This window comes from Arvicanthis niloticus, chromosome 2 (genome assembly GCF_011762505.2).
Source record: "Arvicanthis niloticus isolate mArvNil1 chromosome 2, mArvNil1.pat.X, whole genome shotgun sequence".
NCBI classification, from domain to species: Eukaryota; Metazoa; Chordata; class Mammalia; order Rodentia; family Muridae; genus Arvicanthis; species Arvicanthis niloticus.
The window spans coordinates 16,618,824-16,679,852 of record NC_047659.1 but is presented as its reverse complement, the minus strand read 5'-3'; the positions used below and the strand labels follow the sequence as shown (position 1 = coordinate 16,679,852).

At 42.3% G+C, this 61,029-nt stretch overlaps 2 protein-coding genes across 3 annotated transcripts in view; one reads left to right on the top strand and one right to left on the bottom strand.

Moving 5' to 3' along the window:
* The first annotated feature begins 1,018 nt into the window (after positions 1–1,018).
* On the top strand, positions 1,019–58,028 carry Psmb7 (proteasome 20S subunit beta 7). The gene is made up of 8 exons (XM_034494459.2): positions 1,019–1,169; positions 1,541–1,634; positions 2,732–2,829; positions 4,616–4,756; positions 10,458–10,573; positions 30,369–30,427; positions 55,245–55,396; positions 57,785–58,028. Exons 1-8 carry the CDS (start codon positions 1,108–1,110, stop codon positions 57,894–57,896), a joined length of 834 nt encoding a protein of 277 aa, XP_034350350.1. The 5' UTR covers positions 1,019–1,107; the 3' UTR covers positions 57,897–58,028.
* Positions 58,029–59,451: 1,423 nt separating this feature from the next.
* Positions 59,452–61,029, bottom strand: part of Nek6 (NIMA related kinase 6) — a 74,544-nt gene continuing 72,966 nt past the window's right edge. Inside the window, exon 10 of one of the 2 annotated variants that reach the window (XM_034494458.1) lies at positions 59,452–60,778. In XM_034494458.1, coding sequence (XP_034350349.1) covers positions 60,668–60,778 — 111 coding nt within the window. In that variant the 3' untranslated portion in view covers positions 59,452–60,667. The remainder of the gene's footprint in view (positions 60,779–61,029) is intronic. The other variant, XM_076928671.1, reaches the window with a different exon arrangement.

The following is a 61,029-nucleotide window of genomic DNA, read 5'->3' as shown; positions in this document are numbered from 1 at the left end:
GGAGCAAGATGGCTAGCTATCTTGTATTGGTGAACTCTGGGTTCAATTGAGAGACAATGCCTCAATGTGTAAGGTGGGGAGTGATGGAGGACTCCCAACATTAACCTTAGGCCTCCATATACACGCACCCACATCTACCCACAGGCATTTGAACATGATTACCACATGGATGTGCATGCATATCACATGTGAATGTAATTGTACAATGCGGGTCTCCCCTCACGCCCAGCCTCTGTATTTTTAGCAAATTGTTTTCAAGGTTCACTCCTGACTTAGTAGGTATCACATTTCCTTCCATTTTATGGCCGAATACTATTCCCCTGTGTTGATATACCACATTTTGTTTATTCATTCATCCGTCAATGGGTATTTGTGCTGTTTCCAGATTTGCCTGTTATGAACCTTGTTGCTATGCACATTTGCATAGAAGCGTTTGTGAACTTAGCTTTCCAGTTCTTCTGGAAAGAAGAACAGTATTGACAGTGATAATTTTGGTTTGAGATCTAATTCATTTTCTGGAGCAGTTGACCATTTTACATTCCCAACTGTCACATATGAGAGTTAAAATTTTTATACATTCTCTCCAACACTTGTGATTTTCTGTCTGATTCTAGTTATTGTAGTGGGTCCAAAGTAGTATCTCATGGGGGGTTTGGGGTTGCATGACTCAGGGCATCTTTCTATGTGTCTCTGGCTTTCTGAGGAAGGTGAAAGCTCCGCTACACAGGGAGTTGAGGAGACTTGCTCAGCGGCTTTGCCTAGGACCTGAGGTGTGTGGATGTCCCTGAAACACGCCGGGTTCTAATTTAACGGTAGAAACAGATCTGGTCTGAACGTCAGGAGACTTGGTAATTGGAGAAATTTTATTTGTCTGACATAACAAATACCATCCCTTTGGCTGGTCGTCAGTTTCCCCTCCCTAGGACTTGAGGCAAAAACGTTTCAAAGATCCGAGCCTCTCTAGGAAGTGCGAACGCAGGAACTCTATGTCCAATAGCGCCAGTTCGACGTTTGCCCCGCCCTCTCATCCCGTTCTCTAGCAGCGCCGGAAGTGCTAAGTTCTTTTTGGTCGCTCCGCCCTCGGCCCGGAAACACTTTCTTGGGAAGATGGCGGCTGTATCGGTGTTTCAGCCACCGGTCGGAGGCTTTTCTTTTGATAATTGCCGCAGGTGTGTTCATGTCCCCGGGGGCGATCTGGACCGGAGTAGGAGCTGGGTGCCCCGAGTCGGAGTTGGGCCGCGGCCTGAGTCGGGGGCTAGAGGCGGGCGTGGGGATGGTGCCCGCGGCCGTGTGACTCAGGGAATCGGGCCCCAGCGCGGTCTGCTTCTGAGGCCGGCGCGGCCCTCTCCCCTCCCTTCTTGTGCCTTTGGGGGTGGGGGACGGTCACAGCCCGGATCTGTAATTCCTCGCGGATGGTGCTGATGATGGGAGAACCCAGTGAACAGACTCGGGTGGAAGCAAACTGGGTTCCCTCTTAAGCACCCGCTCTTCGCGCCAGTGGTCTTGTCCTCTAACACTTGATTTCTGTACCTTCCCTTAGGAATGCCGTCTTGGAAGCTGATTTTGCAAAAAAGGGGTTCAAGCTTCCGAAAGCTCGGAAAACTGGCACTACCATCGCGGGGGTGGTCTATAAGGTAAGCCGAGACAGGCCCACCATAACAGTAACTGACCTATTAACAGCAGTTAGACCACTTGGACTCAAGCTTCCAGCTAGATTTGCCAGTGCAAATGTCAGGGTGCATCATGAAAAACAGCTTTTATTAGGAAATGCTTTAACCGGGAGGCTTTACGTGTTAAATAGCTCGTATTTACTCATTTTGAAGTTTTAGACATGAGGACAGTTTGGCTTTTTCTGAGGTACTGTAGGAAGCAGGATGATATAATGGGAAAGCACAGAATTTGGGATTACTTGGTTTGTTTAGATGTTTAATGCAGTGATACTGCTTCTGTTGAACTGCTTGGGCAGTTCAGTCTTCCCTCCCCCCTATTTTGAGACAAGGTCTCATTATATAGTCCCAACTGCCCTGAAACAAACCATGTAGGTAAGGCTGCTTTAAACTCCCAGAGATTTGCCTGCTTCTGCTTCCGGAACGTTGGGATTAAGTGATTAAAAGCATGGCACTCTGCCCTCAGCTTTCTTCACAGAGTTAAATCTCCATCCATCAAATGGAGATAAATCTTGAAATAAATTGTAAAGATTATAAAGGCTAGTGATTAATGTTGTTAATGGGTGATGAGAGACACATTTCAAAAACTAATCGAGGTGACTGTTACCTTAATTCTCTCTGTATATGTGTGTGTGTGTGCTTGCGATGGGACAAGTGTAGAAGTCAGAGAACAACTTGGTGGTATATATTCTGAACTTCATGTGGGTTCTTGCAATGGAAGTCAGTGTTTTTTACTTGCTGAACAACCTTCCTGACCTAGAGGTGGCTATTTTGTTGGAAAGATTGTGGATCTTCATTCCACGTTTTTTATTTCCAGTTTAGCTCTGTGATTTGTAAGGAATTTACTGAATCTGAGCCATGATTGAAATGGAAATAAGTCTTAACTTCACGATTTAGCCATTAACATTTATTAAGGATGTATTGAAAATGTAGGATAATAGTTTTGGTGGGAATTTTGATTTGGGATATGGAATTACGGGAGCAGAGAATGGCCAACATTGTTTTTCTTAAATAGTATTTTATGTGTATGAATTGTTGAAAACTTTTTTTCTCTCTAAAAATAGGATGGCATAGTTCTTGGAGCAGACACAAGAGCAACTGAAGGGATGGTTGTTGCTGACAAAAACTGTTCAAAAATTCACTTCATATCTCCTAATATTTAGTAAGTATTGATGATTTGAACTACTCTGAAATCTTCTGGCATGTTGGGACTAAAAATGGACCATTACCACATTCTCTGCAACCTGCTTGCTGTTGAGACTGTGTTTTCTAACTCTCTTACATGTGTTTCTGGGCTGGGGTATATGTCAGCTGGTGGAGTGTTTATGTAACATGCAGAGTCCTGGGCCCTGTCCTCAGCATTGCAGAAAATGGGGAGTGGTAGTGAAGCCTGTGACTTGAACACTGGAAAGGTGGAAGCAGGAAGATCAGGAGTTCAAGGTCATTATCCTTGGCTACATAGTGAACTTGAGGCTAACCTAAGGATAGATGAGACTCTGTGTCAAACAAATGATCAAAACATAACTTGTCACCTATACTCCTCATGGTCAAGTCCTCCTGTTGCATTAGTCTTTTTGAGTTAGTCAAAAGTTCTGCCTCCCATGTGCCTCTTGGCACATTCCTTCCTGTTTTCCTCTCTGCTGTGACCTTTATTTGGGTTCTTTTTTTCTCAGCTGAACAGTTTTAGCTAGACAGTCTTGATTTATTATTTCAAAACTGAGTAAAGAAAAAATGGAAGAGGAAATTATAATATACCATAAAATAACACAGGTACAATAGGGCATGGGAAGATGGAGAACAAAGCAATAGTTTCCTTTTTGTTTGTCTTAAAACTTGCGCCATGAAAGCATGTGGAGGTCAGAGACTATCTTTCAGAATTTGTCTGCTTCTGGTTTCTTTACTGATGTTCACTCTTCTGCCATAATTCTGTAAAACACAGGGCCAATCATGACCCTTTCCTCTTTAAAGGCTTTTTTTGAGAGACATTGTGATTCTACATTATTTTCTAGGTAAAATTGAAATTCTGGTGTGATATTTGAGACCTTGTACTACAGCTTATGTTCCAGTTTTTTTCTGTCATGTTCTTGTTCTTATTCCTATTCCTCTTATGTATAAGCTGTTTCTCCTCCGCTTATACCAGTGGCTCTAGTTAAAAATACCCTTCCCTGGGTTAGAGAGCAGTTAAGAGCACTCATTGCTTAATAATAAGGATCAGAGTTTGGATCCCAACACTTAAACTTACTTCAGGCTGTTTACAAACAAAGTAAAACACTTTTCTCCTTTCCACTTTTAGACTGTTTCTGTTCTTCCAAAGTCAGCTCAAAAAACTTCTTGTATTAACACTCAGAATTCATTCTTTTCAGGGCTGGTGAGGTGGTTCAGCAGGTGAGGCTGGTCGCCACCAAGCCTGACTTGAGCTGGCTCCTCCGGATCCACATAGTGAAAGGACAGAAGCAAATTCTGAAAATGTTCTCTGACCGACACAAGCTTACACATACACACACACAGTAAAGACAAACAAAAGAACTAATTGCTTTGTTCTCCATCTTCCCATGCCCTATTGTACCTGTGTTATTTTATGATATTTTATAATTTTCTCTTCCATTTTTTCTTTACTCAGTTCTGAAATAATAAATCAAGACTGTCTGATGTCAACATTGAGTCTGTACACTTTGGATGTACTTGTAATTGGACTAACACATACATTCTGCTTGGGGCAGAGAAGTGGGTTATTTGAAATGTCCCATTGCACCATAGAGAACATATTTTTATATAATGAGTTATGTGTCCTCAATTTTAAGTTTAAGGTTAGTTAGACAGAAATTGCATTGCAGACTACTCAGAACACTTCTCATGGACTTGAACTTGTGGAGTTAGCCCAGAGGCTCTGCTTCGAGTTGAACTTTCTGGTGGTTGAATGCCAGTGATGTTGCTGTGGTATTTTTCAGTTGCTGTGGTGCTGGCACAGCTGCAGACACAGATATGACAACCCAGCTTATTTCTTCCAACTTGGAGCTCCACTCTCTCACCACTGGCCGCCTTCCGAGAGTTGTTACGGCTAATCGGATGTTGAAGCAGATGCTTTTCAGGTAAGGTTCCAGGGTGTGGACTTCTGTAGAATCTATTTTCTTCTCTTCTCTTTCTTTTTTTTAAACCTTAGATTTTTAGCACGAAGATGCCTGGAGACTAGGAAAAAAAAATATTCAGAAGAACATATCTTGTTCTAGAAATCAATTAGAAAGCTATTTTTAATTTTTTAAAGCATTTGATAATGAAATGGATTGTATGGTCTGATGTATCATATGGTGAAGCTTTGCCCTAAATTGTGGTCAGTGTAGTAGTTTATTGATGCACAGAGATATTACTGGATAAGACCAGTTCTGCTTACAGTAAAACTGTACTTCGAGTTGTCTTGTAAGTCCTACTCATTTCCCCACTGTTTAAACACAACTGGTTTTCATTTTTGTTTGTTTTTGTTTTTCGAGACAGGGTTTCTCTGTGTAGCTTGACTGGCATGGAATTTATCACTGTAGACCAGGCTGGCCTCAGACTTTCAGAGATCTGCCTGCCTCTGCCTCCTCCTGAGTGCTGGGATTAAAGGCCACCACTGCCCAGCTAACACAACTGTTTCTTTTCTCTTTCCGTTTTTAGCAGCAAAGTAACAGTACAGTGAGAAGTGACATGTAGTCACATGTTAGTGGGTTCAGTGGGTAAAATAATAGTGAGTTTTACTCAGCCTGCCTCTCACGTGGCCTTGCACACCCATAGTGATTTTTACTCAGCCTGCCTCTCTCACGTGGCCTTGCACACCCATAGTGATTTTTACTCAGCCTGCCTCTCTCACGAGGCCTTGCACACCCTTGCTAAAGTAAAGTGTTCTATGCACTGTTTCATGTTTTCTTTTAACTCTTTGAGTTAAGGGCTATGACTGTGTCCTGTTTAAAATAAGCATGTGTAAGCCAGGCAGCGGTGTTGCACACTATGTATATGTATACACATGAATATATTACATATACATGTATACATACATAAATACATAAACGGGTTTCCGAACTTCATTCTGTGCTAACTCCCACACATAGTTTATGTGAGTTTTGTTTTTTCCCCATTAATAATCACTATTACTACTTTATGTTTGTAGAGGTTTTGGTGTTTTAAAATATTAAGTTGGTTTTCTCATCTGTTCTACAGAAGTGGGAAGCTGTATTTTTCTAGTTTGCTTTTCTGTTGCTGTGATAAATATCCTTACTGAAAACAACTTGGAAAGGGAAGGGTTTACTTTAGCTTACAGGTTACAATCCATCTTCCAGGGGAACCAAGGCAAGAACTCAGGTCAAGAGCCTGAAACAGAAACCACAGAGGAACACTGCTTACTTACAGGCTTGCTCTCACTGACTTTCTTAGCTAGATTCCCCCCCCACCCCCATACAGGATTTCTGTGTAGCCCTGGCTGTCATGGAACTTGCTCTGTAGACCAAGGTGGCCTTAAATTCAGAGGTCCACCTGCCTCTGCCTCCTAGGTGCTGGGATTCAAGGCATGTGCCATCATTGCCAACCTAGATGTTTTATATAGTTCAGAACCACACACCGAGGAATGGTACTGCCAGTAGTGGGCTGGGCCCTCTTCTGGAAGTAGTAATCAGGAAAAGTGCCCTTAGGCCAATCTAGCAGAGGCAGTTCTTCAGTTGAGGTTCCCTCTTTCCAGGTGTGTGGACCACCAAGATCAGCCCTCAAGTCTGTTACAGTGGAAATAGTGCCCGATTTCCTTTCTGGGACCTGCCTTACCCTTAGTATATCCCTTCCTTTCCTTATGTGAGGAGTAAGCATCAGATACCTGCCCTATGAATGTCATGAGCTCATTGGTCTAAAGAGGTTTATATAGGTCACATGGCATTTAAAACAAAATAGTGCCAATAATTATAAATTGGGAGATTTAAAATAAGAATACAAATTTCTGGCCTTTAAAAAAAAAATTAGAACAAAGGTAGAAGAATGTGGCAGTTACTTTTAGGGATTTTATGGTCAGTGTCACCTTTAGCGTTGGAGTGTATTTGTCATAGCCTTTGCTTTCCTTTGGTGTCCTCTGGCTTTCCTGAGAGTTTGAGCTCCTTGTAGGATAGCTCTGCATTCTCAGTGTTGTGTGCAGGGAGGCTGCTGACTTAGTTCCCACTTTACAGATAAAAGACTCTAAGCTAGAGCCATCATCTCTCCTCTGATGCTCAGCCTTTTGTATATGACGCCATCATACAAATACAGAGGAATTAATACTGCCAGTTATAGCATGAGACCAACTGATCATTTAAAAATTATAGATATTAATTTTAAAACTGATTTTAAAAATTATAGATATTAATTTTAAATATAAAGCTCCCCCTGGTGGATCTTATGGCCTATTACATACAAACAATTTGTTACATTTGTTTTTAAGGAATTTAGCAATTTAGCAAATATTTAATCTTTCTAATATGACTTAAGAATTCTGCAGTTGCTCTTTTTTTTTCTCTCCAGTGCTTCATTTTTATTTTGTACAGTTTGTAAAGGTTATATATTTACTTATTTTGTGAGGCAGGGTCTCACTGTATCTCTAGTTGACCTGGAACCTGCTGTGTAGATCAGGCTGGCCTTGAACTTACAGAGATCTGTTGCCTCTGCCTCATAAGGGCTGGCATTAAAGGGTTTGCATTACCATTAAATTTTATCTAATATTTTGAGAAAAATTTTAAAATTTAAAAATTTAAACCAAGACAGTATTGTCTTTCATATCTGGGACACACACACACACACACACACACACACACACACACCCCTACACACACCTGCACAGAGGCAGAGGAGAGCACTGGATCCCTGGAGCTGGAGTTACAGGCAGTTGTGAGTCACTTAGCTCAGGCAAGCATCAAAGCCTCCTAATTTAAGACATTTCTCCAGCCCTGTCTTACACTTCTGAATGCCAGTGATGGTTTTGTCTCGTTGACTTACGAGGGGGAAGGGGTAAGAAAAGAGCTGACTAGCTAGCTTAGCAGGGAAAGGCCCCTGCTGCCAAGTGTGATCGTCAGAGTTTCACAGTCCCAGACCCCACATGCTGGAGGAGAGAACAAACTTGTGTGAGTTGCCTACTGACCTCCATATGTGCAGTATGGTGCTTATACACCCACATAGACATTCACAACACAGTAAGTATGTGAGTGTAATAATATGAAAAGTAAAAAGTAAGGCTGATGATGGTGTTTATAATGGGACCTAAACAGTTTTTATTTGACTTTTTTCACACCTTTTACGCTTTACCTACAGCTTTATGTGTATGCATTACAGAAGTGGTATGCTAGGACATTTACTGCTTTGTAGCTTTCCCTGTGTACAGTGCTGTATTGGTTAGTAGAGAGCTCAGACTCAGGAGTTCTCTCCAGCCCAGGGAAGAGTTGTAGAGACCTAGCACCACATGACATAAGAGAATACTTAAGTGAATGAATACCCGTTAGAAGTAAAGGCTGAATTTTAGTAAATTCTCAAAGAGATCTGACCCACAAATTTTTAAGTACCAACTATCAACAATGTTATGTTAATTTTATTAATTATATCGTATAGAAGTATATATATTATTGTAGTGTTGTCAGTCTCATGTTACATTAATCAGCTTTTGAATGTTAATGGTATGGCCCATTTGAAGATATTTTCATGAATATTTGGGTGGTTGCACAATTCCTCAGGCTGTATTTTAGAATAAATTCCTTGGCCCCAAAAAATTCTGTCATTCATAAAGGCAGATTTAGCATTTGATACACATTGTCAAAACCAGAAGATCATACCACAATTAATAGTGTACAAGAAAAGGTATGGTTTTTAGTGATCATGTCATATTCTGTTGTATCTAACACTTCATTCAGCTATTTCTCCATCTTCTTTTACATCACTAATAGTGATGTGATAAACACATTTCTGTATATTTCTTTCTCTGACTGTATTCTTGGGCTGGAGTCCTATAAGTAGGCTTTTGGATCAGGGCTTTTGTGTTGTTTTAGTGCTGGAGTTCCAACCCAGGGCTTGCATGTGCTTGGCAAATGCTCTACCATTGAACTTTACCCCTAGCCCCCTGATTCAGATTTTAAGGATGCCAGTCATTTGTCTAAAAATTTTAGAGTTTTTTTTGAAGGCATGCAACAGTATTTTAGTCTGGGAGGGACCTGACTTTATTTAGATGCCTTCCTCATCAGGCAGTAGAATAGATGACTCAGCATTGATGGAGACATGCAGCCTGCCTTTCTGACTTTGTTTGTGCAGTGTCTCAGGCTCCAGTCTTGACTCTGCTGCTAAACAAGCCTTGGACCAGATGTTTCCACAGTTCCCTCCGTTCCCTCTTTAGGCTGCGACTTGTAAAATAAATAAATAAATAATTTCTTTTAAATTTGTAGTTTTGTGTGTGTTAGTGGGTAAGTATGTATGTATGTTCAGGTACAAACCCCCTTTGAAGCCTGTCTGGAGCTGGAGTTACAGGCAGTGGTGAGCCTCTTAATGTGGGTATTGGTAACTAAACTTGGATTCCCTGCAAGAGCAGTGCATATATTAAGCCACCAATTTAAAAATACTTTAAATTGCTATTTTTTGAGGGTGGGTGGGTGGTGGTTTACATATGGAGGAGGTCGGAGGACAACAGAGGAGTTAGTTTTCTCCTCCCACCATGTAGGTCTTGGGGATTGGACCTTAAATCATTGGGCTTGGCAGCAAGCACCTTTATCTGCTGAGCTGTCTCTGGCTTCTCATCATGCTGCTTCTAAAATTGTCTCCTGTCCTTAAATTTTTCACTTTAAAAATGGAAGATTCCCAGCAGTTTGGTGTCTGGACTTGACAGTTGTGCTTCTGTGTGTCGTGTAGCTCTTGTCAGTAGGGGTGATGGCTCTGCTCCTTTATTTGTGTTTAGTGTATGGCAAGTTTAGTATGTATTGGTTTCAAATTTCTTTTTAAAGAGCTAAAGGTTTAGAGTGGAAAACTTTAAATCCAGCATGTTCATAAAGTACAGCAGTTGTCTTGGTGAAAAACTTCCAGGCCATTCCAGGAAAAGGGATCTATAGAAATGATCACCAACTAGTTAAAGAGTTCAGCAAATGTCCAAGACTCCAGTGCATAGTTACATGGAGGGAATGTGGGTGGAAACACTTTTTCTTTGTGTTCCTGAACAACTACAGTGTTTATTCTGTGGGTCACCAGCAGCTCCATAGGTCATGACGGAGCTCTGCATGTCCCTGAAGAACAACGCAGCAGCTTCCCGTTTTACTTATTAGCATCTGTGATTATAATGTGGTGGGTTTATTCAGAAGGAAAGGGTGTTGTGACATGAACCATTGTGTGTTGAGACTGCTTGTTAGAACAGCTGAATGGCTTCAATTTCACAGCTCCTCAATGTTAACTACCTTGGTAGCTTATTATCCAGTGCTGATAGTCTTTGGAATAACAAGTTCTCTGTGTCTCCACGTTTTTTGTTTTGTGTTTCTTTCGTTTGTTTTATTTTGTTTCTGTTTTTTTTTTTCTCCCTTTTTATTAAAATGCGAGTGATAGTGTGTTTAAAAATGTGGCTGTGTGTTTTATCTGAAATGAGTCATGTGGTACACTGCACACAGTTTACACTAGCTAATTGTAGATGTTCAACTGATTTTAGTTCCCTGCCTGGTTCCTATGCAGGCAATAACTCCTTAGTGAAACAAGTAAGGAAAACTCTTGTCTGACTTCTGCAGCTTTTTACGTAAGCTACAGTGACTCAGGATTTAATTCTTTCCTTGTGTCTATTCTGATCACCAGGTATCAAGGTTACATTGGTGCAGCCCTAGTTTTGGGGGGAGTAGATGTTACTGGACCTCATCTCTACAGCATCTATCCTCATGGATCAACTGATAAATTGCCTTATGTCACCATGGGTGAGTGTTATGTTTTTCTTGTTTTAGACTCAAAAACAAATTGGTTTGAAGAGCTATTTACATTGTTGTTTAGGGAGGCAAAAGTGCATTCCTGTGATGTTACTTGGCTACTATTTATCCAGTGCCTACCATGGGTTGTTAATTTGGGAGGTGATGTAAAAAAGAATTTGTGTGTGTGTGTGTGTGTGTGTGTGTGTGTGTGTGTGTGTGTGTGTGTTGAGACAGGGTTTCTCTGTGTAGCCCTGACTGTCCTGGAACTCACTCTGTAGACCAGGCTGGCCTCAAACTGACAGAGTTCCATCTGCCTCTGCTTCCTGAATGCTGAGATTAAAGGACTGTGTCACTGTGCCTAGCTTTAGAAAAAGATTCTTTATATAATTGGATAAAGAATTTAGTGAGCAAATTTAGATAAGACTCTTGGTTGTAAGGATTTATTTACTAGATATCCACAGACAATAAACAACTATAAAACTGTGTTATTAGCAATGTTAGGAAGTGAAAAATACTCAGATAAAAGCTACTAGTGTAGGTAATACTATACTGTGGTCACATCAGGTGTTACTTTGGAGAAACCAGGTCAAGGATATGTGGGAACTCTTTGTTACTTCTTCTCCCTTTATGAGAATTTGCAGTGTTCTAAATCCAAAAGGTTATGAATATCCTAAGAGGATTTGGGAGTTGTGGGCAGGCAGAAACCAGTGCGCTTGGGCAGGAACTGGGAAAAGGTGATAGCGGAGTATACGGAACCCGGTGTGTATAAGCAGGTGGGAAGACTGAGTGGAAGCTGCACCTTTCAATATGCTGAAACTGATCGAAGTCCATTTTAACTTCTTTTTACCTGTATCTATTGTGGGCAGGCATGCATGCACCACACAGGTGGTTACAGGACAATTTATGGGGTCAGTACTCTTTTATGTGGGTTCTGGGGAATCACACTTAGGTCATCCAGCCTTGTGGCAAGTGCTTTTTACCTGCTGAGCCATCTCACTAGCCCAAGAGGCCCTTAGATGAAGCTAGAATGACAGGGTCCCTTTTATAGGACTGGAGAACCTTAGTTTTCTACCTGGAAAGTGTCAAGTGATACCAGGCTGTTGTGAGTGGCACAGTACACAGGGGAACCTGCGCCAGTGCCTGCCCTACCAACACTTGCAGTGTTTTTGGGTCAGGCTTTTGTGTTTGTGGTTTAGCTCCAACTGCTAGATAAGAACACTGGGTTCTTTTGTTTGTTTTTGTTTTTATTTTAAAAAATTTTTGAACATGATAAAATTTTTCTTAGACAAATTGACATTTTCAAATGAAAGTTTATATTAAATTTCTGAATCAAATTAATGTAAGTCTAGTTATCTTTGGTTGCTGTTTTTCTCGCTATTTGCTGTCTACCTTTCTATCTTGGCTCGGAGCTGGGAAGATGATCTCTGGATAGTTGGAAGCTACCAGTTGGAGACTTTGTTGTTCCATTGTGTAGTCTGTCCCCGTATAAGGCACTTTACAGTAGATGTTTCCTCTGTGCTAGGAAAACAACCTTACACCATGAGTAGATTTTTGTAATTAATGTTTTTGTTTCAGATGGGATTTCATTTAGCTCAGGATGGCCTCAAATTCTTTATGGCCTTGACCTCCTGTTCTTCCTGTCTCCACCTCCCAAGTGTTGGGAGTGTAGGTGTGCATGACCGTGTTTTCATATATAGAGGGGTCTTTATAATTATCTTAAAATGAAGATATTATAATTTTAAAATTATTCTAAAGTGATTTATTACAATTTTTTCTATTGAAGTGCTTTTATTTCTCTCCTTCTAATTCCTTGAAGGGTTATAAAGGGAGAATTTTATTTTTATTTATTTATTTTTTTGGTGGTACCAGAGTTTGAACACAGTGCCTCAAGTATGCTTGTGAGTGCTTTATCACTGAGTTAGGTACCAAGCCTCAGTCTTCTTATTTTGAGACATCATCGTATCTTACAAAGTTGCTTGGTCTGGCTTTGAACTTACTTTGTAGCCTAGACTGGCCTTGAACTTGTGATCCTGCTGCCTCAGTATTTTGAGTAGCTAGGAATATTAAACTGTGCCATCAAACTCAGCTTCATCTTTTCTCTTAAAGTGGGTTGGGGCTTGAGACAGGGTCTCTGCATTGCTCTGGTTGTTCTGGAACTCACTATGCAGACAAGGCTGGCCTTGAACTTCAAGATACTGGCCTTTGGAATGCTGGGATTGAAGGCCTGTGCCACCATACCAGGCTTGGTTTCATTTTTTTTTTTTATTTGAAAGATTTTGAACTTGAGAAAAATTACAGTGCACAGGGAAGCCATATTTCACTCAACTGTCAGTATACTCCTGTGTGGGCAGGCTCTTATGCCTCCATATGCCCTTACCCTATCCTTCAAGATGCTCTTTTCCAACACCCTGATACAAACCACCAGTTTCAGGACATTTCACTTGTTTTTGTTGTTTTGAGACAGGATTTCACTGTAGCCCTGGCTGTCTTGGAACTCAATCTGTAGATCAGGCTGGCCACAGACTCAAGAAATGCCTCTGCCTCTCTGCCTCTCTCTCTGCCTCTCTCTCTGCCTCTCTCTCTGCCTCTCTGCCTCTCTGCCTCTCTGCCTCTCTGCCTCTCTGCCTCCTTGGTGCTGGGATTAAAAGTGAGTGCTACCACTGCCTGGCAGGACATTTAACATTGATACCAAGCATTTTTAAAATGGGAAATAAGACTGCTCTTCGCTTGCATTTGAACTGTAGTGGTTTACCACATGCTGACTTTACAGAAAGTTGTTTGAAGTAAGCAGTCAAGTGCCTATTTTGCTTGTGCTTTGTCCTGGCTTGCCATGGTCTTAGGCTGTTATGAACTTAATTGAGTTCAGTACAACAGGTCCATAACTGAATTTGTAGAATATTTTCTCTCTCTCTTACTCACATGTACCCACGCACTTACACACTCACACAAGCTTTGCGATAGGTTCTTACTCACTCTATAACCCTGGTTGATCTGGAACTTGCTTTGTAGACCAAATTGGCCTTGACCTCACAGAGATCCACCTAACTCTGCTGTCTGAGTGCTGAGGTTAAAGGTGTTTACCACCATGCCCAGCGTGTAAGACATTTCTTCTTTAGCCCACTTACTCTACACTGTCTGCTTTTGCTGTCCTAAAGGACTGAATTAAGACTAATGTCTGATTTAATAATGCAAGTAGGTTGTTAACTTTGAGTGTTGTTTATTCATCTGCCCATTTGTTCCTCAGCTATTTGTTTAGATTTTTATTTTATTGTTTTAGGCATAGTCTTTATGTAGCCCCAGCTCTCCTACAGCTTACTATGTAGACCAGAATGGCTCAAACTTACAGATCCTCAGCTCCCATGTGCTGGGATTAAAGGTGTATGCCCATTCCTGTCAGTTTCTCAATTATTTTATTGAGTGAGATTTATAAGAGGTTCTTTACCTTCAAGACAGGCATAGTCTTTGCAGAGAGGCATGTAGTAGATGTCTGCAAAGGCTGGGTACAAAGGCCAGTGGGATCCCTGGGAGAAAGGGTCACGTCTAAACTGTCGTGAAGCAGAGAAAGTTTACCTGAGTCTTAAAAGGAGTCTTGTCATTCATGTGACAGATACTCTTTGGCAGCAGCCGTGTTAGGATCTGGATTTGGTGCTGAGAACAGTGCTCGGCACAGTGCCACCTCTTAGCCTGTTGCTTTGTGGCTCAGAATGGCGTTAAGCAGGCGAATACATGCAACTCTAAAAGAACACAGTAACAAAGAATAGCAGGAAGGAGTATGTGTTGTTTGAAGAGTCCTTTCTGAGCAGGTGACACTGAAACAGTGTCTGATGAGAGAGTAGGATGCACATGACAGGACAGTCATGTGCTGTCTGATGAACAGTTTGCTTTTCAGAGTTTTACCAGTATATGGATTGGTTTGTATAAGTCCCTAGATTATGATGTACTCATGTCTCTGTCAGAATTCTTTTATAAGCAATACATTGCATGATTTGAGGAAGAGGTATTTTGTTTTTTTTTTTTTTTTTTTTTTTTTTTTTTTTTTTTTTTTTTTTTTTGATAGCATGTGATTTCCTAGGAGGGGAAACACTGGGTTTGCGGCCAAGAGCATGCCAAAAAAAGAAAAGAAAGAAAAGAATCCCCATTTAGAAATGGGCTGTGGTGAGCACGGTAATGTGTAGAGCTGTTGCAGCAGTGGCTGGACAGTCTGTGCTGATGCTGCAGTCCTTCACACTGCCAGAGAGCTGCATGGGGAAAGGGTGGGTGCTTCTGAAGGTGAAGCTCAGCCTGTGCATGTGAGGGTGGACTTCCCCAATCACAGCTGCTGGGTAGGTGGCCCCCACAAGTAATAGATGACAAGCAGTATTGGATGTTTTACCTTTCAAGAGGCATTGCCAAATTGCCTTCTAAATAGATGGCACTAGTTTATTCTCACCAGGAGAACACAAAGATGTTGTTCTGGAGCTGCCTTTCAAACACTGGATCTTTTTGCCAGTTTGATATGGGAAAACATCAGGAAGAAGTTTGCCGCTTCACTGTGCCCACAGGGAAGACTCATAGGCCCCTGTGGTGATCCAGGCTGTGTAGGTTGGCTTCACTGGAGGTGAGGCAGGAACAGTGCTGGGGATTGAGGGAGGGGAGGGTTCTATCTAGGGGGCCCAGCAGAGGGTCAGAGGTGAGGCAAAATGGGGTCTAGATGTTGCAAGCCAAGGTGTTTTTGTTTTGGGTGTTCTCAGCCCTAGGCAATCTTAGTCTTATTGGGTTAGATTTGCTTATGCCATATCAGTTTGACATCCAAAAGAAGCATTGACGTGAAAGAGGCTTAGAAAGGTAGGTGGTGTTCTGACCAGGCATGTGCAGACCATGGACTGGCCTGGTGCCAAGAGAGATGGGTGACCTTGTCATTGTGGGACACACTTAATAGTTTGCCAAACCACAGGCCGAGCTTACATTCCTGGTATTAGTTCTTGACTGTCGTCTTTCGTGCCACTGCCTGCCTGCTGTTAGCTGCCGGGTGGCAGTAACTCTTCTACCTGGGCAGCTCTTTCTTTAGTTTCATTTCCAGCTCTTTTTCTGTGTATAGTCTGGACCTCTGTGGCAGCAGCCCCTTGCTCTCACCTGAGCAGATTCTCACTGCCACTCCCTGGCATTGTCCCTTTGTCTTCTGCAAAAATTCTGTGATATGTAAGAGTGGAATCTTAAGAACCTGCCAGAATCTTGTTTCTGTAACTTGGTACCAATGAATGCATGGAACTTAGTAACTTCAGCTGTTGCTACTGTGGACCAGAGTTTTGCAGTTCTAGAGTACAGTTAGCATTGATTCTGTTCTATGTATATGGCTCCAGTTTAACTGTAAGAAAACACAAAGCAGTGTTCATGTGACTGGTTCTTTTTAGTTATCATTGAATCTAGTATTGTTTTAAATTTATTAAAAGTAAAGCATATTTATGTAGTGTCTCTATGTCACAGTCTGTTGGGTGCTGCTAAATTATTTTCTATTAAAATCTGTGCAGATGATTCTGTTATTGCTATTTTACTGATGAGAAACCTGAAGCTTAGAGAAATGTAGCAATTTAGCTATTATCACTCAGCTGGTAAGTGGCAAAGCTGGGATTTGAACCTTTGATGTCCCTCTCTAGCAAGTCCCAGTACAGCACTGCTGCTGTGATATCACCATGTCACAGATGTTGTCTCATTAAGCCTTGCTTCTGAATAGTGAAAGTATCTGTCCAAATTCCCAAAGGATATTTATTTGCTCTTTGTGTTTTTTATTGTTCCTTGTGTAGATTTTCCACCTTGCATGTCAACAACAACCAAGTATTTATTGAAATAGCTTTATAGAATCAAAACAATTTTCAGTTTTTCATAATTCTATGACCTTAAGGCAACATGGTTTTATTTTTTTGTTTCTTTCCAGTCTGTGTCCATTGTGAAAAGGAGAGCTTTTCAAAAGCATATAAATTCAGTTTCATGGTGCCCTGGGCTTTGATCTGTGCCTTTGGGCTTTCTTAGCCTTGTTTTGTGGCAGGCGCTAGATGGGAGTCTCCTTCCTAGCTTGGCTTCCATTTCTATGGTGGTTTGGTTTTGTGTCTTCATTCTGCTGATTTCCTTTTCTCCCCTTTCTATCCTGTTGAGGAGATGGGGAGCTGGGTGTTGAGGGAGAGCTCTATGATTGCCAGTATTTGATGAACCTTGTTTTAATTCACGTTTCTTATTTTGGATGAGCAACAGCCCAAACCTCAAATAATGGCATAAGCGAGGGCCATCCTCAGTGTGATGCTCTCCTGGGTTGTGAGCGACCTGGGGGATTTCTGCCTTCTGCTAGCATAGTTCGAGAAAACGAATACCTCATCTATATTCTGTTTTATTTAAACTGACTTTATTATCAGTAGAAGTCAAACTTTGTAATGAGGTGGGCTTTTTTGTTTTTCTTTTTGTTAGTTTTGTTGATTTGACAGTGAACACTGATAGAAAGGGGTACCAAAAGTTTGCCTGCTCACAGGATAGTGTGGGCAACCAGCAAGGTGTACAAAGTCTATTTTTCTACATTAAATAGATCACCCATCCTGTCTTCTTCATTTGGCCAGCTGGCACAGGTAATCTCCTGACACTGGTCTGGATGTCTCACTAAAGCCTGGTCTTTCAGAGGGTTTACTGGGAGAAGAATATGGTGACCAACCCTGTCTTGATCATGTTGACCACAGTGACAATAACACTCAAGCCCCCTGCAGCAGCACAGTTGTGCAAGATACTTCACTACTGCTGTGATTGACCCTCAGATGTGGAGAGAGGCTCCCAAAGGTTTCTCCACCTAGCAAGGAAGTGCATAACCTAGAAAAGGGAATATAATAGACTTAGCTTACTGACATCCCTTTTAGAAAATTAATTTGGAAGAGACTGCTAATGTGATTTGTGAAAGCTGGACAAGAGTCTCTGACTTTTTTTTAAATAAGAAAGATAAGGTTTTAGTCATTTCTTTTTAGATGGACAAAATACAGGCACTTAATTCTCAGATTAATTAGCTTATGCTGTGAACTTGCCAGCTTTCCTTTATTAGGCAGACTGAAGTCATGTCAGGAGAAGCTTGGGGACTGTCTTTTCGTTAGGTTGGCAGTGTTCCTTGTAGCAACATTGGCATGGTATATAAAATTTTTATTTTGCCTGCTTATCCACATAGAGAATTAATGTGAATACATTTCAAGCATGACATTCCTGGAAATGAGGCCCTTGGACAATTTAGGAATACTAACTTAAGGAATAAACATTGTTATGCATCATTAGGGAAGATGTGGGGTCACTCTGAGGGCCATTGAGGTAAAGTCTATCCAGATAAACTGAGTACACAGTTTCCTAATTATTGGAATGTACCTACCAAGTCCCAGTTCCAGGGCCCTGAGCAGTTTAGAAGATAGGGACAGAGAGGCAGAAACAAACCAGTGTCTCGTCTTACAGACAGATCAATCCTAAAATTAAACTGGAACATGGATGATGTCTTGGTCACTGTTCTCTTGCTGCGAAGAGATGTCATGACCAAGATGACATTTATAAAAGAAAGCGTTTAACTGGGAGCTTGCTTATAGTTTCAGAGATTTAAACCATTATCATCATGTTGGGAAGATGGTGGCATGAAGGCATGATACTGGAGAAGTATCTGAGAGTTATGTCCTGATCTGAAAGCAGAGAAGAGAAAGAAAAGCCAGGCCTGGTGTGGACTTTTGAAACTTCTGCAACAAGGCCTCAGCTACTGTCCTTCTCAAATAATGCCACTCCCTGATGACTAAGCATTCAAGAACCCGAGGGGCCATTCTTACTCAAACCACCACATACAGAGAAGTTGAGGATCACCTTTTCTGTGTTTTACACACCCATTATATAGCTGTGTCCCCCACTTTTATTTGTTTATTTATTAATAAATTTATTTTGAGGGTTGCCATGTACCCCATGTTGGCTCAAACTCCTCATCTTCTGCCTCAGCCTCCCCAGTACCGGAATGACAAACATGTGCAACTGTGCCTGCCGTGCAGACATGGTGTCTTCACATGACTTGCTTTTGAAAGTTATCCTGTGTCAGACCAAATTATCATGCCTCAGGATGGTAAAATGTTTTTTCCATCCTCATTTTCAGTTCCTGAGTCAGGGATGGATTTAGCTGCAGCTGTATTTAGTTCTTTGGCTTTCTTGGATAACTTCTCAGAAGATTGGTCTATGGACTTCATCACTGAAGCATGGCTGGGAGTTCTTTTTGCTATATTGAGAGTCCTAGAATCATGTATTGCTATGATTTTGTCTATACCCTGAATCCTGTGAGTCAGAGGCAACCAGGATCTGTGCCAGTACAGGAAACTTCATTCTTGGAAGCTTTGTGCAGACAGCCAGTGACCCTGAAGGTCTCTTTTGGGAAGTACTGAAATGTAACTTAGAACCCTGGAAGAAGCCATGGAAATCCTGGCTTTAGGCCTGGCTCTGCTTGGAGCTAGAATCCTGGAACCTGAGATCTGTCATTTTAAAAATGAAGCTGCCGGGCAGTGGTGGCGCACGCCTAAAAATGAAGCTAATGTCTTCAACAAGGTGGCCATTTCTTCTGTGTTACTAGGTTCTCTCCTTGACATAGGGCTGGCTGGAGCTGCTAGTGTAGGGGCCTCAGAAACACCTCAAGGATTCGAGATGGCCCATTACTGAAAGGGGGAATGAGAAGGCTAGGCTGATTCCATGACAGACTTCAAATTGGCAGTTCAGGAAATTAGGCCTAAGAACCCAGGCTTCAGATAGCTAATCAGAAACTGCCCTGCCATCAGAAACTGCCCCATCACCTGGCCTGGCCTGAAGCAAGGACAATAGGTCAGCAGTTTCCAGCAGGCCCCATGAATAAGACAAAACCCACTTTCTCTAGAATTTCCCTAATGAGCTATAAATTGGGCCTGTGAGCTCATTTTGGGGTCTCTCTATCTTGGTAATGGGAGACCCCAGCATGCTGGACTTCTACAGAATAAGACCCTCTTTGCATATTTTTTTTTAAGACGCTGATGTGGTATAGTATCTTTATTTTTGGCAGGTCTATGAATGAACTTGCCTTTTAATCTTTGGAATGTCAAGGCCATACCTATTAATGCTTCTGATCTAGAGCGCTGAGATGTTATATCTGTGTGAACACACTGTGTGGGCACTGTGCACTTTTACCTGCAAGTGTTGCCCTCTGCCATTTTTTGAGGTGCTGTGAAAAGTTCTAGAGTCAGTGTATCTTTAAATCTTAAGCCCAGAATTCCCTGGCTATGAACCTTGATTTCTGCTGTAAATGGTGGCTAGAAGCTAACGGTGGGGCTGTATGCTTTTAATCCTCGACCTGAAGTGGGCGAGTTCTATTAGGGCTAGATTTTGAGTTCTAGGCCAGACTGAGTTCTAGGAGATAAAAGAAAACCAGGAGCGGCTAAAGGTCCTGTCTCCTTGAGTGGGGCTTGAAGATGCCATAGGTACTCTGAGTGTCACCCTTGCTGGGAAGCACATTGTGGATGTTTGTGTAGTATTGCAGTCATTTTAATGCCAACACATTTTCTATGCAGTTCTGTGTGCTAAGATTTCTTTGGCACTGTTCCAAGCTTTGATTAGTACAAGTAAGGTCCATTTTAGAAGATTTGAAATGTGTGACACATGGATTTTGAATCTTGAGATTTCTGTAGCTATGAAATGCCAAAAAGAGAACAGCTGGGAGCTGTAAGTCCCTGCAGGTTAAATTCTGTATCTTGCTTCCTGGTTTTTGTAAAGGTGGTACTAAGCCAATAGATGGTGCCCTTAGGCTAGAGATGAGAAAACTTTTCCTTGTAAGATTCATGCCGTTACCTGAAATGGAATATAGTACAGCTAGCCTTTGACGGTCTTAACCTATTCTGACCAGAATGGACTTTGTTCTTGGTTCTGTGGGGTAGATAAAGGTGTCGGTAAAATACTGAAGGTATTAAATTAATGTTATCTTCGGGTTTTTTTTGTTTTTGTTTTTTTTTTTTTTTAGCTTTGACATTTTCCTATGAAATTTTTTTGAGTTTGAGTTCAGTACTCAGTCTATCCACAACCAAATAAAAGCCCTTGCCAGGAGTACTTTTAGATCGGTTAAACAAAGTGTTCAGTTTTACGATTTTTACTTTAAATCCCACTTCAGAGAGACTGAGGTTAACTAATTCCTCTTTCCCTGTTCTTGTCTCAAAATTGGACTAGTTAAAAGCAAAGTGTCTTTGTACTTACAACCTAGTGCTTACTGCTCTTTTACTCTGATTTTAGGTCGGTCAGATTAAGTGGAAAGTCGATTTCTGTATTTCTGGGTAGTTCATAGGATGAGGGTGGTGCTACCTCCAGAGATAGATAGGGTCAGTGTTCCATTCTGCCATCACCAGCTGTGCAGCTTTGAGTAGGTTCCTTCACCTCTCTGAATGTACATTGTTTCTATTTCTGAAAAGAAGCTACAGATGAATTAAATGCAAAAAGATTTGCAACTGTCCATTTTTTTTAGTAAGTAGGATTTCTATTTTGCATAATACTTTATTATTAAAATCAGGTATGCTTATAATTTGGTAAAAACCTTTGCCCTCTTTGTTCTTGATGGTTCTGAGGGTCATGGCAGCTTGGGAAGGACTTGCAAAGCAGACTGACCTGCAGTACAGTAACTAGGACAGGCACATTGGTAGCTATTTTCCCCCTCCATCCTAGCCCTAAGCGTGGGCTTAGGTGGCCCTCTGGTTTAAGAGGATGTTTCTTGCCATAACTAGTGACATGTCACCACAATACATTAATAAGAAAACTTCTCACATTTTAAGCCTAGATGTCTCCAGATTTTAAACTTTTCCTAGGAGTGTTTATAACCTGTCAGGTCTGTGAAACCTTACAGTTACAATTATGAGGAAAATGTTCCCTTCAAATGGTGTTTTAAATATTTACTTAAAATTATGTGTAAAGGAGCTGCATTGCTTGAGATACTAGGTTTTTAGTGAAAAATGTTGGATGATTGAGAATATATATTTTCCAGCAAATTAATTGGGAATATATTTCCAATAATTTATTGGGAATTAAAAGTAGACCCTGACATTGAAGTACATTTGATGATGAAAAGGAAGCATTCTTCCCCTCACGAGGGTTTAGATGTAATACTCAGTGCTTACTCAGGAGTGAAAACATCAAATTAAACTGTTTATGCTGACAAAGGACAAATCTGGATTTCAGCAAGCCATGCAAGATTGTCTGATTGCTTGCCCTGCCGCCTGCCTCTAAAGCTTTTGGCCAAGGCTTATAATGAAATGCATGCATACAATTAAACCTTTTCAAGTCTGTGGCTTAGTCTATCTGAGCCTGGAGAGGTGCTCCACTGCTCTCTAGTGGCTGAGCGCAGTCCCCTGGCACCAGCATTGCTTTATATTCATAAATCAGCTTTTTACACACTGGCATTGTTGGCCCTCAGTGCAAGCACCAGTACCAGGAGACGAGGCCTTGTAGGCAGGAGTGGAGTGAAAAATGACCTCCATCCATGGGTCTGTGGAAAGCACCAGGTTTTCTGCAGGAAGAGTGGCCAGTTGACTAACAATGAGCAAATGTGAGTAAGCGCTCTGTCAGGAAGAGCTGACACTGATGGATTAGAAAGTTCTGCGGTGACTCCGTTATCGCTGCATACATCTTCCACCTTGGCAGACCACAGTGGCAGACAGGTCCTTGGGTGCTTAAAACAGACTGCTCCTTAGCAGAGGCAGCCTTTTTTCCTGTGAAGATCTGGTAAAATTGATTTGGAGAAAAGCAGTGGGGATCCATTTCTTGCTGTCTCTTAGAACTTCTCGACATTGAGAAAAGAAATTTTGAACACCTTGGTTCCCATTAAAGCTGCCACTCAGGGACCTGTTGAGAATGAGTATATCAAGTCACTGCTGGAGGACAGGGAGCTTGTCCCAGAGTCATTACAATAACTAGTTTTCATTGAGCTCTTACTATGTTCCAACATTCAGCTTTGTACACAGTGTCTTCCTCAGCCTGCTGGAGTCACTGATCGAACATGAGCTGTTGCCATCCTGACTGTGTGGGGAAAGGAAGCCAGGGCAGCTAGTTCACTGGACATCCCAGTTTTTGAGGCAGTGGTACCTTGTGCTCAGAGTGATCTACCCAGAGAGACCAGGGAGTCCAGACCTGTGCCCTACCTGAGTAGCTGTGTGTTTACAGAGCTTGGGCAACTGGCATGTCCCAGGTTGTTTTTGAGTCGGGCCTGGGCTTCCTAGCCTCTGGACCTAGGTTTAAATCTTCAGTCTACTTATTATCAGCTGTTGTGCTGTAGGAAAATCATTTGAAACAAGTGGAGTATCAATTCTAGTCTTTAAAATGGGGACTATCCTCTACTCACGGTTTCAGGGCTGAGGACTTTGGGACCATCAGTAAATATTCCCCTTCCCCCACCCCTCCCGCCCCAAGTCTGAGTTTAAGCATGGGTCTTAGATGAAGCAGATTTTCTCCTGCCAAATTCTTAGAGCTTGGGTAGGCAGTACATTGTGGAGAAGCAGTTCAGTTTTGATTTTGTTCAGTTGTCTAGTAACAGTGATTATAGAATGGTCACGTTTGATTTAGTATTTAAACAAACATTGATATATGAAAAGAATATGCTACATACCCCCCCAAACCAAAACTGCACACAAGCTGTGTTAATGCAAGCATTTTTAAAGCATACAGAGCAAGTAAGAGGGTGTGAGTTTTCACAAGACATTTCAGATTTTTTTTCTGAATTCTTAAGGAAAAACAGGTTTAGGCTGAACCATAGGTTGAGCATCTCAGCTCTGAAGTGTGAAACTGGGGATCTTGACTCTGTAGGTAGATACCACACTGGACTTCATGTGACAGGTTGCAGCGGGAACAGAGATCCCCTTATGTATTGCATAAAATTACCTTCAGGCTATGTGTATAGGTTGCATATGAAGCAGATGATTTCATGTTTAGACTTGGGTCCCATCCCAAGATATCTCATTATAATTGTATGTATGCATATTTCTCCAAATCCGAAATTCAAATTATTTTTGATCTCAATCATTTTGGATAAAGGCTATTCAATCCGCACTAATGCTGTTAAGTACCTTCTGAGGTTTCAGAAAATTAAGACTAATTTTGTTTCTGAAAAAATGTGGCTGTTGTAATATAAATTCTCCTAGAACATATATCTGTCAGTGCTAGACAGTAAAACATTGACTAAAATTCAATTTTTTTTTCTAAATGTTTAAGTAAAACTAAAGTTATAAAGCAATACAGATTGTATTCAGATGTGTGGTAATTAGGCTCACAGTGAGAATTAGCTCAATTCTAGGCTCACTTACTGATCTTGACTTCAGCATTTGGCTTTCCTGTGTAAGAGGCAAGTGGTGGAAGGGAGAAAGCCCTTCGACTTTCAAGAGGACGGTGTAGCTCAGTCACATGATGCTCGCTGGCATGTGTGAGGCCCTAGGTCTCATGTCCAGTACCGCAGACACAAACAAAGGAAAGAAGAAAAGTGGAGGTGGAGACTGGGAAGGGGGTGACGATACTGAGGCAGGAGGATCGTTTTTTCACTGTCAGTCTAGGCTATGGAAGAAGACTGTTCAAACCAAGCAACCCCCTGCCTTCCCCCCCTCCAAAAAAAACCAAAATTTGGCTTCAAAATTGTTGATGTGCTGCAAGCATGAGCCATGAGTTTGGATCAAGTTCCTTATCTCCGAGTGTCACTCTTCCCTGTTTAAAAAGTGGGACCAGTACAGTGTGCCGTGTCTGAAGAGCCACAAAGCCAGTGGATGTCAGTGTGCCCTGGAATTGCTTATGACCATGTGTCTGTTGCTGTTGTTGTTTGCCAGCGTCTGCTTCTAGATGAGTGCTGGTGTGCTCTAGACTTCATTAGATGGCTGGCTTCTTCTGAGTCAGTTGGTCCTTAAGAAGGTCTCCTTAGGACCAGGTAAAGAGAGACAGTTATACTTAACGGTGACTAACTGCTACCTTTTCTTAGTCCTCTTGACTCACACATGGACTGACCTTCCAGCCTGTGTCATAGCAAGGTCTTGGTGGTTTGCTAGTTTTGTTTCTTCTTTTGTAATGTTGGATTTTCTCCAGGTTTATACCTTAAAATTACAAGCAGTGTGTGATTTTTGAAGAGAAAATTTAAAATATAAGTAAACAGTAGAAATAGTTATTCTGAAGTAGGTGGCTATTTTGATTCATAGGTTTGCAGCCTTGTGTCATTTGTATTACAGAAACACGTCTACCATACTGCCGTAGATGGTCTCTCTCCTGAAGGTTCTCTGTGGACCCTTTGTATTGCAAATGAAAATACTTCTGTTTTGACGTGTTTAATTGATTTGTACGTATAATAATTGTGTTATTTATTTCTTCCATTCTTGCTTATTAGAACTTTAGATTTCTCTAGGTTTTTGTCTTGTTGCTGCTGTTTGCTGATCTAAACAGTGACCCCTCTATGTATATGATTTTGTTTCTTAGAGCAACTCCCTTGTGGGAGGGCTTGGGGGATGTACAACTTGTGATTTCCAAATTACCAACAGAAAAAGTTGTGTCCCCTTTGCTTCTTCCAATGCCTTAGTGCCCATTGTACCACATTTTTGTTGATGCTAGTTGTTACTCTTTTTAATCTTTGTTAATTTAAAGGCAGACAATGGCTGCTTTATTTTAATTTGCTTTTCTTTGGCTACTAATGAAGTGTTTCTAACTGTGTATCTCTGTCTTCTCAGCTTATAAACTGCTGTATCTTTTGAAATGATGTTTTTGTGTGAGCTTTTTCTATTATTAATATTCTGCATTTTACACCTTTTTTTAGTCTCAACACTTATAATTTACATTACAACATTTTTTTTTTTTTTTTTAAGCCAGTGACTTAGGACTTAGAAGAACAGATAATTTCATTTAAAATGTTGGGTGAAGATGTGACCTTTGCATATGAGTGCATGAGCCCCTTGTGGAGGTCAGCAGATGTGGTTGGCTCCCCAGTGTCTTCTCAGATCTGTAGGTGGAACAATGATAGGCTTGACAGCACCCTCTTCCAAGGACTTTGCAGGGTGTCATTTGCAGGAAGAGTCTTTTAATGAGCATCTTGTTAGGGCAGCCAAAGCCAGGCAGTGCCCACCTGAGTGGCTGCCACGGATTCAAAATACATAGAGCACAGTTCTGGCCCTGCTAGTGCCAGCTCCCTGAGATGTAGATTTTCTCCTATGTCTGTCTTTCCACAGCCTGGCTTCTCGGTGTGTTAGGTATCAAGAGAGGCTGCATCAGTGAGGGTTGGACACGAAGGAGGACAGCGGGCCTGGGGGTTAAGGTAGGGAGTGAGTATGTATGGAGCCATTCCAGGGTTGCACAAAGTCATCTCTCTAAATGCCAATCACTGAATTGTTCCTTACTTTTCTGTTTTTAAGAGCTTTGTACTGGAAGCAGCAGTGGCTACTCAGTCACTGTGGGTGATCTGAAAAAGGCAGACTTGTGCAGGTTGCTAAGGAGCAACTACATGGAAGCTCCTGATGATCGAGAGCTTCACGAGTAGAATGCAGAAACCCAAGAAGGTAGCCCACTCCTGTGGCCGTGGGAGGCTTGGCCGTGTTAGGACAGGAATTGGATATAGGTTTGTTGCTTTAAGACATCTTTTTGAAAATTGAACTTGGGTTAAATCTGATTGCCTTTATTCATCCTGGTGTGGTGAATTAGGAACCAGGCAGTAAATGTTCTTTTACACCTCGTAAGATGTTGATTGCTGTCGTTCCTCCTTAGAACCTGTTCAGTTTCCCTGGCTCCTGGCCAGTTGCATTTTCTATTCATCACGGTACAATCCATCATGGATCTGTTTGGTGCTTATATGCTAGCTTTGTGTATGTTTGTAGCTGTGGAAGAGTGGACAGGTCTTGGAGGAGAGTGGTAAGCTCTCATGGGGTGGGTGGTAATCAAAGAAGACTCTTGGGAAGAAGTGGTATCTCAACTGGGGTTTGAAGGTGATTAGGAGTGCTGTGAACTGTCCAGGGGCTCAGGGACTGCCACATACCAAGGTGAGAAGGCTGAAAATAGCATAGGCATTTGGGAAGTGATAGTAGACTGTGACATATGCGCACTGGGGAAGGGAAGGGAGGGCCTGAGGGTAGTAGTAAGACAGGGTCATGACCAGTCTTGTGTATTCTTTCTGAATTGTCGTATGCATATAGACATATATGTGAGAAGACCACATAAGATAGCAGCTGCTATGGAATTCTGTGCTGTGCATGTTGAGCCTGTAATCCTGGCTGAGATGGTTACCACCACTACAGTGGGTTGCTATAAGAACAACTAAGTGACATAGGCATTCATTACATGTGGCACATTGGTGCTCACCATTTGGGTCCTGTTTGCTTCCCCCGGGTGTGCGCTCCTTTCTGTTAGGGTGGGAGTTCATGGAGCACTGTCCATGTATGCCTTGTCACAGAGCCCCACGTATGGAAAGCAGGTGTCATTAGCATCTGGCTGCTTAGCTGCACGGGCTTGTGTGTAAAGCACAGTGTCTTCTATGTCCTCCCCCTTTCTGTATATTCCTTCCGTATGGGAAACCAGATAATTTGGAACTCAGAGGTGTTCATGTTTTTAGAATAGAAAATAGTGTAAATGGTCCTTCAAAGAATTTGCCCTAGCTTTGTGTATGGTAATGCCTGGCCAGGTGGCTGGAAGCTGAAGCAGTGTATGTCTTGGGGCGTCTATTAATGGCATATGGGGAAAGTGAGATGTGGTGTTTGAACATTTTGTAGGTCACATGATGGTTGCATCTGTATGGCATTTGTCTGATGATTTGTTGTATCTGGTTTTGGGCTAGGACCAAGATCTGGGAGCTTGACTAAACATTAGGGATGTTGTTCTTGTTCTTCTCTCTCTCTCTCTCTCTCTCTCTCTCTCTCTCTCTCTCTCTCTCTGTCTTTCTTTCTTTCTAATTGACAGTTCTTTTTTTCTTGTGCCTCTCATTACATTGCCTTGAAGTTCTGTGATAATTTTACTCTGCCCTCTCATGGCTTTGACAGTTGCACTCCTGTGTGAATTGTTACCCAAACTTTGTGTGTAGCAGATGTGTTGACAGGGACTATGCCATTTCCTAGCACTTCTATGGTCTCATGCAAAGGAGGCGCCAGAGCCCTCCTTTCCTGAAAGCTGGGGTAGGAGCTACGCTAATTGCAAATGATGTAGAAATTCTCTTGAGATTGAATCTTTTTCTTTTTACATTTCTTTTGGAATGGAACCATTTTGTCTTTGGCTTCAAAGGGAGCAGAATCAAGCATAGTTTAGGAGGCTCTTTCCAGAGAATGTCTTCTACTTTGTGTGCCAAAGATGGAGGAATAGACAGGAAAGCAGAAGTATTTTGTTCATGTTCGTCCTGTATTCACCTACCATCTCTACACTATAACAGACCCTTATTGAACCAGTAGTTGAGGGTTCTGGTGTATCTTTTCTACTTACAGAAAGTACATCTGTGGTGTTACTGCCAAGCAGGAAACAGCTTCTGATCAAGGAAGAATTGTTTGGTTGGGTGGAAACTATTTTTTTTTTTCCATTAAAATATTGAATGAAGCTGAACAGAAGCAGATGCAGGCCTAGGAGAGACTAGAGTAAAAGTACTCACTGTGAAAGTGCCAGGAAAGGAGGGCCAGAAGACAAAAAAAAAAAAAAATGGCCATCGATCCCCCCCCCACCCCCAGGAAAAATGCCTTTAAGCTAAGCTCCGTTTGTTTCTTTAACAATAATTCATTTCCATTCTTTACAAAGTTGTTAGCTCTTGGGTAAATACCCTGTCTTTTCGTATCCTTTTTAAATGTGGATTTCGAGCCTGTTAGTCCATTTACCCTTGGGCTCTTCCTCAAGATAGATAATCTTGGACACATTGGAAAGCAAGCCTGCCTTTGGCCACTCTGCAGGAACGGTTTGTATCTAGAAGAATTTTTTTCAGAGATTTCCTCATTTGCAATTTTCTTGTTTCCTCCTGACAGCTGTCCTTTGTTTTCCACACAAAACCAGCTTGGTTTTTCCTAGCGAGACCTAGAGAATTTAGGTTTCTACTTGTGCCTTGAAACAGAAATCAAGGGGTTTTTTTTGTTGTTTTTGTTTTTTTGTTTTTTTGTTTTTTTTTTCTTTTTCCTTTTGACTCCTGAATCTCCTGGTGAGCTGAGAACTAATAAAACCATTGGTGGAATGTGACCCTCTTTCCACATTTTTCAAGGACATGTTTATTTTGAAATCAGATGCTTGATTTGGTGAGCCTGCCCCTGCATATGCTGGGTTGGTTTTGGAATACACCAGTTCTATATATGTTTAATGTCTGTCTCCTTTCCAAAGGGCTTTTAATGTTCCTTTAGACCATATTAGGGTTTTGTTTTTAACCCCAAGGAGAAAAAAATGCAAGAGGGGGAAATGGGGTTGCCTTTTGCTCCCAGAACCTAAATGAATAGTCATTGCTTATGATGCTGGTCTACACTTGACGTTTCCCACTGCTTTGGATGTGATGTATCCGGTACTGTGAAGGTAATGATCCTCAACCACAGCAATATTCTGTAACAGGAGTATCTGTCATATTCATCGGGATTACCATGTTCATTGATTTGTGTCTGTAAATCTGCCGTTTCTACCCTTTAAATTTGATCTATAATTGGACCTCCTTAAATGGTTCAGATAAGGTAGTCTGTATTTCCTCAGTGCAGTGTTGCTGTCAGCTTCTCCTTTTTCATTATACATTCAGCAGACTTGATAAAATCAGCAGGACACCTCATTTGAAACTGTTTAATCGCCGCCTTTTTCCTTTGCTAAACCATTGAGGTGGTCAAGCGATGTACACAAATCATTTTAAATAGAAAATATGGTTTTCTCTGTGACCCAGCTAAATAGATAGTGTTATGCAAAACAAGTTAAAAAGTAATAAATGCCAAAAAATCTTCTAATTGGAGTAAAAAATTGTGGGCAGCTGTATCCTCTCTCCAAAAGTAGAGTGCCCTGAAATAATGCCAGAGCCCTGTATAGATAGATGACAATTCCTAAAGATTCTCTGGTTCTGCACAAAGCAGGCTTACATTTTCAGATAATGCTGAGCTGCCTTTGTGTCCACTCAGGCCAGGCTTATTTGTAATGCCTTTACGTCCAACCTTGGTAGGGATAAATTTGCTCCGTTATCTGCACAGTATAACCTTTCAGCCATTTGCTATTGTTGTAATAAATTTTTGTATCTTTGTCATTTTGTCTACTCAGCTCTTACTCTTCAAAGTACAAACTAAAAATAATAGCTCCAAATAGATGCCACAGAATGCAGTGTCTCACAGTTGTAGCTGGGTAACCTGGTGGCACAGCCAAAGTCCCATTACCATTGCTGGTGCTGTGTCTTCCTCCCTGCCTATGCGCCAAGGTGACTCTACCAGGGCCAGCTCATTAAAGCATTGTCTTCTTAACGGGTTTGGTATTTAGCACTGTGTCCTGCAGCTTGCTAAGGCAAGTGTGGAACACAGGCTTCCCACATAGGATAGAGGAAATTACTGGGCACATACCTCTTGAAAAAGCACAGATTCTCCATGACCTCATTTTTAGCTTCAGCATTTCACTGCAACTGATGCAGGGTTGGCCCTGCCACTGATGTGAGGGCCAGCTGCAAGGTTAGCTGACCCAGTAGTAAGTGGCTCTATAATTTGGAAGAATACTGGCTTTTGCTTGGATGTGGCCTCTCAACTTACACTACACTTGAATGTGACACTGGGCATGTTCGACTGTTTTTGCTGCCCCAAGGTAAACTCAAGATGGAGAACTGAGTGTTGGTAAAATACTCTAAAAGTGCATCTTTTTCTTACAGGTTCTGGCTCCTTGGCAGCAATGGCTGTGTTTGAAGATAAGTTTAGGCCAGATATGGAGGTATGTAAGCTCCTGCAGTTTCCTTCTTTTAGATATTTCCCTGTTGTACGTCAGACATTTACAGATTGATTCCTCCTTTACAGCTTGCACAATGCTGTCATTTGGTGGACTGTGTTTGGCACAGGTTTGTTGAGGAGACCCGCTTCTTGGGGAGCATCCTTTGTGGTAGCTCTGGTGTGCTCTCCCTAGGCTGGAGGAGCTAGTGCTGTTGGACTTGGCCCTGCTCTGGGCTCTTTCAGGCTTCTTGCAGTGTAGGACATTTTCCTGTGTACTGAGATTTCTGTGTCAGGATACCAGAACAACCTGTTTTTCTGTTCTCTCACTAAAAATAGAGCAACTATGTATGTCTTTCATGTCACACAGACCCGACCTAAAAATGGGTCAGTTTTTAAAATCTCTGTGGACTTTGCAGTCTCTGGCAGAAGTGGGGACAAAATTTGTGCTCACTCTCAGGGTGTTAATTTGTAAAGGATTGTTTCACGATATTTTCTTTGGTATTAGAAGAGATAGAATCTTATGAAAGACATTTGGCCTGTTTACTTAATGATACATGCATTCACCATGAAAGCCTCCCCAAAGAAATCCCTCTTACTGCTTCCAAAGGTATGGTCAATGTACTGGGTGTCTGTGGTACCAATGTTACCCTCCCCGCCCCTGCCCCATCCCCGGCTGCACTTTCTCTGCACCTCTGAACCAGTGCTGAGCAGGAGTCCTGAGGGAAAGTCTTCACTGTTTCTACTTGATGTCTTCATTGCTAATTTTTTGATAGAGAGTGTCAACTCTTTTGATTAAGTCTACAAGTGTCTTACCCCATCTTTTCTGTACTGTCTGATTTTGTATTTTGTTTAGAATCCCAAGGAAAGACATTGGTGAGAATTAACTTTTTGACAGTGTTTTGTGCCTGATCTTCTTTGAGGGAAGATGGCGTATTAAAAATACTTTGTTTTCATTCTGTCATTGTCATTGGAGCAGTAAATGTCATGGAGTTCCAAAGTTCTCTTTGCCCTTAGGTTTAGGTCAGTTTCTGTGTGAGAGAACACGGGCTTGTGGTACTGACCAGCCAGGACAGGCGTCTCCTGTGCCTCAGAACATGAAGATAACATACAAGTCATGTGTTCCGTGAGCTCCATTTCTTCTTTTTCTCTTAGTTACAGGAATTAAAACATATAGAATCTAGGTAGATATTTTCTATTAAAAATGATAGCATCTGAACTCCAATTAAGAAGAATAAACAGGGCCAAGTGTAAAACTTAAAACTGTAAATGAAATTAGAATTTTGTTCTCATTTCTCAGTGTGAAAATTTATTCCTATATCAGCATTATTTTTTTGTTTGGTGTACTTAAATACATAGAGGAAAAATTATGTATACTAGGTCACTTAAAAAGGAGAGGAACAAAAACCAAGGCCTCTAGTTTTCTACAGAAAAAAAGGCTGAATGTCAAGCACCTCTTTAAACCACATTAATCTTTTCAGACTTTCTTGGAAGTTTTGTCTTTGCCAACTAATTAGACTCTCCATATGTTAAAGAAAACTGAGAACTGCAGAAAGAGTTAAAGTCTGAGGCATATTAAAAGTGACTTGATTTTTCACTAAAGTAATTTTTATACTGTGTCAAGTCTGAACTCTTAAATAGTTCAAAGGTGGATGTGATTTGGAGAGAAGGAAATATCAGCCTCCCTTCAGTAAAACTTGGGATTTTTATCATTCTGAAGAGAGAGCATTTTTTAGATTTAATATGCCTGTATTTGAAACATTTAATGTTCTACTGTATTACCTTGAGACCCTGAGACAGGTTGAAGTAATTCCCATTGTATAAATTTATAATTTTAGGTTGAAATTTAACACTGCCAATTAGTGAAAATCAGTATAAAGCCCAAATGGTCGTCTTAACAGCTGCTAGTAGATAATACTATAAAAACTTGCATTCATGTTAATAGACACTATATATATATATATATATATATATATATATATATATATATATATATATATAAAATCGATTTGGGAGTGTGGCTTAGGAGTAGAGCACTTGGCTATTGTGAGGTCTGCTCTTACCCGACAATACACATAGGTAACATCATTTTAAGTATGTCAATTAAATAGAAACATTAGTAAAGGTATTTCACGTGCTCCTATCTAAAATGCACTCTGAGTTTTGCCAGGGAGTCATGGCGCATGCCTTTAATTCTAGCACTTGGGAGGTGGGGTTAGGTGGAGCTACAGAGTGAGTTCCATCTAAGAAGTTTTTACCAGGGAGTCATGGCACACGCCTTTAATCCTGACACTTGGGAGGCAGGGATGGGTGTCTACAGAGTGAGTTCCAGGATAACCAGGGCTACACAGAGAAGCCTTGTTTCAGAAAACAAAAAATAAATAACAACAAGAAAAGTTTATTGAGGAGACTTTATCTAGTCTTGGGTCTTGAATTTGTCATTTGTGTATTGTGCTATTTTTCTGCCTTGTACATGTACCACCTAGGCTGTTATTTTTCTCTAAAATATTCTTTATTTTAACAATAAATTGATATAGTTTACATGTCATAAACTGCACAGAAGTAGAGTTAAAGTCAGTGAGCCTTAGCATTGTAATCACAGGTAACTGTTGTTAAATCAAAATGTTGACGGTCCTTTGCCTCCAGTGTCCCTTTGCACTCAGCTTTTTCTTGAGCTTTCCCATGGCCCTCTTATTTTGTCTCAGATTTACTTTCTAGATATAGCTGTACAGTTAGTATCATGAAATCCTGGGTATTATGTGTTTTAATGTTCTCTAAGACACTGGAAAGTAAGTGCATGTATGTCTCTGTGCTCCATCTTTACCTCTGTTCTACATGTTTGGTGGCTGTTGTAGGGGCATCTTTCTCACTTGTCAAGGAGTGGGAGTATCTTGAGTGCAATAGGTGATGAGACAATTTCTTAAGCTTTCAGCTCTTAGTACTTGCTTGTCAAGGCAGGAGGACCAAGAGTTAACGCTAAATCTGAGTCATCAGAAACCACCTGACTACCCAAAGGGACTTTTTCCTTTCTGTCTGGAAAGTTCAGAATGTACTTTTGAGACAACAGGAAGATAGCCAGTATACTTCTACAGTGCTAGAGACATCCCTTTTAGTGCCCAGGGGCAGAAGATGGGGCACAGGGCAAGCAAGTACTCATTGAGAAGGAACAGTCCAGAAAAGCTGCTGTCAACCCAGCTGGGACTCTTAAGCACCCTGAGATGCGCCTCTGCTGTTGTAGTCATCTGAGCCTTGGCCTTGCCTCCAGTGAAAGCTCTTAGTTCAGAGTTTCAGAGAAACAAGTAGCTAGCTGGTGAATTTAAGGCACATTAAAATGCACAAAAACCCTCAGCTAGTTGATACCTGAATGTTGCTTGGAGCAGTCTTGTAATTTTCACAGTCTTGTTTTTTTCCCTTGCTGTTAACCTGGAGGACTGAGGATTGGGACTACCTTTATTTATTCTGTTTCCTTACATGTCTTAGGATTGGTACCTAATGGAGATTTAGCCACTTTTGTTGTTGTTCTTTGAGACAGGGTCCCAGTTTGTAGTTCAAGTTGACCTTAAACGTTTGCTCGTTTTTTCTGCCTTCTTTACTGGGATTACAGGTGTTTGGCACACACCTAGTCAGTCAGTATTTGTGGATAGGTAGATTCAAATGGGCCAAAAGTAACTACTAAGTTGTGCTCAAGTTCATCTCCCTTTGAAACAGCCTGTAGACTTTATCTTTGGTGTTCATAGTGCTCAAAAAGAAGAAAAGAAAGGAAAAATTTATCAAGGTAGATTTTTTTTTTACTGGTGATAAGTACATTTTTATTGTTTTTGTTATTAATTACCAAAAAGAGCTTATTTAGACATTGTATTAGAATAGTGGGTTTTAAATCTGAAGGGTAACAATGATGCCAAGGTCAGTTATTTGAGAGGTGTTTGATGATAGGAAGCTGCATGTTGCCATGCCTTCTGATTCTTTTCTTGATTGTTAAGGCTTATGTAAGAAACCCGATAGTGATTGTTATCCACGGGGTAACTGGTAACTGGATGGGGACTCTAGTGTTAATCATACTGTGGCTTTTCAGATCATTTCCTATTCAATTTTAAGGAATGTGCATGAAAATACTGTTAGTCCAGAAGTGCAGACTTTGCCTTGGGGTGAGAAAGAATGAAGCTCTTGCACAGCTAACTTAGGACACCTCTCCTTTTAGTCCCTTTCTCTATAAGAAGGAATGTTTTCATTTGGCCCAGTGAGAAATTTCAACTCTTGAAGATTACAATTCATTAAAATGGGTAGAAGATTAATATTTAGTCTGTCAAGATCAATACTGTCCCCTCTTTGCACTAATTGTCAGAATACTGTGCGAGGGCCGCCGAAGGCTAGTGGTGTGCGGCAGGACCCTGACATCACAGGGAGTGGATTCAAAGGCAAACTGTCCTGCACCCTCTGGTATCGACTTGCAAATTAGCATCTGGAATCTAATTAAACAAGCTTAATGAAAGCAGCAGCTGAATGCTGCTGGAGAAGACAGTCAGCTACCCCCCACCCCCATACGTATTCTGTACCATTGGAGCTGGTCACCAAACACATTGTGAGCACAGTTAAAAAATTAGCATTTATTTGAAGAATAGAAACTGTTTTCATTCTGTTATGCGTTTGGCATGCTCTGACGTCCCATGAGAGCCATGCCACAGCAGATAGTGCACAATATTTATAAATCTATGACAGGCAATAATAGCAACTTGAAAAATTCTTTTGCTAGAATCTCAAGTTGAGAGCTGCCAAAAGCTGAGAGGATCAGATCTGCAGTGGCAGCTGCTGTGCCCTACAGTTAGAATTCTAGACTTTGAAGATGCTCAACTTAAAGCAATGAAGACTGCAGGCTTAGCCAATTTTTTGCAGGTTTCTAGAGCTCTGGCTCTCTGCCTTTTGAAGATGACTTGCTGAAGCTTCTACCACTGCCTGAGGCATGCTAACACCAGCAGGATCTTTCCCCCAGTCTTAGGGTGGCTTCAGTTTTAAGTAGCACATGCTTTGTCAGTGCCCACTGTGATGGCCCTTTCTGTGGTTGCAGTCCCGAGTGATGAGCTCTTACCCTGTACCCTTCAGAGGGAAAGCGGGAAGATAGATGGTGACGCATACAAGTGCCACTTCAGCCGTCTGATTTATGGAGTCATATTTTATTTCTCGACCAGTGCTGGCCTCTAGAGAAGCCCTTGCAGATTGCTAAAGATGTGAGCAGCGATCGCCCTAAAGGCTTGTGGTTATCTCACAGACGTGATGCCAAACACCTAGCTCCTGAAGAAACAGGATTAATCTGTCATTGTGGGCAGCTATAGATCTATTTAAATAATGGAAGACTTGATATCAATATGCTGCTCTGACAGCAAATCTTAGAAGTGATTGTGTGTGTGTTTCTTTAAGTAACAGAAGCAAAGCTGCAGACTTCATATCTGCTGTGCAGACAGTAGTGGCAGAAATCTGCATTATTTTTATTTAAAAAAATCTGTTTAGATGAGGATTAGATGCCGGCAATAAAACACCTTCTATGGTAATGTATATAAAATTGGCTTTCTAAAACATGGTGAATGTCTTCTGGTTAGTAGTAGGTGGAAAATGTCACATAACAGCCACTAAGAGGATCTCACGCTAGGCTTAGTGGTTTCTGGTATAGAGAGGTAAGAGACTTCTTCCCATCTGAAAGCTCACAGACAGACCTGTGTGGTAGACATGAGTATAGCACAAGTCTGTGTGTCATGGAAGTGTTGCTTTTGGGGGGACGATAGTGAATGGGGTGTCTGTAGTTTCAGGTGTTTACTGGAGGTCAGTGTTTTGTAATCCACACTTTGAAGGAAAGAAAACAGGGCTGTATGAAGATCAGTAACCTATGTGAGGTTACACGCATGGGCGGCAGTGAGGCCAGAATTTGAACTCTTACCAGTATGACTGACTTTGGAGTTGTTTTGCTGGAACCAACTACTGTGTTGTTATGTCTCTTTGCTCAGTGAGTAATTCTCTGACAATAGAGGGGAAGATTTGTTACTGGTAGGGCAGTTCAGAGTGTTCCTTCCCTCTGGCTAGGTCTTGTGAAGACAACAGAAAGTCAGGCATATGTCAGAGGGGGCACACAGACATCACTTGTCTGGTGAGCTCAGCCACAGGAGGGAGCCCAGAGCAGGAGAGAGAGGTGGGAGGGGCAGGGGAAAGGAGAAAATACATTTGACTATGCAGAGCTTTCTTCTTCTCTTTGTTTTTGTTTGTTTAGTTTTTTTTTTTTTTTTTTTTTTAAGACTGGGTTTCTCTGTGTAACCCTGGTTGTCCTGGAACGTACTCTGTAGACCAGGCTGTCCTCAAACTTGAGATCCACTTGCCTCTGCCTCCCAAGTGCTGGGATTAAAGGCTTGTGCGACTTCCACCCTGCTGCTTTTCTTGTAAAAAGTTTTTTCCCCTTGTTTTCATCTTTATTTGTCCCCCATTCTAAATATTCTATGTTTTTTTTCTTCCCCAAAGTTTTCTGATGATATTTATTTACAAGAGAGTTGTTTTTTCTAGGTGGTTGATGCACAGATGATATAATCCTCCTCAGATTTAGTGATGAGACTAAGAGCTCTTTAAATGCTGGTGAGTGGCATTTGTCTGTTTGAGGCAAGTCACAGATAACTGGAACAGGAAAAAAAAGCAAAGCAAGACTATTGCATTTGAATAATGAGGTGCTCTCTCTTCCCCAACTGCCAAAACTTTTTAATCTTCGTCAACAATTGTTCTGTCCGCTATCCTATTTAGGTCGCATCTGTGGACTCTGAGCTCAGGACCCTGACAAGCAGCATATGAATTCTGTATTCATTAGTGATCTTGATCCTAATGCCTCTGTCCCTGCCACAGGGGCTCAGGTGTGGGAGCTGCTGGTTCATTCTCCCAGCTGACACCAAGAGGTTTAATGACTCTATAGGAAGGTGACCACTGACTGGGAGGTTTGCTGGCAGAATCCACACCACAGAGACTGGTGATCAAGGAGGACTATGGGTGTTTAGCAGAGCACCTTTCTGTGTAGCTTGAACCCCATTGACATCAAACACAGGTTTAAGTAAATGTAATTTAAAAAAAAAAAAAAAAAAAGGCCTGACCTTTAACAAATAGTATAAATGGTGTCAGTTTTGTGAGCTTCACTTGACTTAGTTTTTCAGATTTTGACTTTTAAGCTTGTATTTATGTGGTGGCTACATCAGTTTAAATGTCTTATATGTCTGGAGAAAAATGTGCAATTCAAACCAAGATTATTTCAGTGCTGGCCCTTTTGTTTATTATGAGTTTTTTTTTTTTTTTTTTTTTTTTTTTTGCTTTTAAAAATTATTAGAATGTAGCTGGGTAGTGGTGGCACATGCCTTTAATCCCAGCAGAAGCAGATGGATCTCTGAGTTCAAGGCCAGCCTGGTCTACAGACCAAGTACCAGGACAACCAGGGCTATACAGAGAAATCCTGTCTCAAACAACAATAACAACACCCCCTCCCCCCAAAAAAACTAGAATGTGGATTTATTTATTGACTTTCGACATGTCATTAAGTATTTTGACCTTTTTTAGGTCACCATGTTCTAGAAACCTTGGATTTCTTATTATCTAGTAACAAGTTCATTTATGTACATAATTCACACCCATACAGTTTGCTTGTGTATAAGTTAGCAGCTTTTACTGTGTTAATAAGAGTTGTACAGCTATTACTACATTCAGTTTTAGAATATTTTCAAACAGCCTCTGATTCAAAAGAGCAGCATTGTGTCTTTGCCTATTTCCTGCCAAGCCACATGTTCTGGTCTTGGATGTTACTGTATGTGTTGGGTGTGTGTGTGTGTGTCCTTATTTTAATGTTTCATTCATGTTGTGGCAGGTATCAGCACTTCATTGTTTTACTGGTGGGATGGTTCATTGTATGGACATAGCATACTTTGTATATCCATTAGTCGATGGACATTTGGATTGTTTGTACTATTTGGCTACTATACTGTGAGCATCTCTTGTACATCTGTAGAGCGGGACTAACCTTTTATGGTCCTGCCAGATCTTTCCGCAATCTCTGTGTCGGTAGCAGCATAGGAAGGTTTTGATTGCTTCGAGCCCTTCCCAGTGCTTGCCACCTGTCATTTGAGTACAGTTATTCAGGTAAGGGTGAATGGAATCTGGAATCTGTCTTCAGTTTTAATAGCCCCCTTATTAGGAACAAGTGTGACTGTGGAAATGTGTAGATTGAACAGTTTAATATTGTATATGCTTTTGAACTCTGCTTTTGGGCATTGATAGGGCTGATTGTGTATTTCTTTAAATAGTAAAAGGTCCCTTTTCAAGGCTCTTTTGGAGGTTGTTTCTGTGATTTGTTTCCCCTTTGATAATAATTCTTACTTACTGGTTTTCCTTAAGAGCAGAGACATTAGGTGCAATAAAATTGTGCCTTTATGCTCGATAAAGAAAATGCATTAATTCTTTAGTACTTTTTTCTCTGGTTTTAAAACTTTAGGTCTGCGAGGTGTCAGAACCCCCCAAGATACACTCCCATTAGCCCTGCATAGAATTATTTATAGTGGTGCTTTCCAGTGGAATTGATTAGTGAAGCTTAGCAATAAATAGATACTGAAATCGGCATTTATGGGTTAGTGGGCGATTTGAGGGAATTCCCCGTTAACTCTTTTGAAGGATGATAATGGGAAGCCACCCACCAGCTCAGATTAAAATAGTTTCCCTTTTATAAAATTGTGATGGCAGAGTTGGAGTTAGGGGAAAGAGAGAGGTGGTAAGGTCAGAGAAGGGATTGCAGTCTGCACTGTAGAGTAGGAAGACTCTAAAGTGGGAGGCTTGTCAACTTGGTTCTCTTTTAAAAAGAGAGTTTGATGCAAGGCTCTAGTTTCTATCTTCTGCACTGGGGGAAGGAAAAAAAGAATAATCTTTGAAAACAACACCAAAATGGGCTGGCAAGATGTCAAAAGCACTTGCCACGAAAGCCTGGTGACAGGAGTTTCATCCCTGGAACCCTTGATGGAAGGGGAGAAATGAATCTCCTTAGTTGTCTTCTGACCAGCATACACACACATTATGGTATATGGGTGCTCAGAGGTCCCCCCACTTCAAACACAACAATCATAAGTAAAACTAATGTTTCCTAAAAAGTGAGTTTGTTCTCTTGAGGTGGAACCCACCAGCAGCCTACCTTGGAGAGGCAGAATTAAGGCGCCTCTCCGGTTTTCCCTGTTCACATCAGTGTTCTTGTGGAATCTTAGAGGGCGAAATTTGCTTTGGTTTTGTGTCTGATGCGTAAGGAGGAGGACTTTTCCTCCTTGCATATAGCATTTGGATTTGACAAGATACTGTTTTTCTCCCTTTGTTTCTTTGGAATTCTAGAGTCTTCTTGACTTAGAAGTGGATGCTTAGATGTCCATTCCTCTGGCAAGTCCATGTCTTCTCAACCTTCTCTCCAGAATGCCAGTTTACTGTTAGTGGATGGTTTTCTACCCTTGTTATATTCTACTTTCAATAAAAGTTGAAAGTTGGGGTATGGGATTATGAAGGATTAAGTTTGTCCTGTTCTTCTGTTTAATCTTGGGAAGCAAAGGAAGAGAAGCTCAGAGGAAAGAGTCAGTATTCCCAAATCCCCTCTGTGGGGGAGAGGTTCTGGAATTCAAGGTTCAATAAATCTTAGGAAAGTGACTATGTAAATCCTAAGGGCATCTTATTTCCAATTCTTTGAGGAATAATTAGAGGATGTTTACAAATAGTGACCTGGCAAATGCATTGACTTTTAAAGAGTTTTTCTGCTAAAAATCTGTGCTGCGTTTCATACTCTTAAAGAATCAGTATGTAGTCACTCAGCATTCTTGCTGGTGCCAGCTGAGTGCAACACACTGCACATGGTACTGGGCCAGAAGTGCTGTTGGAAGAGGCCATCCTGAGTGTAGTGGAGACTTCCTGTGCAGCCATTAGCACAGCAGATGTAAAGACTCCTACACCACAGTCGATAGGTAATTATTTGTGATGCATTTCTTTGGAGCAGGTGCTCCTTTTGAAATGCTTTTGCTTCATATATTTCCTGTAGCTATGAAGTATAGAGAGACATGTACCATGTAGGAGAAATATTTCACAGTGTGTTGTTGTCTGCACATGTGGCAAAAATCCAGCAGGCAAAATAAGGCTTAGTGTATCTGGACTGTGTGTTCAGAGGGCAGAAGCCAGATGTGGGGGTGCCTAGTGTTTGCTTACATTCCTGTGTAGGTAGAATGAGTAAGAAGATGCTTCTGCTTAAATGCTATGCTTTGTTGTGATGTTACAGAGTAAGTGGTGTCTTCTCTTGTCTAATAGTGTTGCCTCTGTTGACTTGAGTCTCACATAATTTAAGGTTTTAAAAATGATCCCTTTATCTTCCTGGTACTAAGGTGACTCCAAGATTTGGGATATAAGTGTTTGTTCCTTAGGAGAAGAATAAAAGAAGCTGGTAAAGAATTGTGAGTCATAACTACGTCCCAGTGACTGTTGGGGTGTGGGGCGTGAGCACAGATTCCAGTCAAAATCAGGCTCTGTTACAAATCCGAGGAGCCGCCTGTGGTCTAAAGCTTGTAGCCTTTCGAACAATGGATTCCTGCTTTTTTTGTGTGGATTAGAGAAATAGAAGAGATGAAGCATAGGACTGAGTGTTATTGGATGGTAGCATAGAATCCTGTAAGTTTGCCTTGGCAGGTAATTTGGCATAAATTGTTAATGTAAATCTGGGTTAGTGGTGAAGATGTTATTTTAGTAAAAAAGATAAACTGCTGATTAATTCAGCATAGAACTCAATTACAAATTGAAAGTGTCTCTGCGGGACTCCCGGGCCCTAAAGACAGCAGATGTTGAATTGATACTCCAGCATATTTCACAGTGGTATGAAATATTAACATGGTTTATTATACTTGTGTGGTGTGTGATATCAGAAGGGGGAGGTGCTGGGCATGTGGGCGTGTAAAGCAGCCCAACATTACACATCCACTAATACACACTGAAGTGTGATTAGGAATTATAGGAAATCTCCCCTCTGTTTTTTCCCTTTCTTTTTTTAAAAATGAAGTGGCTCTGTGGAGAAATTATGCTTAAAATAACATTTGGGGGCTAAACATTTAAATGTAGTGTCTGTATAGGTTTATGTTATACATACTGGTTAGCATAAAAAAGGCAAGCACAGTACACAGGTATTTAAGCATTCAGAGACTTCTACTTACAAGAGTGAGGCCTAGAGGGCCTGAAGTGAGTTTACTGCGTCATTGGTCAGCTTTGATGACCTAGAAAGTTTTAAATTGCATCTGTGTTGTTTTTACCTTCTGATCTAAACCGGGGAAATTAAAACAAAACTGTATTTTGCACAGGCAGAGAAGTTTCATTTCTAAGAACAAGAAAGAAAGCCTCTTCTTTATATCTCTGTCTCCTCATGGGAAAAGTTAGCAGATTTCATGTATTGAAATACCTGAACAAACAGCTGCCAATATTAGAAGGAATTGGTGATTCTTAAGAGAGGGTGCAACTCAAGTTGTCTTAGATGAGGTATTTCAAAGCCATTACCTCTTTTGTCTTTGGGATAATTTTTTTTTTTTTTTTTTTTTTTATGACAGCTTATACAAGTGGTAGTTTGGTAGCTGAAGTAAAATAGTTCTAGAAGTGGTGAAATGATAGTAAGAGTGACTGTCATACCTTCAGCTTACTGCGAAGACTTTTTTTAAAAGGTACCATTCTCGAAAACTCCTAAACAGCAAGCTTGGCAAAGATAAGCCATTATCTACAGCCCCAGAAGAAAAGCTGAGTGACCATGGGTGTTTCTGATGTATGTAAGCTCTATGCAAGCTGTGGACAGGCAATAGTCCTTCAGAAATATGGAGGTTGGGTTTGTATTCAGACAAGGCTGGGTTTGTATTCAGACAAGGCTTATTGATCCAGGTCTGTGACACTCACAGTCTAGTGTATAGACAGGCCCACAAACAAACAACTACTGAAAGTATGTGGAGAAATGCACAAGAAATTGGCATACAAGGGGCAGGCAGATTTTGGAGGTAAAATGTTGGGGTCATTGGGGACAACACAGGATGATGCACTGCTGGAATTTCCCCAGGAGACTCTGAGCTTGTCTTGGGGTTCGTGGAAGAGTAGGACACCCGCCCAAAGAGGAGTTTACTCTGTACAAAGGTCCTTGGTGAGGCTCTCTACCATTTGTAACCCTGGAGGTTTAGCATATTTGGAATAGAAAAATAAAACTTCAGACGTGTACTATGTCAAAAGTTGTCTGAGTGGTCATTTTTTGAGTTAGTGTGGCCTTTTAATTAGCATGTGTTCTCCACCGTGTGCTAGGACTCAATCTTAGCAGCCCTGTCCCTGTATGTGAATATTTAAGTTTAGAAAGCTGCCATGTTCCATTAGAGGTACTTGTGTTGGAGCAGTGGGTGCAGGAGCTGTGTAGACTTTTCAGATGTCCTTTGAGATTTATGTGGCAGTGTAATTGGGAGATGCTGGTACATAGTGTATTGTGTATTGTGAAATGTGAGATCACCGGCTGTAATGAGACCCCAGCAGCATACCTCAGGAAGGTAGTTAAAGTTTTAACCTTCACAGATAATGTTACTTGTGGTTTTCTGTGAGATAATTTATATCACTCTTTTCCTAGCCCTGAAGCTGTGCAGAAACTAAAACTGATATCAAGTTATTCTAAATAACACACACACACACCCCAAGAATGCAAATGCTGTTTGGTTAGTATAGCTTTGTGAAAATGCTTCCAGGGAGCACTGTGTCTCTGGAATGCAGCATACAGGTAGTTACAGCACTGGAAAATTATTTCCCAAAATTGGAACTGCGATGATAGCAGAAAATTAAAGAAATATAATGGACTGTTGACTTTGAATTCTTGGCAGATACATTGGCTTTTAAACTCAGATGAAAGCTGAGCAACACTCCTTTTCAGCACTTGGGAAGCTGAGGCGGGGGAGGATAGTCTGAACTGCTTAGTAAATTCTATCTCATTTACACCTCCCCCCATTAACCCCTTGTTTCATATATATGAGTGTTTTCTTGCATGTATACGTATACACCATGTGGTATGTATCTGTAGCCAGGCAGTCAGAAGAACATGTTGGATTCCCCAGAACTGGAGGGACTGTTGAAAGTTATCATATGGGTACTGGGAACTCAATCTAGATCCTTTACAAGAGCAGCCAATGTTCTTAACTGCTGAGCCATCTCTACAGCCCTGAAAAAGGTGGTTATTATTATTATTATTATTATTATTATTATTATTATTTTTTTTTTTTTTTTTTTTTTTTTTAACCCAGATGAGTTGTGGTAAAGGAGCACTGAGACTGGTGTGGTGGAGTGCATACATTTTGAAGAGGCCTGCTTGTTCCTTGACCTTTGCTTTTCCTGTAACTGCATAGGCCTGCTAATAAAATAGACAATTCACTTCTAATGTGTGTTGGAACCAGCCCTTCAAGGGGGACCTTTGGAAGACCAGGTACTTAAATTGATAGGTGTTTGAAAAACTTTCTCTCTAGCCTCTTATCCCATATGTCCTTGCCTTTTAGTTTTGTTTTAGTTAAGATTTACAGTTAATAAATGGCCTTATGAAAACAAAGTTAGACGGGCTCTTTTTATTGCTGATTTAGAGTCCAGGGAACAGTTGGACTCCTTCTGTTTGGGGAGAGCTGTATTTTAGAAAATGAGCCTGTGGATCTCACAGGCTTCCATATAAGATTTGTTGAGGACAGATGGGACAGTGACATCATCAGGAGGGTCTCAGTTTTTACCAGATGTAACCAGCTGGATACAGGAGGGATGTTAGAGTTACATGAACTAAGCCACAATAATGGCATAATTTTAGAGGGAAAGTGCTTTAGACCTGTAAGTATTGGTCAGTTCCAGCTAAATAATGACAAAACAAACACTGTTAGTATTTTGTTGATTATTTGGAAATTCTGTGTCCTTGGGTGAACAAAGCATGGACTTTGGGGTCAGACCAAATGTTTTATTCTCAGGCCTTTCAGTGTCTGTCTGGTCATGTACCATTGGAGGGTGGTTTATTACCCTCTGCTGCTTGATTTTTCTTGCATTTGTGAAATGAGTGTGAGGGTGGGGGCACTTGAAGAGTAAGTGGGAAGGGATGTGCATAGATAGTGTAGTGCACACTGGATGTGCATTCTCTACCTTGTTTAGGAGTTTCTGGTAAAAGAGAGGAAGCAATGTGAATGTGCTTTTTGGTCCACCTCTGAAATACAGAGGTAAATTCTATATGGAAGGCGCACTGGCAATTAAGACTTAAGACTTCATATCAAATTTCACTTGCAGTATGATGGCTACTTTCATAATTGATTTATTGGCTTTGAGTTGGGTGCTGTTATTATCAGTTCTGGAAGAGTAAGACTTTGCCTTGTTGGCAAAGGCTAGCGAAAGCAAGAGTCAAGCAGAGCACTGAACTAGCAACTTCCACTGTGCTTTCAGAACTTTGTATAATTAGAGTCTGCACAGGAACACATAACACTTTAAACCATAGGTGCTGTGCTAGCTTTGGGTCTCTTGTAGACAAGACCTAAAACTGCTGTGTGATGAAACCACTGAGGTCACACAGCTAGTCATTAGCAGGGCTGGGTTCATGCTTGGTCTTTATTCCCGTATGTTCTTGAAGTCAAGGTTAAATAAGGCGGTACAGCAGTGAAGGTGCTTGTCACCAAGATTGACACCCCTCCATTTAAAAAACGTAAAAATTAAACATACTCTCTAGTTCTTAAAATATGCCTATCATATCCAAACTCTAGAAGTTTTATTGTCCCTTCCTCCTTTTCTTCCTTTCTTCATTCCTTTCTTTCAAGATAGGGAGTCACTTCGTAGTCCTGATTGACTGGAACTATGCAGACCAGGCTGGGCTCAAATTTGGAACAAACCTCCTGCCTCTGCCTCTGCCTCTTGAATCCTGAGATACGAAGGGTTGCCATCACATCTGGCTTCTTTGTACCCTTTTAGAAGCATCTCTTCTCTGTCCTTAAGGAACTGAGAGTCTATATGAAGACTTTTCTTTGGGGGCCCAGTAAAAGGTTATTGGCTTGGTCCTTAGAGGGGTCCTCATTGTTAGCCTCTTCTGGTTGGTCCCTCTTCCCTGCCCTTACCCAGGTTACCATTCTTTCTTGTTTTGTTTTTCAAGCAGTCTTACTATGCATCCCTGGCTCCTAGAGCTCACAAGGTAGATCAGGTTGGCCTTGAGCTCACAGAGGTCCTTTGCCTCCTGGTAGCAATGATGTATGCCACCACACTCCACCCGTTACCATTCTTAAGCCTTTCTACTTTTCCTTCCTTATATGTTGACCTCACACAGGGCCGCCATCCTCGTGCCTATGGTGGCCCCTTGGTGCTTTTTTCTACACACTTGCATCTCTTGTGCCCAAGTTAACCAATCCTTTGTCCTCATTCAGTGGTACTCTAGGGGCCAGATGGAAGTTTTTCATAGTCCTGCCATTCATGAGATGGGAAATGACATTTACAAGTTGACTCTTGCCCAGGTGGGGTTTTGTTGTTATGTTACTTGTCACCCCTCTCCTGTAAGTTCAGTAAACTTTCAGTGATTCTACCTTAACTTGATCTTTTCCCTTTCTGGTGACATCTTTTAGGGAATCTATTATAGAAGCCTGTTATTATGTAGGGATTATATCAATTATTGTCTTTCTATCAACCCACCAGAAAAAATAGTTGCCAAGAAGTTATACAGATCCCTTGTGTACAGGCTGCATTCATTCAGAGGAGTGGTGACCATGAGATGCTAGAAATCAAGGTGAGCGCCCTCTCCTGACCCTTCCTGAACTAAAACTTGCTCACTTCTTCCTCTTTTCATACCAGTGGACCAGGCTGTCCTCTCCAGGACCTGCTCCTGCTTTGGTCTCTTCTCCGATGCTTCCAGTTCCAGGTTCTACTGTAAACACACATCTAATTATATCAGCCCTTAGCTTCCCAGTGCTTAGCAGAGCTGAGGCTGTGTGATATAGAAGGTTCTCAGGAATTCAGCTCCACTGAACTACCCGCCTCACTCCCAGGTCCTGACTCTTCTCCTGCACCACTTCTGCTCTTTGTGTTGACTTGATTTCACCTGTCTCAGACTTGACCCAGTCTTCATGACCTGACTCATGAAACCTCTGACTACCCACAACTTCATTGCCAAGCCTGCCTTTTGGTAGCTCTTACTTTGCCATAGTAAGATTACCTATCCCTTTCTCCTTACGGCTTGTTCCTCTCTGACAGGCTCTGCGCAGACCTCATCACTGGCACAGTGGTGCCTGCACTATGTGCTTGCATCCAGGGATGAGTTCATGTGGAGCTGAGCAGACCTCCACATTCTGTGAACAATTTTGTATCACTTGAAATTTGCTTTATTTGTTGTGACTGTTTCCTAGAACAAGGGTATGCTCTCTAACTAACCATGGCTCTCTGCCCATTATTCCTAGACCTTGAGGCCATGGAAGCAAGAACAGTGTAGAGGACACTCCCTGCATTGGCCCTGAACACAGATTGGGGCCTGCATCTTTGCTGAGACCTGTAGTACAGAATCCTGTCTGTTTCTGTCTCCTTCTCCACCACATTTTGGCCTTCTTCCCTCCCTTCTCTCTTTTTGTGTTGAGAATTGAACCTAGGGCCTCAGTAAGCTGTACTTACTCCTTCACTGAACTACATCCCCAGCCCAAGGTCCAGCCTCCCTGCCGCCTTCACCATTTTCACTTACAGACTCTGTGCTTTTGTAGAACTGGCCATTTTATTTCAAGAAAGACATAATAGATTTGAGAATGACTGGGCATATTTCTCACATTCCTTTTAAACCTAGACTTTCTTGTCTTTTTCTCTCCTTACATTTGATTCATTGCAGCCTTGGAAATGTATATTTGTGTATACTGTGCTGTGAACACTGATTTTCTCTCCTTGTGGAAAGCAATATGTTCTCATCTCTTTTGGTCCTTTTCCCTCTGGAAGCTTAGGTATTTTTCTTTCCATTCACTTTCACAGATTCCAGCAAAACCACTTGCCCGCCACCAGTTTTCCTAATGGTAGGATAGGGAGAGAGACTTTGATGGTGCCAGGCACTAGGTTGGCACAAATTCTTGGCTCTTTTCACACATAGCTGAGTGCCTATGGGAGCATCAGCCAAGCTTTGTGTACACCCCTGTGTCCTCACCTGCAGAAGCAGATGAGGGCTGGGTAAGCATGAGTGTCTAGCACAGCAATTCTCCAGTTTCTTTCTTCTACCCTAGAACTCACCGATAGACTCGTAAGCACATGCACCTAGGACAGTCCTGTCTTTTTATTCTTCCTCATAGCTCTTGGCTGAGGCGCTGTCTCCATTCTTGCAGCCTACAGCTCAGAGAGTGATCGGCTATCTAGAGCTTTATTTTTGCTCTCTGGCCCATTATGACTGTGTAGCCTCTGTGCATTCCAAGCCTGTAGCTGTGATAGGCTTTCCCTGCTTGAGTTATCTGGGAAAGCCCAGTTGGGCCTTCCCACCCTTTCTAAGAACCCCTACACTCTCTCCTGCACTCACCACAAGCTTTCCTTGATGACTTGTATCACCCACATCCTGGTGCACTCTTGGACCCACAGGGGGCAGCACACTGACCTGTCCCAAGAGAATAGCTTTCACCTCTACAATCATAGAGACACATTCCTCCGCCTTTGCTTCTTTATTTTTTAAGTTTTTTAAAAGTTTTGTTTTAAATGCTGTGTGTGTGTGTGTGTGTGTGTGTGTGTGTGAGTGTGTGTGTGTGTGTGTGTGTGAGTGTGTGTGTATTTGCATACATGAGTTCAGGTCCCCACAGATGCCAAAGCCGTTAGATTCCCTAGAACTGGAGTTACACGCTACCTAGCATGGGTGCTAGGAATTGAAGTCAGGTCGTTTGCAAGTAGCAATCACTCTTAACCACTGAGCCATCTCTTTAGCCCCCCCCCCCCCCCAAGTTAGTTAGTTAGTTAGTTAGTTTGTTTGTTTGTTTTTGAGATAAGGTTTTCCCTGAGCCCAGGCCAACTTTGAACATAATCATCCTCCTGCCATGGTCTCCCAGGGACTTAGATTATAGGTATCTGCTGAAATACCTGGCTCACTGTTAACTTTAAAGGCACAGTTGCAATTCATTTCTACACAGTGATTTCCATGTGTTCCACAGGCGGGCCTTTTTACTCAAGAGCTCAAACCAGACCCAGAATTGGATGTCTTTACTTTGCTACCCACCCCAGTCTGAAAAACAAATTAGCCTTTCCACTAAAAAGGATATGGCCACACATGGGATGTATTAGATTTGTGCAGAAAGCCTACTGCGGGGGGCGGGGGGGGACTCTTTTAAATACTCCTTTGAACTCTTTAAGTTTTATTCACCTACCAGCAGTTAAATTTTAGGCCTCATCAATGGCATAGTTAAGACCTCAGCATATTTACAGGTCGCTACAAAATATCATGTTCAAGCCCCTTTCTTCCTTACTGTTAATTGTCTGTGATTGGTCTCCAGTTGAGACTGGTATAATTTTTGGAATTTCTCTCTTTGGATTGGCCTGTTCTGTAGCTTCATATTTGTGTGTGTGTGTGTGTGTGTGTGTGTGTGTGTGTGTGTGTGTGTGTGTGTGTGTCTGTCTGTGTTTGAAGTTGAAATTGTTCCTTGATTTATTGCTGTACATGTTGCACACTGACGTCCTGGGATACAAAGATGGAAGAGGTGTGTGGTGCAGAAGTGTGGTTTTCTCTTTTTGGAATCCAAACTCGAATCATACTTGGTGATGGTGCTAAGGATGGTAGAGCTCAGGGCCGCTGTCCAAAAGGCAGTCAAACACTGATCCCTACCTCCAGTGTACAACAGTAGGCTGTTCCAAATCAAAGAAAGTTCTATCATCTGTGGTAGTCATGTAATGCAGGAGGTCTCTTGATCCCATCCCTTCTTACTGAACTTTGAATCCTGTGACCAGCATCCACCCAGACATCTCATACTTGGTTCTAAGGAGTTATATATAGGTTGTCAATAAAGGAGCAAATTTTTGGCAACTAATGTGGGTAAATGTAGATCAGTAGCAAATAGAAAAAGGGATAGAAGCTATCTGAGAATTGGGGTACCATGCTATCTCATATCCTTATCACCAGAGGAAACCAAGGAGAAGAGCCAACTGTCTCCAATTCCTGGTAGAAGGCAAAGGGATGTTTCTGTGGTGCTCTGAAAAAATAGTGAAACTAGGGGCTCAGTAGAGTGCTTGGTACACCATACAAGATTGAGGACATGAGTGCAGTGGGCCCACTGAGATGGGGGGCTGGCTGATCCAGTGTAGCCAGTTAGTAAGTAACCCTATCTTAAAAGAAGTGGGCTGGAGAGATGGCTGGCTCACAGCTCTCTGTAACTCTAAGATCCACTGCCCTCACATAGATAAGTACACAGGCAAAACCACCAATGTATGTATAAATAAATTGATTTTTTTAAAAAAAGTGTGGAGAGCAACTGAGGAAGGTACTAACATCATCCTGTGGTTTCCCCATGCACATATTGCCGTACCCTGTTCCCAGCCAGTAAAACACACAGTAGACAGAGAGCTCTGCCCTTCATGAGAGTCCATTCATCCCTTTTCTCCCCTTTCAGTCTAAAAATACCAGATGGTATTTTTCTGTAAATAACCAGTTTTGTTTCTTTTTAATTCTAAAATTTTTAGTTACAAATATATTGTCTTAAATGATTAGCCACACGCGCGCGCACACACACACACACACACACACACACACACACAAATTAATTTGAGGCTGAACTGTGCAGGGTGCCCATTGGCTGGCAGACCTACGTTCTACTCTCGTGACATTGCCTATCTGGAAATCACTTTAGTGAGAAGAGGAATTGGATTGTAGCTCTAGATAGGATAACGTGGAGAAGTTTCTTTGCAGTGCTCTTTGGACCCACACTATAGCGGTGCTGAGGTAATCTATCAGTTTGTGAGTGTCTACAAAACACAACTCTCTAGATAACAGGTTTAAAGTAAAGATTTAATACAGTCTCCATCTCCTATGATGTTGCAGTGACAGTTTAAAACTCATTCTCTAAATCTCAGCAGACTTTATAGCTAGCAGTGGGCCAATATAAAGTTTAATAGCGTTACAACACATAAATCATCTTTTAAAGATGCTACTAGTAGCTCCAATATTAAATGCAGACAATCGCCTGTGGTATAAATAATTTATCAAACACCATTTCAGATTAGCCTTCCATGCTGAGTTATTTATTTTAGCCTTTTCTGTACGATTCCTAAGGCACTTTTTGAAAGATCCATTACTGGTCAGTTTAATGAACTTGGGGGTCTGTTTTGTCCCCTCAAGCACTCGGGTACAGCTGTGGTGACCATTACATGGCCGATGTGGACCTCTTTGTGCCTTTTACAAGTGCTGCCCATTTGTCATGTAGCGGTAAATGGAGCTGCACATTGGAGTCCAGGGACACATTGTGCAGTGCAGTGATGGAGACAAACAGATAGCTCTATAAAGTGCTGCTTGTCACAGCTGACTTGGAGTACAGTACATCACTCTTATTGTAATCTCATTTAAGAAGCAGGGTGGCCCAGGGGACTGATATTCCCAGTTAGTTTGGTCTTTGTAGCCATAAAGCAGGAAGTGCTCCTTTTATATTCTCTGAACTTTTAGGGAGTGCGGTTTGCTTGGATTAATTATTAGAGGGACTTCTCCATGGCATTGGGTGAAGGTGTGTCAGCAGGATTGTCTGGACCACCTTTTCCAGGCATGAGGTTTGGCACCTGCAGTTGCTGTTGAAAGGTGGACTGCATCTAGGGGTACTCTGGCTTGCTTTATTAAATAAGCTGCCCGCCATTAAGCATTTGCCATGCACCAGTCACTATAGTAGGTACTTTCTGTATTTTTTACATTTTGCAGCAAACCTATGAGGTAGAATTTACTATCATATTACAGAGACATCTCAGAGAAGTGGTGACTTGCTCTCAGCTACACAGCAGGAAGTATGAGTCTGAAGTTGCAGTTCTGTCTGCTTGCTTCCACACCTGCCAGATGACCTGGGACCTGAGACCCTCAGGTTTTTCTGTCACCAGGGTCATGGTGGTCTTCTGTGTGAGTGTTTCGAAGCTGCTCTTATCCTGAAGGGCTGTTTTTCTAGTAGCTAGGATGTACCCTGCTGCTCTAACACTAAATCTCCAAGTTCCCTTGAGATAAGCAGTGTAAATCCACGAGCAGCTGGCTGGTTGGAGAAGGATGCTGGTGCAGTAGGGGAGAGCAGAGCACCTGGGGTGAGCCATCTGGGGGTACAGGGTCTGCAGGGTTAGGTCAGAGCCCCTAACCTAAGCAGCAACTGTCCCAGGCAGATGTTGTTCAGGACCCAGGTCACCTCAGCTCTTTCAGAAAAGTGAGGTACGCAGTGCTAGAAAGGATGACTCCTAGAGGTGGAAACCTATTTTCTGAATAATTCTGTGGGCCAAAGATGATAAAATGTGGTGTTTCCCACCCCTCTGAAATTTTCTTGATAGTTTTCTAAAATAACAGCAGCACATATTAAAAACAAGTTATTTAGTTGTGAAACTTTAGAGAGAAAACATGAACATGCCTAGTAGTATAGGTGCAGCTGTACCTAGAAGTCTATTTGTAAAGTATTTGTAAAGTGTTCAAAGACAGCATTTTGCATAAAAAGGACTTCCTCAAATAGGTCTCTGAAAATACTTCTTGAAAGTATTACGTACGGAATGGGTAGACAGTAGTCATTTCAACTTCCTTGTGTTTTGAGAGAGTTTGGTGAGAAGAACATGAAGTAAGACCATCTTATATTTTGTTTTGAGACAGAGTTTCTCAGTGTAGCCCTGGCTGTCCAGAAACTTGCTCTGTAGACCAAACTGGCTTTGAACTCAGAGATTTGCCCGCCTCTGTCTCCTGAAGGTATGCCACTGCCTGGCTAAGACCTTCATCTTGATAGATTCCTGACAGGACATCGTGGGAACATTACTCCATCTGTGGAAAGTAGAGAGGCCCTCATCAGGTAGTCTGTGGGTGTAGGGGGAAGCACAAGGCTCCCTCCCCTGCTACTCTAATAGAGATGACTGCCAGAGGAGCTGCTTCTTGGCAAGCCTGACAGAAATTGGTAGCTGCCGTCCTTAAACTTAACCTAGGTATTAAGGCTCACGGTGACACAGCCTTGGTGTCCCCGATTAGTGAAGAGCCCAGAGCCCAAGAAGGTTGCTTCTTAGCTGATATGGTTTGTGGCTACCACAGCCTGTTTTACTATTTACTGTTTGCTAGCTGTGTGACCTTGGGGCTCCCTCTCAGCCACACGTTCTGATTAGTATGAGCCTCAGTAGATGTTTGGGAATTAGAGTAAAACTGGATAGTGATTATCCATGTGCCTGGCTCAGTATTTTACATATTATGGCAGGTACTCAATGTGAAGTTTTCATAATGGGGGACGGGGAGGGGGGAATTCCTTAAACAGTCATCTTCTAGAATTGGTGAAGAAGCTTTAAATGTTTCCTCAATTTGTAAAAGCTTTTACATATCTGTATACATGATGATTTTACAAGTGGATCAAATTATGCATAATACATTTCAAATTTTTGTCCTTTTTGAAATGTGCTTTTGCCAGGATTTACTTCCATGTCCAAATGTTTACAAAGCAGAGGGAGAATCACCTGCACTCTGTAGCACCTCCTGCCCAGGTGAATGAGTGAATACAGGCTAGACAGGCGTGTGTAACAACAGTTCATCTGTTTCCATGCCCTCAATGTCATCCTCCCTTGGGAATTAAGGTCTGTGGTGCTAAGTGCAGCCTGTTGGGTATTTTTTTCTGTCCCATGTGCCTCACTCAGAGCACCAGCTAAAGGGACGAGAACAGACAAAGGCAGTAGTTAAGTGAAGAAAAGAGAAGGGGAGAAGGTCGGAAGCCTCGAACAGGGGAGCAAGCAGGGCACTCCCAGCGTGCGTGCACATGCACATCTAAGGTTGGTTAGCACACAGAGATGGAATGAGGTTGCATTTGTTAAGCTGGTGATTGGGATTTGCTTTCTATGTGGGAACAGTCTCCACTACCGTCTCCTGTATACTACCTTTTCCTTGTTTCTGGTAAGGCTTTTGTGGGACTGTTCAGAAACACGAGTGCCTGATTAGATGATCCTGTGAGGTGAATTCACAGCACTGCAGAGGTACAGGAGAGTAACTTGCTTCTCACAAAGCTGGATGGCTGCTGGTTTGCTAAAGATCCCTCCCACTCTTTGAGAGCTCTCTCTATCCTCCTCTGGGTCTGTAGAGGGCACTCCTGTCACTAGTATTCAAACCTGGCTCAGATCTTCTCACAACTTGAAGCCTTGAATCTGCCCATCAAGGTTCTTAGACCAAATTTGGAGCAGTCCGGGCACGGGCTTGAAGTTGGAAGTGGTGTTACTGAGATGCACATTTTTGCTGGACTCAAGTATCTGTACCCTTGCTGTTGGGAAGCAGCAGCACATGCTAGGAAAGGCTGGCTCAGTTCTGCTTGTTTCATAAAGGATTTCAGCATAGTGGGTCCATGTTCTGCCGTGCTGCCTGTATTACTCTTGTTTCCTGGATGCCTTTGTTTATAGCCTGCGTTCAGCTCTCCTTGAAGCTTTGCAGAGGCAGCTATTATTGTCCCTCCTACTCAGCCTTTGACCCTTGACATGCCTTGGAGCTGTCACATGGGCCTGATGCTCCCAGTGAACTCTTAAAATCCCAAGAGGATGAAGTTCTGGGACCTCTGTCTGTGGTCCTAGTGTCTCCCTTGGCATATGATGACTATTTTAATTAAATAAGTTATGGAGAAATTTGGGGGAGAAATAGCAAGTCACTTTAATAAACTTGTAGTCTCATAGGTTAAGTGGAGACAAGTGGTCTCGAGTTTGGCTGTGCCAGCATTTCCCCAGAATTGTGATTGTGTTTTCTTATCAGCTTGTCTCAGCCTCACAGTGCTGATTTTGTCCATTGTGTTACAAGAAGTTGGTTTCCATAGGTTTTTTTTGTTTCTATTTGTCCCTTCCCTTCTTCCCTCCCCTCTCCTTCCCTCCCTCCCCTCCCCCCTTCCTCCCCCCTTCCTTCTCTCCCCCCTTCCTACCCTTCCCCTTCCCTTCCCCTCCCCTCTCCTCCTCTTCTCTTTTGGGGGAGGGTACCTGTTCACCTTACTCCTTGATTTTATAAACTGCAGCTTTGTCTTTACCCATTATTGGATAGGAGGATTCTATCCTGGAGTCAATGTTAAGATATTTTGATCATTTAGCAAGTCCAGGAGTCAAATCCAGCCTAACACCCATTTTTGTTAATAAAGTTTTATTGGGACAGATAATCACGCTGTTTATGCATAGTCTCTGGCTGTTATATGCTGGGTGTTGGCATTGAATAGTTGTAACAGACAATAAATGTGCCCTGAAACCTAAAATATGTACTGCCCAGCCCTTAGAAAAAACTGAGTCCTTTTTTAAATGACAGATACTGATAGCATATAATGGAAGACACTGTAGTGAAAAAGGGGCATGGGCACAACAGGTTTGAAAAGTCCAGGCCCCTGCTTAGCACCGAAGAGTTGTAGGCAAGCCATTGGAGTTCTAGGAAGGTGGTGGTGGTATTTAAGACAGGGTTTCTCTGTGTAGCCCCGGCTGTCCTGGAGCTCAAAGAGATCTGTCTGCCTCTGCCTCCCAACTGCTGGGATTAAAGGCAAGCGCCACCACTGCCCGGCTCTAGGAGGTTTTAAGCAGCACCCATGAACAAACAGACCTGTGAACTGTTATGTGTGCTGCCATTCTCCACGGGCATAACTTGTCATGGCTGCCTTTTGCTTTCTCAGGAGGAAGAAGCCAAGAAGCTAGTGAGTGAAGCTATTGCAGCTGGCATCTTTAATGACTTGGGGTCTGGAAGCAACATTGATCTGTGTGTTATCAGCAAGAGCAAGCTGGACTTTCTTCGTCCATACTCAGTGCCCAACAAGAAAGGGACCAGGTAAGTGAAAGGGATACCATTGTTCCTGTCTATCACCTTTGGCATCTCCATGCCAGATTGGACTCTCTGGATGCTTTCCTGCACTGAGAAAAGCCACGTGTCCCAGAGCAGCTTATGTAACAGTCCTCTGAGTCAGGGGTACGTTATGATCCCAGTGGTGGTCAGGCATGGAAAAGTGTCTCAACCTGTCGTGTATTGGTGGGAAAAGTGGAATGGGTCCAAGAGAGAGCTTCAGACTGAGTTGAGACATTGAAGTATGTGTCCCTGCCCCACCCCACCCCTGTGATTTCTTCAGCATCTATCTTAAGTCCTATATGGAATCTTGTGAAGTGTTTAGGTTTCATGGTAGCCAGCCCACAGCTTTTCTTCAGGCTGGCCCAACGCATCCTAAAAGTTCTAATCCCATGGCTATAAGCCTCTGAATTGTGGCCATGGTATGTACCAGTGTTGTTTATGCTACGGTCATGTCACTGGAACTGTGGCCTACATCAATGGATGCCTTACCTCAGTGGTGCAAGCCAGGATCTGAGCTGTGATGTTCTAGGTCCAAAAGACCTGGTAACTGGTGTTTGCATGTACCTGTAGCTCACTAATTGACAGTTGCAGCTACTTGAGCACTCTGGGTGCTACTTGCAGCTACTTTAAGCACTTAGTAGCACAGGACTTCTGAAAGGCTTGCTTCTATACCCACTGAGGGGCCCTAGCTCTAGATCACAAGAAAAGGATGTGTCTTCAGTGCTAATAGTGCTTCGTTGTAGGCTGTTCTCAGCTTTGTGGAAACAGTGTCGGACAGCTCTGGGGTGAGTGACAGGGATGGCCACCGGCTGGCATGGTGGCTCTGAATATCAGCCCTGTGTTTGAAATGATGAAGCTAGGCTAGTGTGGTCCCATTTCCTCAGGCCTAGTAAAAAGGGAAGCTCTCAGATACAGGGCTGGTTGGGAAAGCAGTTTCCATTGAAGGATGCTGATCCTGTGGGAAGAGAACTAGGGAGTACTTCTCTTCCATGTGGGCTGAATGATACTCACCCAGGCAGAGAGTTCTAAAAGCCATCCTCGAAAAGTGGGTGTGGTTGCAAAAGGAACTTTTGTGCTAAAGGTAGCTCTGTAGAGCCAGGGATGTGGTTTTTGTGGTAGAACACTTGCCTAGAATGTGGGAGGCTCTGGGTTCCCTTCCTAGCCTTTGGGGTGGGGATGGATCCAACAAAGTGACTGGAGGGGGGGGCGCTAAACATAGTTGGTATGCACTAATCTGCCTTGGAGTGGTTCCAATATCGACACACTCTAGAACCCCACTGTCCTTTAAACTCGTCAGTGGTTATGAGAATGCTGCCTGGATGAGGGAACCCTCTCCAGAAGGAACAGGTGAGGGCAAAGGCTTGCCAGTTGTTCCATGCCTGTCACCATCATGGACCTGGCTGCTGCCCTGCATGCTGCTAAGACCAACAGCCTTACCCAAAAGGTACAAGGGCCCTTGTGTCCACTCCCCCTAAATACAGCATAAAGGTCAAATGAGTTAGCCACTTGGGCCATTGTATCAAGGCAACACTTAACTGCCAGTGGCCCAGCAAGGTAGGGGCCAAGAGACCTTTTTAAACTTTAAGGGAACAAGGACAGGTGTGTTTTGAAAAAGTGTACCTTCTCCTAAAGTCCACCTGAGCTGTCATGTACCCGCTTTCTGCTCTGTTAGAGCTCAAAGGCCTGTTTGAAGGGACACATTTTCTAGGAGCATGTGATAATGGCACAGTTTCCATTGGTGGGATACGAGCTTGACGGAACTATCTATCACTTCAGCGGGACATGACAGGAACAGTTGACTAGTACCACATTTTGGCAGACTCAGGACTGGAGAAGTTGTGGATCAGGGTGAGAACCTTGTGCTTAGAGACACGCCTCCTTGGGGTATGTCCTAGTGGTAATCCACTGTGCCGTGCAGGGACAGGTGACCTTGAATGCTGTCTGAAGTGAGGAGCATGGAACTTGTTTGTGGACTGTGTTGTATTGCTGGTGCTTCTAGAGGTGTGGGGCAGAAGGCCATATTTACATCACTCACATTTGATGCACAGGATCACTTTAAGGAAGTGGAAGCCTCAAGTCACATGACCAAGTAGCTTCTAGCTCTGCTGAGGATGGTGGAGTGTATAAGGAAAATTGAAAACCAGTGCTTTTTCTATTATCTCTTAAGTATTGTCTGACACATACATACCTCTTAAAACTGTACTGTTTGTAGCATTTGGAAGTGAAGGGAGATTGACTCCCTGAAGCCACAGAGGTGGAGTCCCCAGAGTCAGGACTCCAGTCAAGCCTCTTGCTGTCTGGCTAGAATGTCTCTGTCCTGATCTCAGTTGGGCACTTGAGCAGAAATCTAATTGCTTTTATTTTTCTCATTAGGTTTGGCCGGTACAGATGTGAGAAAGGCACTACCGCTGTCCTCACCGAGAAAGTCACTCCTCTGGAGATTGAGGTGCTAGAAGAGACTGTTCAAACAATGGATACTTCGTGAATGGTGCTGTGGGTGGTTGGATATCTCTCTGGATGACACGGGGTACACACCACCCCTAACCTCACCCTACTCTACCGAAAACCGAAAACATGTATGCAGCTACTGCTCAATTAAAAAAAGAAAAAAACCTTAGTGAGTGGCTGTAACGTGGGAACTGTGGGTTTGGGCTCCTACTAACCCAACTTTTCTTTCTATGTTCCAGATCTTTCTGGAGTGTTAGTGGTGTGTCCCTCTAAAACTGATTAGTTCTTTGTGGCCAGAAACTGGATTGGGTTCTTTGGTTCTGAAGTATGTGGGCAAGGCCTGTGTTTGTTTACTTCATCTTTACTGGGGTAATCCAGGCATCTGTCCTAACAGCGTGTACCTCAAGTGGAAAACAGTGGCAAGGGAGTCTCAGGCTGTGATGTGGCCCAGTGGATGGCTTCTCTGCATACACAAGACCCCAAGTTTACGTCCCTAGTATTCTCACATACACACCGGACACACAGCTTCAGTTTGAATTCTCAGTCTGTACATGCTCAGGTCCAGAAGATGGATGGAAACTTTGCCTATGCATGGCTGTATGAGACTGGCGAGCTGCATTCCAGCAGTTCTCGTGACAACCAAAGGAGTACTCGATGCTTGCTGTTTTGCAGTAATTGGAACATAGCATTGTATTGCTTCTCTGGATAGTGATTGGTAGAGACCGTGAATATCCCAAGGGCCATTTTATCGGGCAGATGGTTCTCTTGGTATGGACAGTGGGTAGATAGAGTGCTGAAATTAACTTCTTTGGTTTGCAGAGGCTGCTTGTACCAAGGACAGATAGAAACCTTTCAGGAGTTAGTGCTGGGCAGGAGACAGTGACTTTGATCCTTCCCCAGAGTGAGTATTCTGGGGAAGGACACTGGAAGACAGGTTTTCCTTGTGCACACTGCTTGAAAGGGTACAGAGAATTTACTGAGGGCAGCAGCTTACCTGATGAGTGTCAGATTTGGGGGAACTTACTGGTGTTACTTGGACTGTTTGGGCCTGACGGGTTGTTTCTAAAGGCACCTCAAGAAGTTGTGCTGGTGCTATGTGCTGGGTGTGGTCTGCAGTCTGAGACTACACTGACATGGAGTCAGGGCTACCCTGAGCTGCTCAGCAGTCTAAACTATGGAGAGCTTGACCAAGCAGAGGCTGAATCTGGAGTGCAGGCCCTGCTCAGAGGGTGGTGGCTAGCCAGAGAGCTTATTTGTGCAGAACCCTGGGTTCATCTAGCAGTGAGATAAACATTACCTGACATTACCTGACAAGACAGAGGAGCACTGGCCTGGCACCGAGTGGGTATTTTTTGAATAGTGCATGGACCAGTGGTTCTCAACCTTCCCAATGCTGCGACCCTTTAACACAGTTCCTCATGTTGTGCTGACTCCCAGCCATAAAGTCATTTTCATTGCTACCTCATAACTGTCATTTTGCTACTGTTACAAGTTGTAATGTGTTTTTGGAGACAGGTTTGTCAAGGAGGTCTCTACACAAATTGAGACCCTCTGGTATAGAAGAACAAAATTCAGACTGTTTCCTCCAACACTTAAGTTTCCTTAAATTCACATTTATAAGTTAGTCTTCACAGTTAATCCTACTGGAAACAAAAAGTAAATGAACATATTTCTGCTTTTCCTGCACATAACACAGTTGTATTTTAATTCTTGACTCTTAATGGTCCATGACTTGAGATTTCTGAAGGGACGACAGGCCGTACTTTTGGATCACCTGCCCCTGCTAGCTGATTTGCATCTCTCTGTTGGTTTGGTGTTTGTTTGTTTGTTTGTTTGTTTCTTATGTAGTCCATTCCTGTCTCAAACTTCCTGTATTGCCCAGGGCAACTTTGGATTCTTGAGCCTCCTGCCTGTACCTCTCAAATGCTGGGATAACAAGCTTAGGCTGCCATAACTAAGTAACTTCTTTTGTTTTAACTCCTGTCAGCCACCTGAAGATAGATACCTTATTAGTCCCATTTATAGGTGAGGAAACAAAGGCTCAGAAAGGCCAACAAACTTGCGCAAGTCACTAGGAAGATACAGAACCAGAGTTTGTAAAGAGCAGTGTGAGAGCAAAGCTTCTGGAGTTTTCTTGCTGGATAGATGAAGTGCCGCGCACTGACCCTAAAGTGAGCCATAGCATTCCAGCAGGAGATGACTGATTGTACATGGCAGTGCTGAGAAGATGGAGGAGAACCCTCCGACCTCCCAGATGCCTCTTACATTGAAATGCCCGATGCTAGTCGCTCCTCACTGTCACTCATCAAATTAGAAAATGCAGAGAAAATATTAGCGAAATCTCTACTCTAAACCATTATTTCCATTGTATCTCTTTACAAGAGAGTAAATGAAGCACACAGCCTGATTGTATGGAAAGGTACTAAGAACTAAACCAACTGGTGGTAACCATTTGCAAAGTCGCCCATACCAGTCACCCAGCTCTCTTCAAGTCTCCTGACAGTGTGGGCCTGGCCAGGTCGGAAGCAACCAGGCAGAGGTTCACATTTCAGTAGGTACAAGGGGTCTCCATGATTGCCAAGCCCCTTCTCCCACTAATAGCCCAGCTCAGATTGTCTGCAACAGTTCAAAGAAAGGACTTTGGAGTTTGACCATAACCCCGCTGCTTTCAGCTCAGTGGCAGAGGCAGCCGCTTTGGGGAGCCAGCTGAGAGTCCTCTGGTCTTGGCTGTGGGGGCTTCCAGGTTCCACTTGGGGAGAGGACTCAAGTAAGACAAGTGACTTTTGGCTTGGATGAGGTGTGTTGCATTCAGGTGCTGGATGTCCAGACATGCATCTGTCTAGCCACCTGGTGCACATATCCAATGTCAGGTCGGTGATCAGGGTCAGGGTAGATACACATACTGACCAGTTCCCGAAGCTGCAAGGAAAGACAGTTCTGTTAGTCTTAGAGTGCACCTCGGATGGTGCTGTTGTCCCCTTTCAAGTGAACAATGCTTTTCAGGGTAAGTCACATGGTCACACGGATCCCATGCATGCATGCACAGTCCTTCCTGCCTGGTTCCAAAGGTGATGACGCTTTGAGACCCTGAGAATTTTACTCTCAAATAATCTTCAGTTTTTAACTGTGCGCATATATGTCCACTGTCAGTCACACAAAAGCCCAAACCA

Excerpts from the sequence above, each read along its gene's own strand:
- Psmb7 (XM_034494459.2), top strand. The coding sequence starts at position 1,108 with ATGGCGGCTGTATCGGTGTTTCAGCCACCGGTCGGAGGCTTTTCTTTT. Across the intron at positions 1,170-1,540 it reads TCTTTTGATAATTGCCGCAG|GAATGCCGTCTTGGAAGCTG; the intron begins GTGTGTTCATGT and ends ACCTTCCCTTAG. Across the intron at positions 1,635-2,731 it reads TCGCGGGGGTGGTCTATAAG|GATGGCATAGTTCTTGGAGC; the intron begins GTAAGCCGAGAC and ends CTCTAAAAATAG.